Consider the following 72,089-nt stretch of genomic DNA (forward strand, 5'->3'; position numbering starts at 1 on the left):
TTGCAGCCAACGAAAACAATTCGTAATACAACAACGGTCTGGCCCTTTGCGTGAACATTCGTCAGTTGTTCAGCACTGGACGACAGCGATAGCTTCCAAGCGTTTCCGACACTTTTTTTACAATCCCACACTATCAGATGCTATCCGATCATAGACAGCACCTGGTCGCGTCTGACATGCTTGCTTAGCTTCAGCAGTACTTTCAGTTTACATCCTGTTAATCTTACGCGCCTTTTACACGATCGACTTTCTTGTCTCAGTTGAGTACTGGAGACAACAGCTCTACTGCGACGCCGCTGGCGTTTGACTACTGTTATGTCCCTCGTCCGCCCCGATTGGTCTTTTCGTTTATACGACAGCGCTAAAATTCCGTTTGCTGTGGGAGCTGTCTGCTGTGCAGTTTGGAACGTCAGTGGTGAAAATCGAAATATGGTAACAAAATGTGGAACAAGTAATGATAATAGAGATTATTAATGACCAAAGCTAACTTCATAATGAATATTCTTGTCAATGGTCGTATGGAAAATTCTCGACATTCCTGAGAATTGAAAGAACAAAAAAAAATTGTCCTCCAAATATCATGTAAATTTATTTGGTAGAGAAGCTACATACTGCAAACACACGAAAGAATTATTAATTTCAATTTTAATAATGAACAGCCTCAGTTGCACCATTTACCTAGAAATTTGCCTAGGTTTCAGTCGGGATAACCCAACCTTCTTCAGAATAACAGTATCTATCATTTGTCCATAGTGAACATCGTCAAGCTAAAACTATAAATCCATAAATTATCATCAGAATGTAAAACTTATCTGGCATTGCCTCGGCCCCCCTTCGCGACCGCGATGCGGCAGCCACGAGTGCTGTACTGGAACTGAAAAACGTGATGCACCACGAAGGAATTATCGTTTCTGAGTTCGAAGCATGACTCATCCTTATCGCGGAAGACGTTTCTGCTCCTCAAGTCAGTTGGATTCCAGGCCAAAACCGTGTCTGGGGACACTGTATAGCGTGTCGTACGACCCGATAGCTGATAGAGACGGTCTGTGGTGCCATTTCTTTTAATAGCAGGGCCCCTTTGGTTGTCATCCACAACATTGTAACATCACACAGCGGTACGGTACGTCGACGATAATCTGCCGTCCGTTTTCTTGCCCTTCAAGGCAAACTATTCTGGGCAATATCTCCCCGCATACGGGGAGAGTTTCTGCTGCGTATTCGTGGTTGCCACACCCTACCTGGACCAGCAAGGGCACCGATCTCTCCCCAGTTGCAGGCGTTTGGAGCATTATGGGCCAATCCGACCAACCAGGTCGGGACTTTGTGATAATTAGACAGAATATGGCGAGATATCCCTAAAGAGGACATCTAACAACACTATCAATTAATGACGAGCCGAATAACTACTCTCGTAAGAGCCAAATGTGGATTAACGCGTTATTTTTGATTTTCTGAAGCTCTTTCTCTGGAATAAATGATCCAGTTTTTCTGAAATTCCAGTCAGCTGTTTGTCAGTTCATGTACATGATAACTACAATATCTGTCCCACTCAGATAATTCCTTTGTGGTGGGTTGTTTTCTTTTCTTGAGGGTCTTACAGTGTATAACCAGCAAAACTAAATTCATTAGCATAAACGTAGTAAAATTTACGGAGGCCATAATAGTTAAAACGAGCACTCACTCAGACGATCTGACCGCGATTCCTCTCTGTTTCAGATCCACCGCAGCGGACTCGATCTTCTGGATAGGCGACAGAAGGTGCCCTGCAAAACCGACGGCAAGTGGGGCATCGCGGTGAATGAGTAACGAAGCTGCCAGACAAGAGAGCAAATTAGGCGGACGCAAGAGCGGCTCGTAATTCGTCGGAAAATTAACGGAAGTGAACGCTACGCGCGACGCCGGGCGGCGAAAATGAAATTACGGGGCAGAGACAGCACGCCTCGGTGCGCGGGCCCCGCCTCCAAAGCTGCGACCGCCGCCCTCATACCTGCCCCATACAGCTGCTGCGGGACAGCCCGCTGAATGCGAGGTGGCAGGGCGACAAAATGGTGAGCAGCGGAGAGACCGGCACGTCGGCCGTCGAAACGTCGCCAATGGGAAGCACACTAGAGGAGCTCTGTGGCGTCTTGGACAAGACGTAATGTAAACGAGACGAATACACGAGAATTTTACGTGTTGGCTCGTGACAAAGAATGGCATCATACTGAAAATGGTAATGAAGCATAGAATCTCATGGGGAAAATGATGTGTCATACTGGCAAAGAACCAAAATTAGGCTGCAGTAAATGTTAAATCGTTTTCTTAAAGTGGAAGCGAGTGTTTCAGACGGGTGCTAAAATGGCTAAAATGTCCCGTAGCAGTATTTAGGGATTGCAGCAATAAAAGACTTTTCCAGAGCTATTATGGCGTACAAAAAATGGATAAAACTGTATTAACCGATAGCGTACGATCACTAAGCAGCCAGTCTGGGACAATGAATCGAATGTCCTAGGTGATAGTGAAGGGAATCAGTAGCTAACGAATAGGGAAAGCACGACATCGGCACGGTACTATATCTGCAGAGCTGAACGTTAGGTCGGATTAGCCCAGTTGCTAGCTGCATTAGCTGAGCTAGGGAAGCATTCGGAAGCGAGAGGCGGCCTGCCGTAGCCATAGACGCAGCTGCACACAGCCTGCAGCCGCCAGCCGGGCCCCAAGCCGAAGGCGCGGTCCCCGGGAGGCGGGGGGCGGCTAGCTGTCCGCAGTCGCGCTTCCAGACAGCACCAGCGGTGCCGGCGCGATGCTGAGCGGAATGGCCGCCCCCAGCGAGCCTCCCGTCTTCGCCGCGCCGCCCCCGGTGCGGCCGCCTCCGCCGCCCCCGCCACCGCTGCCGCCCGGCAGACCCACGGCCGCGTGGGCCGCCGCCGCCGCCGCAGCCGCCGCCTCCGTCCCGGCAGCAGCTCCGCACAACGACTCCGCCGCCGCCGCCTCCTCGGCAGTGGCTTCGCCCTGGAGCCCCGAGGTGGCCCCCGCGCTGATCGCCGTCAAAGCGCTCATCATGGGCAGCATCATAGTGGCCGCGGTGCTCGGCAACGCGCTTGTCATCATCAGCGTGATACGCCACCGCAAGCTGCGCATCATCACCAACTACTACGTCGTCTCGCTGGCGCTGGCCGACCTACTGGTCGCACTGTGCGCCATGACTTTCAACGCCAGCGTCGAGCTCACGGGCGGCACCTGGCTCTTCGGCTACTTCATGTGCGACGTGTGGAACTCGCTCGACGTCTACTTTTCGACGGCGTCGATCCTCCACCTGTGCTGCATCAGCGTGGACCGCTACTACGCCATCGTGCGCCCGCTCGAGTACCCGGTCACGATGACGCAGCGCACCGTCGGCCTGATGCTGGCCAACGTGTGGCTGCTGCCGGCGCTCATCTCCTTCACACCCATCTTCCTCGGCTGGTACACCACACCGGAGCACCAGGACTTCCGCCGGTCCAACCCGGAAGTGTGCATCTTCGTGGTGAACCGCGCCTACGCCATAATCTCCTCCAGCGTGTCGTTCTGGGTGCCCGCGGTGGTGATGGTGACCATGTACTACCGCATCTACAAGGAAGCGGTGCGGCAGCGCAAGGCGTTGTCGCGCACCTCTAGCAACATCCTGCTGAACAGCATCCACGCGCACCGCACCAGCCACCGCAGCCGCGCCGCCGCCATCGCCGCCGCCGCTGCAGCCACGACGGACCCAGCTCAGCAGCAACAGCAGCAGCAGCACCTACTGCACCCCAGCGAGGGAGACGTCCAGCCGCCCAGCAGCAGGCAGTCCTCTGCTGGCTCGCAGAAAGCGCTCGCACCTGCCGAGATCAACCTTAACGGTGAGTACCAGCCTCTGACTGTATCCACCAGTTCAGATCATGCTACTGTTAGTACAAATGTAATAAAACATATTAGTCCAGTCGTACACGTCGTCCGCATATACACTGTGGTCAGAAAATGTCTGAAACGCTTGTAGGGATGTTGCTGGGCAGGTTGTACTGAGATTTGAATGTTACAAAAGAAATTCTATACGTTGCGCCGTTTCAGAGTTATTTAGCATTGAATTTAGCCAATCAGATCGTCGCGCGCGTAAATTCAAGTTTCAGCTGACGAGACAAAGCACTCGCTGGGCAACACTGCCCCTGGCAGGCCGCTTGAATGCGAGCGCGCGACGTCCCGATTGGCTAACTTCAATGCTAAATAACTCGGAAACGGAACAACGTATCGAATTTCTTTCTTAACATTTATGTCTCAGTACAACCTGCCCTGTAACATCCCTACAAGCATCTCACACATCTTCTGACCACCCTGTATATCGATGTGACTCTTACCGTCCCATTGATATGTTACTTCCTCAGTTGTGCTTTGGATCATAACCTGTCCAATGAACTTGCCATGGAGATCGTACATCCAACTCCCACAACTTGTTTGAGTGCGGTACCAAGAAGTGCTTTTTGTGCCTCACAGGTTGCCTCAAGGGCAATTATTGATAGTTACCACACTGTAAACAGATTTTTAGTGATTAATTTTACTTGATATTGTTGTTAAATACTGTACTTTCCATACATTTTAAAATGCGCTCATCCAACGATAGAGGCCCGTGTAAAATCAATGATGTTAAAATTTTCTTAAACTTCTCCCTGTTTTAGCTGATTAGCTCGAAGCTAGGATGTGGTAGGAAACCAAGTGATAAATATAGTGCATAAAGAAAGAGAAGGGGACTGTAAAATGAAATCTGTTGAAAGGATCATAATTGTATTGTACAACGGTCGTAACTGCTTCTACTTTTCTTAAATAGTTTCTTGCTGCTGCTGCAGGTCGTTTCCAGTCCCCTTCTAGAGTGGCCTATAAGCAAACAAACATCTGTCTTTTGTCTACATTTCGTCAGCTGGTCTTACCAAGGTTGCGGATGCAAAACACAAATACCACACACAGAATGAGTACATATAAATTATACACACAAGCAAATAAACTGTATACTAATATTTAAGAGTAAGTGTTGCTGTGATAATAAATGTCCATGGGAATGTGGGTAGGCAGTATTTCAAAGTATTAATAAAGAAACAAATCAGTCTACCTCCAATAATTTAGTGAAAAATCGTTCTTTACAGTTCAGTTTTGCAATATCTGCTGGTAGTAATTTATTAAACCTTGTGTCTTCCATGTAAATCACAGTGTCAACATACTTTGTTACACAAAAAACTATAAGCCCTTGTATTGAACTGTACATTTACAGCACATATGCTGAGGTACTGCTAGAGAATTATAAAGGAGTTATGTAGAAAACTGACATGAACCCGCATGGCACACTTGAAATGTTTATACTCTGGAATTTTGTGTTGACTAATGCCAGTTAACATATAACGGTGTGATTGCACAGATGTGTTTTCAGCTGCTCCCTACCTGGGGCGACTGCTGCGATATCCTCGGTGCCGACGTTTCGTTGTCTCGTTGATCGATGGTCAGGGGCAAATACGGCGATGCTAAATTCCATAAATCATGTAAAGTGACTCCGAAGAGTAACACTGTAAAAACAATTTAAAAAAAGGAAAGCAATTTTCACCGCTCCAACATAAAACGTGACAAGACGCAACCGACCGCTGATCACACAAAACACCACTCAATATTAAACTTGGACAGCTGACTAACATACTCACCGTTATACAGCTCACCCTTGTTATTCGTACTTGCAAGAGCCAAACAGCATTTGTCGCTCGGCCCGTAGATACAGTAGTATCTATGATTGCATCTAACGACGCAACACTGTTTACTACAAAAGAAAAAAAACACAATAATTCATTCTATCCGTCTCGGCGGCATAACAAAACTCAGAGTCTCTTTTTGAATGTAAATTACACTCACATATCTGGTTCTGTATGTTCTGGGATGATTTGTGACATGGCTTAATTATTCTGGTTTACCATCGGCGATTTCTGGCACGTTCAGAGGCTTTAGTATGTTAAAAGTGTGTTGGCGATGAATCTTTCCCAATCTCCTCACTCTTACCAATCTTCAACTTCTTCCTCCTCTATACTTACATGGATTGATGACCTGCAGCCGTCTAGAACGAAATTAGAATTGTATTAATACCTTCAGCTGCTAACGGGCGTTGATATATATCAATGGGGACAGGTGAAAACGTGTGCCCCGACCGGGACTCGAACCCGGGATCTCCTGCTTACAGGGCAGACGCTCTATCCATCTGAGCCACCGAGGGCACAGAGCATAGTACGACTGCAGGGACTATGTCGCACACGCCTCCCGCGAGACCAACATTCTCACCTTGTATGTCCACACACTATATTCGTAGTGTCCCACCCCAACACACTCATTACTCGTGGAAGACATTCTTACCAAGTCCCGTAAGAGTTAGGGGAATATATGTGCTTCGGCACAGAAGAAGAAGGTCATGGCCGGTGTTGCCAGAACTATATACACTCCTGGAAATGGAAAAAAGAACACATTGACACCGGTGTGTCAGACCCACCATACTTGCTCCGGACACTGCGAGAGGGCTGTACAAGCAATGATCACAAGCACGGCACAGCGGACACACCAGGAACCGCGGTGTTGGCCGTCGAATGGCGCTAGCTGCGCAGCATTTGTGCACCGCCGCCGTCAGTGTCAGCCAGTTTGCCGTGGCATACGGAGCTCCAACGCAGTCTTTAACACTGGTAGCATGCCGCGACAGCGTGGACGTGAACCGTATGTGCAGCTGACGGACTTTGAGCGTGGGCGTATAGTGGGTATGCGAGAGGCCGGGTGGACGTACCGCCGAATTGCTCAACACGTGGGGCATGAGGTCTCCACAGTACATCGATGTTGTCGCCAGTGGTCGGCGGAAGATGCACGTGCCCGTCGACCTGGGACCGGACCGTAGCGACGCACGGATGCACGCCAAGACCGTAGGATCCTACGCAGTGCCGTAGGGGACCGCACCGCCACTTCCCAGCAAATTAGGGACACTGTTGCTCCTGGGGTATCGGCGAGGACCATTCGCAACCGTTTCCATGAAGCTGGGCTACGGTCCCGCACACCGTTAGGCCGTCTTCCGCTCACGCCCCAACATCGTGCAGCCCGCCTCCAGTGGTGTCGCGACAGGCGTGAATGGAGGGACGAATGGAGACGTGTCGTCTTCAGCGATGAGAGTCGCTTCTGCCTTGGTGCCAATGATGGTCGTATGCGTCTTTGGCGCCGTGCAGGTGAGCGCCACAATCAGGACTGCATACGACCGAGGCACACAGGGCCAACACCCGGCATCATGGTGTGGGGAGCGATCTCCTACACTGGCCGTACACCACTGGTGACCGTCGAGGGGACACTGAATAGTGCACGGTACATCCAAACCGTCATCGAACCCATCATTCTACCATTCCTAGACCGGCAAGGGGACTTGCTATTCCAACAGGACAATGCACGTCCGCATGTATCCCGTGCCACCCAACGTGCTCTAGAAGGTGTAAGTCAACTACCCTGGCCAGCAAGATCTCCGTATCTGTCCCCCATTGAGCATGTTTGGGACTGGATGAAGCGTCGTCTCACGCGGTCTGCACGTCCAGCACGAACGCTGGTCCAACTGAGGCGCCAGGTGGAAATGGCATGGCAAGCCGTTCCACAGGACTACCTCCAGCATCAATACGATCGTCTCCATGGGAGAATAGCAGCCTGCATTGCTGCGAAAGGTGGATATACACTGTACTAGTGCCGACATTGTGCATGCTCTGTTGCCTGTGTCTATGTGCCTGTGGTTCTGTCAGTGTGATCATGTGATGTATCTGACCCCAGGAATGTGTCAATAAAGTTTCCCCTTCCTGGGACAATGAATTCACGGTGTTCTTATTTCAATTTCCAGGAGTGTACTTATATGGATATGGCGTCTGTACTTTCGGACCATGCAGACATATGGACCCTCCCATTAAGGTGGCGTAAGGTCATTCTACTGATTGGAAATTATGTTCCAAAAATAAAGTTTTGTGATGGCCCTGGTGGCCGAATGGTTCTAGGCGCTACAGTCTGGAACCGCCGACCGCTACGGTCGCAGGTTCGAATCCTGCCTCGGGCATGGATGTGTGTGATGTCCTTAGGTTGGTTAGGTTTAAGTAGTTCTAAGTTCTAGGGGACTGATGACCTTAGAAGATAAGTCCCATAATGAAATTTTAAAAAAAGTTTTGTAGCCAAAAAAGTGTTGAATAATAATAAGATCTATTGGAATCCTTAATAAAACCAACACGCTTTCAGAAAAAAAAAAACATGTGTTGCATTACTTGTCGAAGGCCCCTCGAATTACTGCACACGTAGGAAATACTGCCACTTCTAACGCCACCTTCAGAAAATGCGTGAGCGTGAGCTTCCACATACAAAGTGTTTCAAAGTCTTTGTATCAAACATCTAGGATGGTAGATCACGACACGACGAACGACATCTGTTAGAGACAAAATGTTCGCTGTCGCTTCCTAGCAACGCTAGGGAGCTTTTTATCAGACTGCCCGACACTGTGGCAACGAGATTTAATTGAACTACGTCTACTAACCAGGTGTGCTTAATCTTCAAACTACCTTCCCTAGTAAATCGATAGGATGACTTTGAACAAGAAAACATTAATAACGCATTAATAACGCGTGTGTCTCAACAGAAACATATGTTTCAGATTCAGATCAGAAACTTAATTTTGCATGATCTCCCCCTGATCACGAGGAGCAGATGACTGGATTATAAGACACTTCACACGCACGTCGCAGAGTGTCTACTCCCTGCCGCCTCTCAGGGACAGAACCACACATGAAAGCAGGGATGGGAAGCATCGGCGACCATTTTGTCTCTATTACAAGTTGTTCCCCATGTCGTGATATAAACATCCCTAGACGTTTGACACAAACACTTTGAAACACCATGCATTTACTCTCAAGCTTTAACCTTTATAAGCAGTCTTTCTGAATTAAATTCCGTGGGGTGGTTAGCACATCTCAGTATCAATTTGGAATGTGTCATTTATTTTCAGTTTGTAATTAAGTTATGATATAATAGGTGGCATGTTGTTTGCAGCCCCTTCTCCTATAACAAAAGCTTTTTCCATTGAGCTTGCTTTCTTATTTCAGATAAAAGCGCAGGTCAATCTCTTATTGGTTCCAGCGTACATCAGACAAGATCACCTACACTCTGTTCATATTTGACATATTTCTTATAATAATTTGCGATTAATTCCGAGCAATAGAGACAATGTTACCTTCCGGAAGTCAATACGTACTTGAAAATCTAGACATAAAAGTGACTAGCGAGTCGCTAACGAAAAAGAAGAGGTTCACCACGAAGAAATTGTCTGAATGGGATTCAAATCTGTAGATGTGATGTACATGTAGAGACAAGCAAATGGCTACTATTTCAAAAAGACTAGATGATTTATTCAAGAAAAAGAGCTCCCCAGATTGTGAAGGTTAATAATGCGTTGGGCCACTTCTGTTTATTATTTACTATTAGCCGGTTTCGGCTATGATGCCATGATCAAGTGATAGCTGCAAGGAACGGGCACCAGTTACACACAATGTTATCATCTTAGTACGTAACGTTTTCAACGTTTAACTTTGGAACCTGCATAAGTACTGACAGTTCCTTACAACTACTATTTGATATGGATGATAGCCGAAATCGGCAGATAGTGGATAATATATAGGAATTAGAGTATATTTGCGCAAGTTTTGTCATTTCAGAAAATAAATTTGTTTGTAGCAGTTGACTGTATACAGACACACAATATGAATCTTTTATTGTGTTCATTGTGCAGCAATAACTCCTTTTGCCGTAATTAAGATAATCAAGAACGTAAATTGTCTCCAGTCAGTTGCTTTATGGTGTATGTTCATTTTTGAAAAGCCGTATTATTAGTACAAAGTATTAATCATAGCGTATTCTGCTGCATGTGCTAGTGTCTCCGTTCTAAAATCCCTCCGAATTAATGTCCGAAGTTCATTAGCGGTGTACCGCGACTGACGGAGTACGCGTCTGACGGACAATTAAGTTAGATTAGCGCTAATATCTCCATTTCATACGATAACACTTTTGACGCTATTTATTCTCACCTCTTAGCACTGCACAGCTTTTTCCGACCAAGATATTAATGTTCTACGAAATTACCTGTGTATTTTTAAACCGGGATAGCTCTTGAAGTTTCTGCTGAATTAATTATTTCCTTAAACGAGAAATTACTGCTTAAATCTTTTAATGGGCTAACTAGATTTAGTGAAGCTCAATAGCTACTGGTAGTGATTATTCATATAAAGTCTTGATAATGCTGACACTCTACCATTGTTTAGTACAGGATACCATTAGTATACTCTCACCGAAATCAGATCTGGGAAATTACTGCTCATCATGTATCCAGCTCCTACACCAGTATGCATCGACTGGCTCCTGGTGCCTCTATTTCCGACCATCCTCAAAGATAGGAACAACACTTTCGGCCACATAACAACCGGTTAAATTCTTTTCGCCGCGATCTACATGCGGTATCACCTCCCTATGAGCCGCAACCATGAAGACCCGAAGCAGGTAATCACAAAACTTCACCGAACACCACTATTGTCAGGTAAGTACTTTTCATCAAACGTCCACCGGGTTCACAACGCCTTAAACAGCCAATCGACAAACCGTCACACTTCTTAAGATGGTCTTCTTTTTCTTCATGACGTCGAGAATATATTCTTGTTTCGGATTTTGGAGAGTAACACGATCATGGAATGGAATGTCACAGCCTCCCACCGTATCGATTTTTTGCTTCCCACGGTAACTGAAGTACAATAATTTAATCTTCAATGGTGGACGACGGTGTCACATTATTGTTCTGTAATGTACGCTTAACGTTCACGCATCTTTGTCAGTGTTTGGATTTAGTTTTCTCCTGCTATGTCCACAGCAAACTCTTTAAAATACGTATGAGTGCATGTAACTTCCGTTAAACCAATCGAACGTAGTACGAATGTGGTGCCTACGATCGTGCACCATCCTTATTAATTCACTTCGGGCCTTAACTCGTGCTAAAATAACATTTAGTCAGTGCTACTTTGTTTATGAACCACGTCAAACACAGCAAATTCGCGCGACTGTCTACAGACGTTTGATCTGAAAAGACTAAAAATGTCGCTTCACAGTTATCTTCCCTGGTGTCAATACGTACGATGGCGATTAGTATTCATTTTTAACAATCATACGTCACCTATATCTACATCTACGTGGATTCTCTGTAAATCACATTTAAGTGCCTGGTAGAGGGTTCATCGAACCACCTTCACAATTCTCTATTATTCCATTCTTGTGTGGCGCACGGAAAGAATGAAAACCTATATGTTTCCGTACGAGCTCTGATATCCCTTATTTTATCGTGGTGATCGTTCCTCACTATGTAGGTCCGCGTCAACAAAATATTTTCGCATTCGGAGAAGAAAGTTGATGACTGTAATTTCGTGATAATGATGTCCACCCCATATCCTGTATCATGTCAGTGACATTCCTTCCCCTATTTCGCGATAGTACTAAAAGTGCTGAATTTCTCTGAACTTTTTCGATGTATTCCGTCAATCCTATCTGCTACGGGTCCCACACTGTGTATTCTAAAAGAGGACGGACAAGCGTAGATTAGGCAGTCCCCTTAGTTGATCTGTTACATTTTCTAAGTGTCCTGCCAGTAAAAAGCAATCTTTGTTTCGCCCTTCCCACAATATTTTCTATGTGTTCCTTCCAATTTAAGTTGTTGGGAATCTTAATTCCCAGGTATTTAGTTGAATGTACGCCTTTAGGTTTGACTGAATTATCGTATAACCAAATTTTTAGGGATTCCTTCTAGCACTCATGTAGATGACCTCACACTTTTCGTTATTTTGGGTCAATTTCCAATACAGACATCTTTTCTAAATCGTTTTGCAATTTGTTTTGATCTTCTGATGATTTAAGCATTCGATAAACGACAGCGTCATCTGCAAACAACCTAAGACGGCTGCTTAGATTGTCTCCCAAATCGTTTATATAAATAAGGAACAGCAAAGGGTCTATAATACTTCCTTGGGGAACGCCAGAAATCACTTCTGTGTTACTCGATGCCTCTCCGTCAGTTACTGTGACCACTATGATAGGAAATCACGAATCCAGTCTCGTCTCGTAACTGAAACGATATTCCATAAGCACGCAGTTACTCTTCAAGCCACTTGTGTGGTACAGTGTCAAAGACCTTCCGGAAGTCAGGAAATACCGAATCAGTTTGCAATCCCTTGTCAACATTACTCAACACTTCATGAGAGTAAGGAGCTAGTTGTGTGTGACAAGAAGCAACCATCCTATTCCACTTGCATCGTGAAACTAATATTGGGGTAGATTGAATCAGATGTGCTAAAACGTCATTCAAATTCTTACTGCCAAGAGGCTAAATAACAAAAGTATCGTCTACTTATCTAAAAGAAACTCGCATGTCACATGGCCCCCGAATCTAAGGCATGTCACTCCAAGTCTTCCGTAAACTATTAGTCAGCAATAGGTGACAAAGGGAAACTCCATCTGTCTGCTTATAGACTTAGTCATACAATAAAAAGTAAGTGGATGTCAACACGGACAGGATCGTTAATTCGACACCAAATCTAACCTCAGTTAAATGCGACAAATCAGACACAGAAACGAAAGTGAATAGAGGGACCACATCAAAAATTGATAGAATGTCAGAGTCGGTCAAACGCATTGCCTCTAATTCTAACGCGTTGTGAGAAATGCGCGGAGATCTTAATGTGATGCTCACACAGACCTACTAGTAGGCTAAACAGGGTAGCAAGGTATTTTGCTACACGATATATTGGAGCATCAATGTTACTGACAATCGCAAGGAGAGGAACCCCGTCCTTGGGGAGCTTCGGAAGGCTATATAAACTAGCGGGAAGAGAACAATAAGAATTAAGATTCTTCATAGTCTCGTACGACAAGCAGTTTTTCTTCAGGACGCTTTTAGTCTTTCATAATAAACGAATTTCTCTCAACAGTTTCTGTCGGGTCAGCATCGACCTTGTGATAAGCTGAATCAGATAGTGAACACTGAACATTCTGAACGTAATTCTACTTGTCCACGGGCAAAATAACAATATCCAGATCAGCCTTTAGTGAACGTAAAGCAGCCCTCTCTGCCACTATGATATTACAAGCGTCCCGCATATCCTCTTCCGCAACTTCAGGCGATATTTTTATAAACAGCATATTCAACAGAACTAATAAAATCAACTACTGGTGAAAGCTTGGGCGTCTGTTCAAAGTATAAACCTTTCCCTAGCATGGATAAAGCTGCATTGTTAAAAGATTTCCCAGCGAGATGTATCACTGATCGTCGAGATATGATACGAGGATTACCCTCCTATACAAGGAGAAGTTTCAAAAATGGTTCAAATGGCTCTGAGCACTATGGGACTCAACTGCTGAGGTCATTAGTCCCCTAGAACTTAGAACTAGTTAAACCTAACTAACCTAAGGACATCACAAACATCCATGCCCAAGGCAGGATTCGAACCTGCGACCGTAGCGGTCTTGCGGTTCCAGACTGCAGCGCCTTTAACCGCACGGCCACTTCGGCCGGCGGAGAAGTTTCAGAGTGAAATTTCCAGTCACACTGCGACCGTGCACCACGGTCCACCTAACCAGAAGAAAATGTCGACAAGGTTTGAAGCAATCTGTAATTGAAGCCGAAACAATTATCTGGAAACAAAATCTAAATGTCGACAAGTATAATTGAGCCTTTCAGGAACAAGAAATAGACCAATGCGTTGCTTGGCGCGATTGGCCGCTGGAGAACTAATATGATGCGCAGCTTTGGCAAACGCTGGAACAGTATTTTGATCAGGACACATCAGAAAAAACGACAACGCACATTGCAGTCTCACTCTATTGCAGTCTCTCTCTATTATTGCGCAGTTTATCCAACCTCCGCAAGCAACGATAGATTTGGTCTTCATAGAGGTAAACAATGGGAAACTTGAATTCTTCCCGGCGTATAACTTACTATAATACAGCTGGGTGCCGCACGGGATTAGCCGAGCGGTCTATGGTGCTACAGTCATGGACTGTGAGGCTGGTCCCGGCGGAGGTTCGAGTCCTCCCTCGGGCATGGGTGTGTGTGTTTCTCCTTAGGATAATTTAGGTTAAGTAGTGTGTAAGCTTAGGGACTGATGACCTTAGCAGTTAAGTCCCATAAGATTTCAAACACATTTGAACATTTTGAACAGCTGGGTGACTTCGTCAACAACCGCGTACATTACGACAGACGCACACGATGTCATTTTCAAGCCAAAACTGCAGCAAGTAAGCGTTGAGCAAGGGAATTTAAAACCTTGGTTTGCAGAGCAGTTCCGGAAAGTAACAAACACCGATGCTGCAACAACACGAAGATTCTAGTTAAGCAATGTCGGCTATTGGGAGAGCGTTATTAAGGAAACAGTTAAAATTTAATTAGCAAGTGATCTTATAAATAGAGACGGAGGTTTTTGCTCTCTACCTTCTCAAAAATCTGTGGGACAGAGTTAATGCTTCCTTACCCGTTGCTTATTAATTTTCACTATTGATAACTTCTGACATCGGCCGGCGTTGGCTGTGTGTTGGAGCTAGTGTTCACGGTGTGCGTTATGTGTGTTGTCTTTCCGAAATGGCTCTACAAACCGAGGTTTTAAATTCCCTTGCAACACGCGTACTTACTGAAATTTTGCCTTGAAAATGACAGGATGTGCACCTATACATTTCTGTAAGTTATCTGAACATTGCCTACATCGTGAAAAACTCAGACATCATCTTTTATCATAGTTCACATCTCTTATAATAGTACAAGCTACAGTTTAGTTTTAGGTCTCAGCTCAACAGTGCATTCAATTACATTTGATAATTTACCTCTTCGATGTCTTGTTATTCAACACTGGGTTACATTACTGTGTAAATTCTATTTGTTATGATGTAATAAAATACTTCGGTAGGAAATCCGTATAATGATGCTGCAGCACTTGTTGCCAAAGACATTGGTAAACAGACGGCAACATTTATTTCTGAAATTATTTTATGTAATTTATGCAATACACATTCAGTCAATATAATAACGTGACGATTTATAATGGAAACAAGCGCCTGATAATCTAAAAATTTATTTTTGGAGAATTGAAGAGTCACCCCAAATATTAATCGTTGTGGCTCCCGTAGAAATAGGGTACCTCTACAGTAATTGACTACGTGACTCTAATCTGACACATGTAATAAACATTCTTCTAACGATCTAGCTCCGTCTGCCGCCATCAGCAGCCATGATGGTGGTGCAAGCCTTAAGCTGGTCCGAGTTAAGGGCCAAATAATAAAAAAAATTTTAAAAAAATTAAAAAAATCTGGAAATGCAATGGAGAAAGTGTGGTGTCACCGCCAGACACCACACTTGCTAGGTGGTAGCTTTAAATCGGCCGCGGTCCATTAGTACCTGTCGGACCCGCGTTTCACTGTCAGTGATCGCAGAACGAGCGCCGCCACACGGCAGGTCTAGAGAAACTTACTAGCACTCGCCCCAGTTGTACGGACGACTTAGCTAGCGATGCAACACTGACGAAGCCTCGTTTATTTGCAGAGAAGATAGAATAGCCTTCAGCTAAGTCAATGGCTACGACCTAGCAAGGCGCCATAGCAATTGATAGTTATCGTATGAAGCATATCTCATCCAGAACGATGTATACAAACGATGGATTAAAGTTAAGTATTCCAGCAGCTACTTACTTTTCTTTATAGCATTCATTACGTATCCTGTTTCAGACCTCACGCCATCCTGCGTGAGATTATAGCGTGCATTTCGGCCTTCTCTAGCAATATAACAGAAAGTTTTTATTGATTTTTAATATTTTATACCGATCACTGTGCCTCAGTCAAGAAAGTTATCTAAAATTTTACTTTTGGCTGCTTTTCATTATAAGCATGTACCGCGATTACGTGAGTGATTCTGCAACAGGTGAGCTTCCAGATGGGGACAGCTAACAAGAAACAACTGTAAATTATCGTTAAATAAAGTCACTAAATTACGTCTGACGTGAAAGCAACTTGTTTACTTGCAACTAACATCATTTCGTTGTAGATGACAAGCTGCAGAGCTATATAAAGAAAATCCTAAGCAATCACACATTCTAGACAGTAAGGTAATTATCACAACAGAGAAAAAGATTCATGGGCCTTATTTTCATTCCAATAATTATTATTTACGAGCTGTACATTTTACAGTTCTGAATGAAAGTACTCACTGACGATGGGACAGTGGTGGTGAGAGAAAACGGTTCAAATGGCTCTGAGCACTATGCGACTTAACTTCTGAAGTCATCAGTCAACTAGAACTTACAACTAACTGGACCTAACTAACCTAAGGACATCACACACATCCATACCCGAGGCAGGATTCGAACCTGCGACCGGAGCGGTCGCTCGCCTCCAGACTGTAGCGCCTAGAACCGCACAGCCACAACGGCCGGCTGGTGAGACATGTTTGGCTAGTAAAAACAATAGTGTTTGCACAATAGTGGACCCCTGTTCAAATAATTTAGGCTGAAAACATGGCTGCTGTTAGAGCTTCAAATCCAAACAATTATGATTACGGATACATGTCATACTACATTAACTAAAACGTAGTAGTCATCGGGTATGCTCCAGACTTTTGGTTTGTGTTTGTTCTCCTGAACCATACGAGCCACCCATCGCAATTAATTCGCTCTGTTGTGTTACTTAACATAATTTTTGGCCAACTGTTTTGTAATGCAGTCAACATATTTTGACTGTGTCGATCTGATGAAATAGTCCATTGGATATGGCTCTCACTTTCAAAGAGAATGCGTTTACAAGAATACCATTGAGCGGATGTGAGCAGAATGAACGGGAGTACACCCCCACTATGCAGATTATATCTTGTCGGCACTGTCTTAAATTCAGATTAAAATCGTGTGCTTTAAACAAACACTTTGGAGTAAGGTGGTTCCTTTGCAGCCCGGCGTAAACAACGCGATAAAAAGGGGAATTACGCTTTAAAGGCGGGGAAAGTAGGGTTAGATAAGCTAAGATAAACGGGATGTGGAAATGAGGTTCCTGATACCACCCGATGTCTGGGATGAAACGGAGGTATGCGTTCATGTAATTCCCGGTCCGTAATCAAATACTACTGCGCTGAGATGTGGCGCGTCTAGCTTCCTCGCCTCAGGGACATCGATCTGGCCTATTTCCTAAGCTACATCTACATCTACATTTCTACTCCGCAAGCCACCCAACGGTGTGTGGCGGATGGCACTTTACGTGCCACTGTCATTACCTCCCTTTCCTGTTCCAGTCGCGTATGGTTCGCGGGAAGAACGACTGTCTGAAACCCTCCGTGCGCGCTCTAATCTCTCTAATTTTACATTCGTGATCTCCTCGGGAGGTGTAAGTAGGGGGAAGCAATATATTCGATATCTCATCCAGAAACGCACCCTCTCGAAACCTGGCGAGCAATCTACACCGCGATGCAGAGCGCCTCTCTTGCAGTCTGCCACTTGAGTTTATTAAACATCTCCGTAACGCTATCACTCTTACCAAATAACCCTGTGACGAAACGCGCCGCTCTTCTTTGGATCTTCTCTATGTACTCTGTCAACCCGACCTGGGACGGATCCCACACTGATGAGCAGTACTCAAGTATAGGTCGAAAGACTCTTTTGTAAGCCACCTCCTTTGCTGATAGACTACATTTTCTAAGAACTCTCCCAATGAATCTCAACCTGGCATCCGCCTTACCAACAATTAATTTTATATGATCATTCCACTTCAAATCGTTCCGCACGCATGCTCCCAGATATATTACAGAAGTAACTACTACCAGTGTTTGTTCCGCTATCATATAATCATACAATAAAGGATCCTCTTTCTATGTATTCGCAATACATTACATTTGTCTATGTTAAGGGTCAGTTGCCACTCCCTGCACCAAGTGCCTATCCGCTGCAGATCTTCCTGCATTTCGCTACAATTTTCTAATGCTGCAACTTCTCTGTATACTACAGCATCATCCGCGAAAAGCCGCATGGAACTTCCGACATTATCTGCTAGGTTATTTATATATATTGTGAAAAGCAATGGTCCCATAACACTCCCCTGTGGTACGGCAGAGGTTACTTTAACGTCTGTAGACGTCTCTCCATTGATAACAACATGCTGTGTTCTGTTTGCTAAAAACTCTTCAATCCAGCCACACAGCTGGTCTGATATTCCGTAGGCTCTTACTTTGTTTATCAGGCGACAGTGCGGAACTGTATCGAACGCCTTCCGGAAGTCAAGAAAAATAGCATGTACCTGGGAGCCTGTATCTAATATTTTCTGGGTCTCATGAAGAAATAAAGCGAGTTGGGTCTCACACGATCGCTGTTTCCGGATCCATGTTGATTCCTACATAGTAGTTTCTAGGTTTCCAAAAAACGACATGATACTCGAGCAAAAAACATGTTCTAAAATTCTACAACAGATCGACGTCAGAGATATAGGTCTATAGTTTTGAGCATCTGCTCGACGACCCTTCTTGAAGACTGGGACTACCTGTGCTCTTTTCCAATCATCATATCGCTGCTTCCCCGGAAACCGTAAGGCGCCGTTTTCATAGATATGAGCGTGTCAGGCACTAACGTATTATGTGGTGAGGTCGATCAGAGATGATATTGTGTACGAAGACGAAGATAAACTAAGGTGGAGCTTACAGGCGCTCAACACCGAGGTTATCGCTGAAGATACACGAACACTCGCGCTCAGGTATAACTTCAGTGTGTTTTGTACATAACACACAAATTGTTCATGAGACCACACACGGAATTAACTTTGTTCTCCACTCGCATTAAGATGTACATACGAGAAATACTTCTAATATTTTTGTTACACTGAGATCTACAGCCACGATAGATTTCTAGCATTATATGAGTCTGCTGCACAGATTGTTAATGCTAGGATTAAACCATCCTCTTATGTCTTATTGCTCATTACGACGTTATTTCGGCTGCGTAGGCACTCCTAAGTGCAAAGTATGGCCCACTAACGGCACATATATCGATAATAGTCAACCAATTTGTATACGTCACGCAGCTGGAGAAGCAGAGCGCATTTGCCTGGACACTTTTGTGTTCCAATTCATAAGTGTTTCGATGGAGAAAATCTTGTCAATACTATGTTTCTCAGTCTATGTCTTACGTTAGTACTCTACTACCCACCAAATAATCATGAAATCATATTTTGAAAAGTACTATTAAAAATCTGCAAAATGTTTAAACGTTTTAAAACGGAATCTATTCGCAAATAACACAAATTTCCATTTTGAGGACAGGGATTTCTCGGCCTCATGATGACTGGGTGTTGTGTGATGTCCTTAGGTTAGTTAGGTTTAAGTAGTTCTAAGTTCTAGGGGACTGATGACCATAGATGTTAAGTCCCATAGTGCTCAGAGCCATTTGAACCATTTTTTTAAGACAGGGAAAACTATTAAGACATTAAATAAAATCATTTCATTTGCAAATATAATCTGTTCCATGGTAGAAGACCTCCTTTCGTTTCAAGGTACAAGATGGGGCACGACCGATGAAGATGGCATAATCATCCGCACATTGTGTAACTAGACTTAAAATTTACGGAATTTTATTCACTGCAGTACTATCAAACTGAATAAATATGAATATCCCCCATTTAGCTCAACTGCATTATACAACACTGAAATATTGTCGCAGAAGAAGATGAGTAGCACCGTGGTCAAGTGGTTATGACAATAAACTGTTCAAGGAGGGTCGTTGGTTCAAAACTCAAATTGACTGTACAATTTTAATTTCTGTATTCGGTTCGAGTACATTCTAGAAGTATCCACAAATGTCAAGAGGCGTTGTACTGGAATGTTCTATAACTGTATATATACTGTATGTGTTCTGGCCGGCCAGCCGCGGTGGTCTAGCGGTTCTAGGTGCTCAGTCCGGAACCGCGCGACTGCTACGGTCGCAGGTTCGAATCCTGCCTCGGGCATGGATGTGTGTGATGTCCTTAGGTTGGTTAGGTTTAAGTAGTTCTAAGTTCTAGGGGACTGATGACCACAGATGTTAAGTCCCATAGTGCTCAGGGCCATTTGGACCATTTTTTTGTTCTGGCCGGAGGCAGTTCGCTCCGTGCTCTTGTATATGGAAGTGCTGAATAAACCTTCGTTAAGTGAAGTTAGTGTTTGTCATTCATCTACGTGATAATATATACAACTTATTTACCCTACTTTACGGACTGCTATATACTACGGACTTAAAGACGCACCTCAATTTTTAAGCACCTTTAAATAAATAGCATTTTTATCATACTTATTATCAGGTTGCAAAAACAGAGTAAAGCAATTCTTAGTCTATCAAGCAGAACTGATCTTTAGAATCCCTGAAAATCGTCATATGAACTTTCTTCTTCTTCTTCTTCCTCTTCGTCGTCATCGTTGTCCTATTCACATACGGGGTGTTAAAAAAAAACTATCCAAAATTTCAGGAGATGATTGTACGCTTTAAAACAAGAAAAAAATGTCTCATAACCATGAGTCTTACAAAGTATACTTTCTGACGAATGTCAGAGGAGCTGAACATGATATCGATTCATCTCAATGGCCTTCGGTGAGAGGATTCACGTTCTCTCTGAAATCGCCCTGGTTGGTTCTGAATGTGCTGAGATGCGAGGAACACACGATTGTGTAGATTCTGCACATCGTTTATTGGTATGACACACACCTATTGTTCCATGTGCCCCAATAACCAGAACTCTAGTGGATTTAGGTTTGGGGAACGGGCAGGCCAAGGTATGGGACCTCCTGGCCAATACACTGGTTTCCAAATGTCCTCAACAGGTGGCGATGCGTAATGCAGAGAAAATGTGTTCGTGTGCCATCGTGTACGAACCACATCTGCAGTATCTCCTTGAAATGGCATGTCTTCCAGCAAGATAGGCAGTACGTTCTTGCGGTGATAATAAGCCCCGGTTAATCTCTGTGGTAGCAAATATGGCCCTAGTAATCTATCGCCAAGAATGGCTGCCCATACATTAATTGAGAATCGATCCTCGTGCCTTTTTCCTTGAACTGTACGGGGATTTTCATCTGCCCACACATGCCATCTCATGTAAACCCTGCCTCATCAGTAAACAAAATCTCGGAGGCAAATTGTGGATCTGCACCACACTGTCTCAAGAACCATTGGCATAACTGCACTCGTTCCAGGTCTGTCGCCCGCTACACTTAGAACACGCTCCTCCATTTCAGGCGTGTGAACTGAATGAAGAAATCCATTGTGTACTTCGTTGGATGCTACTGAACCTGTTTCTCCAAGACGCTGGAACAATCGGCTGGACAGCTTAACGGATGGTATCCTGCGTGCTAGATTAACTGGAAGTTTGTGGTAAGGCCTTACGGGACCAAACTGGTGAGGTCATCAAGTCACGAAGCTTACACACGACTTAATCTAACTAACTTACGCTAAGGACAACACACACACCTATGCCCGAGGGACTCGAACCTCCGACGGGGGTGGGGGGTGGGGGGGGGGGGGGGGGGTAGCCACGCGGACCGTGCAAGGTGTCCCAGACCGCGCCGCGCGGCTCTACTCCACCCTGCTCAGATGCAAGTCTGACATTTCCTTTGTGTAATAAAAGGCCCCCCTTGTTAGGTTGTGTCTGAGTATCTGCAAGAGAGAAAACATGTTGTACCGCACCACAAACATCACAATAACATGTACTTTAAACGTGACCTATAAGTAGGCCAAACATCGCGGCACGCACCCGGAGTTAGGACAAATGTACGATGATGTAAACAGACGTAACAAGACTACAGTACAGTCACACAATGTGAACGGAATAGCTCACTGCAAACCACTGAGCTAACTAGCGTTTACATCGATACTGCACGGCAGTTTCCCAGCACGCTGTTGACCTTGGTGTGACACGGGGCGCCAATGCATCAACGGTCCCAATATCTGCACCAACATGTTCGTGGTGCCATCCTCCCTTGCATTATTCCATGTCAGGGGTTGTAATTAACGGTAATTGTCGGATACTCGTCTGTAGTAGAAAAAGTTACGCATTGCCATGGATGACATCACAAGAGCATCTCCTCATATGTTATATGCCAGGACGTGTGCTCTGTAGGATCCATAGTCATAAGACACGGTTGTCTTGTTTTGATGCATACTATCATTCACTGAAATAATGAATATTTTTAACACCCTGTATAAGATGGTCTTGGCTGCCATCGGGAACGTTACTTATGCCACACTTCTTGAAATATTTAACGATCATGTCTTCTCTCACTCTGGGCCACGGCTGTTTATCATTTGAGACACTTATTTGATTTTAGGTAGTTTCAAAGTTCCCTTCGGTGTGAATTTATGATGGCTTTCATCCTTCATCCTTTTGTTCCATACCTCTCTCTTGTTCACTCTAAACGGTTTATTTATCGAGACATCAAGAGAGTGCATTGTAAAGTAAGTTCTCTCGGAACAACAAAAAGCTTTGTATTTCCCTATCTCAGTTTCTCTTTCACAAAATTTTTCAAATGACTGCTAAACGTATTTAGCACAAGAGAGAACTCTTCTTCAATAAAGCACCTTTCCTTCTCTCCTACAATTTGTTAATCCACAACTTCATACCAGCATCCTCCATCCAACCCTTGTCATGTACACGAACAACAACACTGGGTGCCACCTAGTCACAGCAAAGGCCACAAGGCGCGATGGACGTTACCAGGAGTCCTGATTCCCCAGGAATAAGTGCATCTACTCAGCCCAGGCATCAGCAGTGCAATCCCTGTGTTGTCGGGGGCTACCATCAAGTGGGTACAGGAAGGCCCCTCCACAACGCACTGGCTAGCATACGGGACACTGAGTGCTGAGAAATCCAATATCTTCATGGGGACGCTAGAGGACAGTGGACAATGGAAGATGACGTACCCTGGAAAGTGTTCTCGCACAAATAGCTGACTTGCGGGTCGAGGTGCAGAGCCGACAATAAGAGGTGCAGAAGGTCTAATCACACAATGAATATATGGTGCACCATATAAAGCGTCCTCTCCCAACTGTCCCGCACTTCTGTAGTAGAGTTTTCAAGGTGGGAGATCAAACCCTAAAAGGGGTCTAGAGCTTATCAGGCCGAAAAATAGGATACTTATTTTAGTCAACTTGTACGACAGGCAGCAATACCTCTGGCCTATTATAACACCTGATCCCGCAGGGGCTCAATATTTAATTGAAAAAGACCCACTAAAGGTCTTAAATCTGTCATGTGCTATCGAGGACTTACTTATATTTAAACGCACAGTCAAGAATTATTAAACTCGTCTGATACAGTTACTTGCACTCGTAAGACCTGCAGTGTCACGTATTGTGACGTACGCACTACAGTCTTTCTCGTGGGACTAGGACTAGACAGTATTCTGGGTTTGTGGTGCTCTGGTGGGAGAGAGACAGTGTCAGCTAACTTGCGAATCCCCACAACTCATGTTCGTCGTATCGGTGCACTGCTGCTGTCAGTTGAATCCAATGTTGCCAGACAGGGATAGGTTTCCCGCAACATCGAATATATGGACGTTTTTAAGGCTGGCGGGAATTTTAAGTGATATACTCTACATTTTTATACTAATTTCGAATAAAAGAAGCACCTGAATTTTGAAGACAATTTATCGAAGAGAAAAGTGCAGCTTATAGTCCATAAAATACAGCAAACGCTGCATAAAAATACAGCTTTATGCCTTACAAAAAAAGAAAAACAGTAGAAAATTACAAGAAATGCTAATGGCTGTTTTTAGTTCGCATTCCTTTATGTAATTTTAAAATCATTTTCTAGACTGAAACACCGACCATGAAATATCGTGTGATTCTATGTCCAGTATCCTCCACTTACCACACTTACCACTCTCCCTTCAATTTCCTACAGTTACTATTTTCCTATACTGACCAGTACTATATACGAACAGCACGTGGAGTCTCCTACGACCTTCCTGTATACGAGAGCATCACACACGAAGAGTCGTATGGAATTCCTTATCTTAGGAAATTATTTACACTTAAATAAGCAATTGCCATCCTCTATTACTCCATTGGGGTACTCCCGTAGTTCCTATTATAACTGATGATTTCACGCAATTAAGAATGAATTAATGTATGCTACGTGAATGCGGGAACATTCTGAGTTCCGCAGAATTAAACTATGTCGTCTCTAAGCACTATATCAACCGAATACGACCACACTCTGAGGCAGCCTGTTGGATCTAATGCTCCTTTGTAGTGGCTCGTGCTTTTTTCTGCTTTCGTAGCACACCTGTTATATACCTGCATTAGCGGTGCAGTACAGCAGCCTTCGCTAACTTTCCGCTTTCAAACCGCTAAAGAGCACTACGGAAAAGAATTGTAGCCGCGATTTCTGCCCAACCTTCGTATGAGGGCGTGTAGGGTTTAGATTCAAAGGGAGCAGCGAGTTTACTATTGCGTAACATTCAGCATCGTGTTGTTCCTTAACTCGCTTTCTGTTCACCAAGATAATATCCCTTGCTCACAATCCTTGTTTCGCGAACAGTGTAAACTTGAAATGACGCTTCAAGGCTCGTTGACACTAACTGCAATAAGAATGCTGGCATTCAAAAGCGTATTAAGAAGTAGTTTTGAGAAAAATAATAATCTACGCTTGACCGGAAGGTTGTTTAAGGAAAATTCAGTTGTTATTAAGTAAGTTTACGTATGTCCGGGAAAACGTCATTAAATCGTTACTGCGACATTTTGACCGGGAGCTATGTTAACATTGGCTATTGGTTGACCACGATACTTCTTTTTTATCCATCATAATATAGGGAGAATGCAGTGGCTGCAGTTTAAATTACCTGAAGAAATACAGCAACAAGTCACATAAAAATGGAGAGGGGGTTAGTTGTTTTTTAAGTAGTCATGACATCATGCTTGTATCGAACGACTGGTGAATCATCAAATGATAAATGTTTTGAAATGACTGGCACCTTGTGCAATTGTGTGCATTGTTCCAAGTGCCGTCCGTTAAGTGGCTACAGAACTCGATAGTTTGGAAGCTTCCCACTCGGCAATGCGCCGTAGTGCACGTAGGGCTAAATGTCTGCATTCTCCTTCCAAACATCTGCACATCTGATTGCATCGACATCGTTTAAATGGAAATGCGGTTCAGTCAGATAAGAAGCGGAGGTACGTATGTATCGGTGAAGTGTTCAGAAAGAAGAAACTGCTTTGCGCTAGTGGTGCGCCCAGAAACCACCCTTGTCAAAATGTAGTTCTGCTGTTACACGCTCGAGAGCACTGACTTGTCTGCTCCCACTATTGATACAGCATTATACTAATGCATTAATGCAACACGTACGTGTAATAGATACTAGTAATGTCTCGCGATCCGTGATGGTTTTAAAAGATATCTATAATACGATTAAATGATACATCGTTGCAGAAAAGGGTCACCATCGCTATAAATTACAGATATTCAGTCCATTATTTATACCATGAAAAATATACATGTGTGTGAAAAGCGTGAGGACGAAAGCAACTTTCGCATGATAAGTCACTGCCAAGTAACATAGTTCAGTGAAAGAACAGAAGGTAACTCAAAGAAATGACCATAAGACGAATAGAAATGATACTTTTATACAAAGACAATAATTACGTTCAAGTCATCGTAACTTATTATAGTCTTCTGTACATTACAAAAGGAGGGACGTGGTTCTTAATAGGGTGTGTAATCAACAAGGACAGCAATGCACGTTCTGCAACGTACTCCAATGCTGTGGACGGCGTTCCTTTACTCGACCATTGCGGTTCGCAACAACTGGTCGGCTATTGGTGTATGTTGATGAGCCCTAGTATGTCTCTGTAACGCTTCCCACACGTCCTCGGGGGATTTATGTCGGGCAGGCCACAGCATTCTTGTTCCAACAGCTCCTCCATCTGTATAATTCAATGCGGACGCGCATTGTCGCCCATAAAAGTGAAGTCAGGGACAAACGCACATGGGGAAGGAGTGCAGTGTCAAAATAACGTTGACCGTGGTGCGTATAGCGTTTAAATATTTGGAGCCATTACGCCCATGCGACATTATGCCTCCCACACCAGAACACCTGCACCACCAAAACTATCATGTCCGAGAATGCTGGCAGTACCCTCATATGGGGAGTGGTGGCAGCATGTACCTCACCCAAAAATGACTCCATCAACCTGAGTGGAGACTTCAAAGAGATACTTCTCAACTGGACTGTGACACCTATCCTGTTGCACGTTTTGCACGTTCTGTGACCTTTTTGTCAAAGTTAAAAAGCGGCAAATGTTATCCTAAAATCGATCTGTGGGTGACGTACTTTTGGGAGGCGCACTTTCAACTAACTTTAGATCTAGATCCAAACGGGTGTTCACTTTAAATACCCAGTTTGACCTCTACCATTACCAGAGGATTCCTTCTGGCATTTCTGTCGCACCTACCGATTCCCACCGATATTTGGAACAACTGATCCGAAGGATTCTGTCGGTTTGTAACTATCTTTACGTTAACATTTCCATGGGAAGCTACACCTGCGATCATCCCAAAAATGGAAGCTAACATTTTTCCGCATTATAGAAATCTGGTCTGAAGTACAACCTCGAGAAATGTTTTTCTCTTTTGCCAATATTTCGTCAAGTACCGGAATTTCGTCATAACCAAAATGTAATACGTCCCAAAAAACACCATTTACAGGCCATTGGCGTCATGTCCCAACCACGAAACTTAAAGCAACTATAATCTTTCGAGGGCAAAGTGACTGGAGAAAGTTTATAGCTTACATAACTCTTCAGTGTCCTCTGAAAGGAGGGGACTTGTGTTTGTTTCATTTCCCACATGTGAGTGGACTACTAAACGGCAAAGAAGAAGGCGCCTTGCTTGGTGTTCTACATTGAAGGTGTGATGCTTCCCACAGTTGCTTCCCAGCATTTTATCAGAGCCGTCCGTTCACACCGTGAAGCAGACGCGTCGGAACTCCCGATAGTTTTTGTTTGCAGAACGTTCAAAAAATGGTTCATATCTACATCTAAATCTACATCGATACTCTGCAAATCACATTTAAGTGCCTGGCAGAGGGTTCATCGAACCACCTTCACAATTCTCTATTATTCCAGTCCCGTATGGCGCGCGGAAAGAATGAAAAGCTATATCTTTCCGTACGAGCTCTGATTTACCTTATTTTATCTTTCTGATCGTTCCCCCCTATGTAAGTCCGTGTCAACTAAATATTTTCGCATTCGGAGGAGAAACTTGGTGATTGGAATTTCGTGAGAAGATTCCGTCGCAACGAAAAATGCCTTTCTTTTAATGATGTCCATCCCAAACCCTGTATTATTTCTGTGACACTCTCTCCCATATTTCACAATAATACAAAACGTGCGGCCTTTCTTTGAACTTTTTCGATGCACTCAGTCAGTCCCACAACACGCAACAGTATTCTAAAAGAGGACGGAAAAGCGTAGTGTAGGCACTTTCCTTAGTAGGTCTGTTACATTTTCTAAGTGTCCTGCCAATGAAACGGAACCTTTGGTTAGCCTTCCTCACAAAATTTTCTATGTGTTCCTTCCAATTTAAGTTGTTCGTAACTGTAATACCTAGGTATTTAGTTGAATTTACGGCTTTTAGTTTAGACTGATTTATAGTGTAACCGAGGTTTAACACGTTCCTTTTAGCAGTCATGTGGATGACACCATACTTATCGTTATTTAAGGTCAACTGCCACTTTTCGCACCATTCCTATATTTCTTCTAAATCGTTTTGCAGTTTGTTTTGATCTTCTGATGACTTTATTAGTCGATAAACGACAGCGTCATCTGCAAACAACCGAAGACGGCTGCTCAGATTGTCTCACAAATCATTTGCATAGATATGGAACAGCAAAGGGTCTATTACACTACCTTGGGGAACGCCAGAATTCACTTCTGTTTTACTCGATGACTTTCCGTCAATTACAACGAACTGTGACCTTTTTGACAGGAAATCAAAGATCCAGTCACATAACTGAGATGATATTCCATAAGCACGCAATTTCACTACGAACCGCTTGTGTGGTACAGTGTCAAAAGCCTTCCGGAAATCCAGAAATACGGAATCGATCTGAAATCCCTTGTCAATAGCACTCAGCACTTCATGTGGGTCTAAGCACTATGGGACTTAAGATCTGAGGTCATCAGTTCAAATGGTTCAAATGGCTCTGAGTACTATGGGACTTAACAGCTATGGTCATCAGTCCCCTAGAACTTAGAACTACTTAAACCTAACTAACCTAAGGACATCACACAACACCCAGTCATCACGAAGCAGAGAAGAGGTCATCAGTCCCCTAGACTTAGAACTGCTTAGAGGTAACTAACCTAAGGTCATCACACACATCTATGCCCGAGGCAGGATTCGAAACTGCGACCGTAGCAGCAGCGCCTAGAACCGCTCGGCTACAGCGGCCGGCCAAAAGCGTTCAATAACGCTCAACAAAACAGAAACCAAATCACAAGCAGCTATCACTTTCTTTGTCCCTCCCTCACTGTTGCCCGACAAAATGACGCAACACATAGTGGAGGACCCCCATTGTATCTACTTACCAGTATTCAATCACATACTCTTCCCTGACTCTCGGCCGGTCCTAACACAGAATCTGACCGACAGCAGATTACGTACTTTCACATAGATTCGGAGAGCCTTTTCATTTTAGACGGTTATTTAGTCATGTGATACACGACTGCAATAGAATCGCACAAGGAGTGCATCATGAGCTGAGCTTCTCAGTGGGTGAAGTCAGACTAGCCAGGCCACCTTCCAGCGAGCTTCTGTGGAACATCGTCTGTCATCTCAGGACGAGGTCCTTCACTCGCTACGAAGACTTCCAGGGGATAGTCGTGTCCTCACTCTGCACACTGATCCTCGCCCTGCGTCACACCCGCCACCTGGGGTGCCACGTGAATGAATACCTTGGCCCAACCTTGGTCTTCCGCCGCGATCACTGGCCGGCCATCGACGAAGACACTGAGGCACTCACCCGCTAATGTCCCGACTGCACCATCCACAAAGCACCGTCTTGAAGCATTTTTCATCAGGGTCGGGAAGAAGTTCTTGGGGACTTCTCTCAAAGTCGCTAATTTTCGTGAACTTTCTCAAAGTTTCCGGATGTAAACAGGGTCTATTCCGCAATGAAACAACTAACAAATAAAGCTCCCTCGTAAGGTGTTCCTGACAGAAGGCCTCCCACGGACCATGGTGACTGCTAATGCACGAAGTTGCCTTTCTCACACTTCGCGGCATTCTACATTCAATATTTCTTTGCTGTTTCGTCTCCAATCAAACAGCGCGGTCCCAGCGGTCGATTCGCACTTTTAAGGAAGTGATGAAGGCTGTGTTGGAGTCCTTTCAAGCGAGGACATCTGCGTTTAGTTAAGTGTATGTAAGGCCACTCATAGCAGAACGTCTGCAGCCTCAAACCATCCTCCACCTCCTCCGGCCGCAAAAACACTGTCAGCGTCCACCAAGCCGACGTAGCATTCGTAAGGCATACTCGGAATTGGTGTGGACGTTCCTACAGCGTCAGGGAGGGGCCGCAGTTGCCATTATAGACGCCCAGGCCTACCGCCTTCAATGCAGACGCCGGAAGGCTCCAACAAAGTCAGGTGCGGCTCTGGCCTTCGTCGGAGCCCACCATCCACTACGACTGAAGTGTACCCCACGATTGCAGCAGCTACGTACACTACTGGTCATTAAAATTGCTACACCAAGAAGAAAAAAATGGTTCAAATGGCTCTGAGCACTATGGGACTTAACATCTATGGTCATCAGTCCCCTAGAACTTAGAACTACTTAAACCTAACTAACCTAAGGACAGCGCACAACACCCAGCCATCACGAGGCAGAGAAAATCCCTGACCCCGCCGGGAATCGAACCCGGGAACCCGGGCGTGGGAAGCGAGAACGCTACCGCACGACCACGAGATGCGGGCACACCAAGAAGAAATGCAGATGATAAACGGGTATTCATTGGACAAATATATTATACTAGAACTGACATGTGATTACATTTTCACGCAATTTGGGTGCATAGATCCTGAGAAATCAGTACCCAGAACAACCACCTCTGGCCGTAATAACAGCTTTGACACACCTGGGCATAGAGTCAAACAGAGCTTGGATAGTGTGTACAGGTACAGCTGCCAATTATATCGTATAGGGACTTGAACACGGATGCTCCGCTTCTCTAAAACGGTATCTTTAGTCGCCTTGGCCATCCGGACACGCTGTCTGGGTGACCCAAATTCCCTGTCCATAGGAAATCGGGAAGCGCTACATCCGTGTTCGAATCCCGGTCCGACATACATTTGAACTCGTACAATTGGTTAATTTGAGTGTCCTAATGCGGCCGCCGTCGGTATTATTCCCCGGAATATTGATAATCGTAGCTGCTGATTTAAAAGAGCGTGTGGTGTCTGTTCTATAAGACATATCTGACAGATATGTACATAACAATTTAAAATATCCCAGTACAGAGACCACCTGTGACGGAGTCCTAGGCGCTTGCAGACTGGCAACGCCTTCACACCCCTCTGATTCTGCATGCCTACTTGCAGGACCAAGAGTAGCAGCGTAACTTGCCCGAAAGCTACAAAAAAGAAAGGGTGGAGCCCCTCCACGCCCACGCCGACGCGGTGACCATCTCAAGAGATCTACTGTCACCTCTGCATTTGTTAGTTAGGTTAGTTAGTGATCGAGGACTTCACGGGATGTGGGGCCGCGACGTTATACGTTCGTCTGGATAGGATTACGCACTAACACACTCGCATCGAGGAGACAGAGTGGGCGAAAAGCGAAGGGAGAGTAGCGGTTTGAAGGGCAGAGGAAAACAAGTGCCAAGGCAAAAGCCTAGGGAGAAAAACTCTGCGATAGTCTCGTTGTGTAGTAAGTGCAGCAGCGGTTTTTTGCTATCTGTGACAGATCATGCCAGGGTTGTTACTTCTGGTATCGTGCAATGCCCGGTGCCGTTGTCATAGCTTAGGTAGTCGTAAAGACTGCCAGTTCTTTTGAGGAGTGGTACTGCTGTGCTGGGCACCTGAGAAGTCTTCGGGCCCAGCTAGAGCGACTGTACCTGTAACATGTCAAGATTTTTATGTAAGTGCTCGATTGGTCATAAATCTATCACTGTGTTGGAGTTATGGTTAGGTTTCTTTGCGTTTAGTGTACAATACGACTTTCTTGATTTGCCGTTTGGTCGGCTAGTGTCAATAAATTTTGCTGTGCACCAGTATTTCTCATGTTTGTGTGTTAGTGTTAACCATTGGTGGTTAATTGTCCCTAAGTGGTAGTATTTTGGGCGGTTGTATTTCCACGTGTGATTGTGACCGTAATTACCCAGGTTAAGGATGAAACGATTGTTCGAGTGTCTCGTTTTCTCGTGCAGTCGTGTGGCATGGTTTTTGAATATCTCCGTGAGAATATCAAGGTGGTATTCTCTGTGAAGGTTCACTGCGCGTTTGTATTTTGGAGCGCTGCTTATGATACACAGCACCTTTCTCTGTGTGATCTGCAGGCTGTGCAAACGTGTTGGCGCTGCGTGTCTCCAAATTGTCGTCTCTGTACAGGCATATTTTTAAAGTGGCACCGAAGGTGGTGCCGAATTTAGTGGTCTTAGAGTGACCCTTTACCATTTTATTCACGCATTTATCTGTGTCGTATCCCTTCATGATCCAAAAATGGTTCAAATGGCTCTGAGCACTATGGGACTTAACATCCAAGGTCAACAGTCTCCCAGAACTTAGAGCTACTTAAACCTAACTAACCTAAAGGCACCACACATATCATTGCCCGAGGCAGGATTCGAGCCTGCGACAGCTCGGCCACAGCGGCCGGCGCTTCATGATCACGCATTTAATAGCAGACAAGATAAAAATTAGTAGTCATTCAGTTCACATAATCAAATGGTTATATATAAATGCTTTCGGGCAGGAAAAGTTCACGGGCTCTTTATACCAATGACTTCCACTTTAGATCATTTTCTCGTGCTTGGTACATAAGAAATCATGAACTGCATGTAAATACATCTTCGCTGCCAGTTGCGAATGGTACCTACACTCTTCGTACTCAGCAGATAACACCTTCACAACGAATAAACAAAATTCGTAAAGTAATCTCCGACAATTAGTCTTACGCTAGAAAATTTGTATATGTACGAAGAGAAAGGTTATGAGATGACTTTCTTTCGACTTCTCAGACATATCATTTCCCTGAGTGAACTCTTTTCATTTCCAGAGTTTCTTAATAGATACTGTTGCAGTAAATGAGTAGGGACGATTTTCAATTGCCTGAGAAATTCCTTTTATCCACTGATCGTTTTTTCAACCTCCAGATCCACTCTCTATTACCCTCCCTTCTTGAATCGTTCTACACTCAATATGTCCTCGTTATTTCCAGATATTATTTCTCCTCTTAATTATTAGTGTAATTTTTGTTCCTTCATGTACGAAATAGAATTGTTGCCCTGGGAGAAAAGATATTCCACTGATATATGCAATGTACAGTAAGGTCATTCATGAGTCCTGTTCATCATGTAATCGAAACGACCCTTGTAGATGTTGTTCTTGTTATAAAAGGGAGAAATAAGAATGTTGTGCAAGTCAAACATCTTTATCGATGATACGGAGAGTCATCATTTTGCGTTATACACCCCAGCGGCAATTAGCAAGAGACTCAGTACAAATTCCGCAAACACACGCTACTGCTAACCATAATTGGACTGCCGTGCATTGCGGCAGTTAGGGTAATATCTATGGCAGACTAACATCGATGGAATACCGCTACTGGCTCCGTTTGCAGTTCCACTCTGGTCGCCACGAAATTAAATTGCCCCATAGCTGTCTCAGTGGTCGCATCTCTATAGCAAACACACACACACACACACACACACACACACACACACACACACACACGCACGCACACATACGTTCAACGAACACTCCCCGGCGCTGTTCCATCTCCAGGTTCTTTGAAATGTATGGTAAAAAGCACTGGCGAATGCTTATTACTATCACAACATAGTGTACCCCTTATTTAAGAACGGTCTCTACAATTTTTCCTAAAGTGAAATTCAGGAAACGGAAACAGTAGTTTTCGGGGAGAGAGTTCACAGTCATATAAAGTCTTTGAAAGACGTCATTGACGTCTTTCGTTGTTAAAACTATTTACTCATAGACTTCGCTACTGCGAGATCCACTGTTCAGCAAATTACATATAAGTACACCAAAATTTTGTGCCATCAAGCAGAGATTATATATAGAGGATTAGTGCTATTTCTGTAGAAGCTGCCAACACCATTAAGCACTCAACCTATGGATTTGATGTTTATATAAGTATAACACGTATTTAAAATTCTGACAGGAGCTGAAGCAAGTTCTTTATGTATTCCACATGGAACAGGCTGATGGGTCGAAATTGCGATAGTGGATTTTAAGAATAAGTAGTTTCAGTAGTCATAGATAATAATCATTCCTTCAAAAATAATACAACACAATCAGACAGGAAATAAAAGAAGGTAGAGGATTGTACTTTTCAAGTTATGTATATAAAGAAATTACGTGATATTTCCGCAAAGTGATTAAAATATGTTGAAAATAGAGTAAAATTAGTTGCGTTTCCAAATGCGAAGCGTTCATGTAAGTCTAGATTATACAACTGGATCTTTTCTGTATTTTTTCCACGTGGAACAGGAACATCCTGCGGAATTTATCAAATGTTTGAGGAAAAATAAATGTCATAGAAATTCGTCATAAATGAACCTCTGGTCATCTAGGTGCTCCTCTGAATGGTGCAAACATGTGAAAATTGGATGGAGAGGAATCTGATCAGTATGGTGGATGCGGAAGGAAATAGTAATGCATGTGTCTCATTGTTGTAACTGTTGCGATGTCCATATCGAGTTGAGCATTGCCATGTTGCAACACATAACCTGAAAACAGTATTAAAGTCGTTTACACATTACCGAAAAAGGTTATTACACCCTTTTAGAGGAATCCAATTCATTCAAGATTAATTGTTGCAGGTTTATTGTTGCAACAGTGAGGTGATTACATTTACTGATCAAAAGCACAAGCGGTTCTGAGGTACCAGGCATCTACCCGTGCTGAAACATCTATCTTATTACGTGGTGTAGCCTCTATGGGCGGCAATGCAGGCACTGACTTTCGGAATCCAGTCGATCGTACAGATGGAGAATACTGTCCTGGGACACATTATGCCACACCTGCTCGACCTGTTCACGTAGTTCGGTAAGGGTTGTTGGCTGACCTTCCACACGAGTCACGTCTCGTCGCATCATATCTCACACGAGCTCGATTAGACACAAATGGTTCGAATGGCTCTGAACACTATGGGACTTAACATCCGAGGTCATCAGTCCCCTAGACTTAGAACTACTTAAACCTAACTAACCTAAGGACATCACATACATCCCTGGACGAGGCAGGATTCGAACCTGAGACCGTAACAGCAGCGCGGTTCCGTACTGAAGCGCATAGAACCGCTTGGGCACAGTGGCAGGCCCCGATTAGAGACAAGTTCAGAGATCGTCCTGGCCACGGAAGTTCCAGCAGGTCTTACAGAACTTGAGTTTCACTGGCAGGTTTTCGGCGAGCAATATTCTTCGGGCTTCAAGAACGGAAAAGAAAGCGGCTAACAAGATTCTGCAAGTACGTAGCCCTTATTAGCGTCCCCACCAGGAATACCAAAGGTGAACGAGGTTTGTAGCTTATTGCACCCCAGACCATATGGCCTGGGACGGAGCCAGTGTGTCCTGGACGAATCCACTATCGGACAGCGCTCACCATGTCTACGTCGTATGCGCAGATGAACCTAACTTGCCTGCAGGCAGAATTTATTTTCATCGCAAAAGATCACGGCGCACCATTCCATCTTCCATGTGATCCCCTGACGGCACCAGACGATCCGAGTACGTCGACGCTGTGGCATGGATGGAAGACGGGCTAGAGGTTCATGTTGACACATCTGCGCTCACAGTCACTCTTACCTGTGCCATGCAGCTGTACGATATGCCGCTGCTGCCCTTACAATACGAAGACCCTGGCTAACGTCTACGTTGCGTGGACCTTCAGGACCTAGTCAATGGGTATGCGAATCTTCATGTGACCAGTAATACCAGCATCGTTACACAGCTGGCGCAGCACGTCCAACTTGCGTGGCAGTTCTCCGAAAGCAATATCCCGCCACTCGGAAGGCCACAATTTGAACCGTTTCAAACTCCCTTAGTTAGCAGTAGGAACTAGGAAGCAGTGCGTATCCGTGGCATGAGTAGACACAGATAGTCTGGTACCGAGCGCCGCGGAATTTGAATCCGCGCCAGACGTCATGGACGTCGAAGACCCCTAGAGGTCTCTGCACCATCGTTCCCTACGCCGTGGCGGCGCGCGCCTCCTGGCCCACATTTAGTGTGAGGGCGCCACAGTGGAACGGTGGTCTGGGCGGCCAGTAGCGGCAACCTCGACCGTGTATTTAAGCGCCTGCCTCTCGTTCAGCCAGTGAGTCTTATCGTTGCGTGGGTGTTGACACATCGCCTCGACAACAGACAGCGTGTTTACCGTTCTTTGTTTTCATTAGTAGTGGACGTCTTGGATTCGTTTGGTTGTCTCTGTCACCACGTTGCTCCTTGCGTGTTGTCGTCGTAAGGTCTCTTTCGATCGTCCGTTGTTGTTTCGTGTCCGTCCTTTCCGTTCGTTTGTTTGTTCGCGGGCCGCTCTCCTTTTGGTCCCGCCGCGCTTTCTCGGTCACCCCTCGACCGTTCCGGTTGCTGTTACAACAGATAGTGCTGTGATAGCTATACCACTGCGTTGTTGGCGAACGATGTTGAAACCATTATCGCTACATCAACTATCCTCCAGGTGGCACATGCCGTCATCTGATGAGAGCGACGTTGTCTTTGCAGATGCACTGTTTCTTTTTACCTATAGGATACATACTTTCATGTCGAAAAAGATTTCTAGGAATCAGTTTAATGAGTAATGACAATAGCTCCTCGCGAATGGTTGTGCCGAAAGTAGTTACTGTTTCGTAAGAGGTAGTTGCGTGAGGAGAGGAGGGGACCGGCGTAACAGTCCGTCACCTCGCTGCCTTCTTTGCCGCTGATGCCCGTAGTCTGCCGTACTGGCCGTCCGAACTGACTACTACATCGTCAGCACTGTTGTACATCTTTGTTCACCGATTTTAGTCTTCCATTCCTTTTATATTTTGCGTATAGTGGCAGTACCAAAGGGGAAAATTTAAATGAAATACACATTCAAATATTGCAGCCCCATTGTAAGCAACATACAGATGAGAAAATCTCACTATTGGCGATGTTTTAACTGAATAAAGCGAAACGTCAATCCTGATGAAAACGACATTCCAGCGGTTCCTTACAGAGTAATCGCAATACGTAATATTTACACACCCCAAAGCACCCACAAAAAAATGACCAGTGGTATTCCAAAAGTATCAGTGCCCTGAATCGGTCGCTAAAGGCATTGTCTCGTTGAATACACCGGTTCTCGTAAAATCACCGAAGTTAAAAACGTCGAATGCGACCATTACTTGCGTAAGTAACTGCAAGTAACGACAGGAGTGAACAATCCTTGGATGGGTACCCACCCTGGTTCGCCACGTGCTGTCGGCAGTTTTCTGCTTGTCGTTACGGCAAAGAAGAGTAGGGGTGGTGGCCTACAGTTTCTGATCACTAGACTTTGCGCCAATGTTCTGCAATACATGCTAAACCTCTCCTCAGAGCGTCATGAAGCGAGGTGATGTGACACAATTGATGGAGTCGTGTCCGTCAGATGGGGACGTGAAGTTCGGCGGCCGCCTTGGTGGTGATCGAGCGGTGCGGGCCGTGTGTCGGCACTAGGTTTCATACTTTCCCTTCTCTCCTCATCGTCTGAACGAAACATGATACACCAAGGACACCAATTAGTGTCCGCAACATTTATCGGAGGTATTTAAACACACACCGCTCACACTTCGCGATGGAAATGTCCATTGTGGGCGATTTACAGAAGATCCTTTTCCAAAGGCAGCTAAACTTGCCCTTCTTAGTGTCCTAGCCAACAACGCCTTACGACTTTACTTTTTGCTGAACAGATGAGACGATGTAATATATTTACGGTAGGACTTGCGTCTAACTGTATGTTCGTTTAGTATATTTTGTGGGCATTTTCTCGTGTACATATAAATTTATAATTCCTCAAGAATGTTCATTGCAAAAACTTTTGGTATTCTGTGCAGAATCTGTAGCGCATTTTCGATCGTATGAGCAGTATGATTTTGATTTTTCAAGTGAAGAAAGAAGCCCGACTGATTGTATTCGCTCTTTCTAGTGCACTTTTTATATCTTACGTTAAAATTTATTCCTGTCTGGCCAATGTGAAAGCTATTATAGCTGCCACATGTGATTTTATATATGCCTGTGTTTTCATATTTCGATGTTCTAGTAATGGCGGAACGTAATTTTATTGGAAGATTGTTATTGATTCGAAAGACTAGTTGAATATTTGTGGCTTTAAAAAGTGCATTAATTCTGTTGGAGATTCTAACATGGTAGATTGCTGGTACGTATCTTATTTTCTGCGTCAGTGATGTTTCTCGAGTTAGGCATATCTCGCTATGTATTATGTTCTGCTTTGGTGTTTTACATTTGTAATATAATATTGTGATTATGTTGGAATCAAAATCATTTGTATAGGCTATATAACGAAGTGTGATAAGGTTTTTAACATGACTGTCAATCAGCGAATGTTGTCTAATACAAAATTTTGAAAAACACAGCCCTCAGCCGCGATCACAATTAATTTGTGACTTAGGCTTCGGTGTCACACCGAAACCTAGGTCACAAATTAATTGTGTTCGCGACTGAAAAACACATCCCTCGGTGTCACACCGAAACCTAGGTCACAAATTAATTGTGTTCGCTACTGAGGGCTGTGTTTTTCAAAATTTTGAAGTGTGATAAGTTTTTTTTTTTAATTTCTGGCTTTTCTAATGGGAATTTATTTAATCTATTGATCATTCAATGGAAAAATTCTTGTTTATGAGACATTGGGTGACAGGAATTGGCATTTATTATATTGTTAGAAGTGGCATTCTTTCTGTAGCTATCAAATATATGGCGATTATGATTTTTTCCAATTGTGAGACCTATAAAGTTAATGGTATTGTCTTTCTCAGTTTCCACAGTGAATTTAATTTCAGTGTGCAGTTGATACCGTTACCTGCAATTTGTCACCAACAGTATAGTTGTACAGTGGTGGATTTCGTTTCCTATGTAAGCGCAATACGTTACATTTACACTCATGCTCATAAATTAAGGATAATTGCAGAATGTGGTGCCACGTAACGTGGCACTACTCGAAACTGCCGCTAATAGCACAGTCCACGGTGTTGGTGATAAGTTGAGAAAACCGTCCCGAAACAAATGTGCTACAAAACGCCACTGTTTCTTGCGCATGTACTCTGACATCAACATGGGATACGATCACCATGCACACGTACACAGGCCGCACAATGGGTTGGCACACTCTGGATCAGGTGGTCGAGTAGCTGCTGGGGTATAGCCTCCCATTCAGGCACCAGTGCCTGTCGGACCTCCTGAAGTGTCGTAGGGGTTTGAAGACGTGCAACGATACGTCGACTGAGAGCATCCCAGACGTGGTTCTCGATGGGGTTTAGGTCTGGAGAACAGGCAGGCCACTCCATTCGCCTCATATCTTCTGTTTCAGGGTACTCCTCCACGATGGCAGCTTGGTGGGGCCGTGGGTTATCATCCATCAGGAGGAAGGTGGGACCCACTGCACCCCTGAAAAGGCGGATATATTGGTACAAAGTGATGTCCCGATACGCCTGACCTGTTAGAGTTTGTCAAAGACATGCAGGGGTGTACGTGCACCAATCATAATTCCACCTCACACCATCAAACCACGACCTCCATTTAGGTCCATTTCAAGAACATTAAGGGGTTGGTATCTAGTTCCTGGTTCACGCCAGATGAAAACCCGGCGACAATCACTCTTCAGACTACACGTGGACTCGTCCATGAACATAACCTGGGGCCACTGTTCCAATGACCATGTACTATGTTCTTGACACCAGGCTTTACGGGCTCTCCTGTGACCAGGGGTCACTGGAACGCCTGTTCAGTCGTCTGTAGACTGTCTGTCTGGAGACAAATGTTCTAGTGGCTGCGGTAAGGTCCCGAGCAAGGCTACCCGCAGTACTCCGTGGCCGGCTGCGGGCACTTATGGTGAGATATCGGACTTCTTGTGGTGTTGTACACTGTGGACGTCCCGTAGTGTAGCGCCTGGACACGTTTCCTGTCTGCTGGAATGGTTGCCATAATCTTGAGATCACACTTTGTAGCACACGGAATGCCCCTGCTACGACCTGCTGTGTTTGAGCAGCCTCCAGTCGCCCTAGTATTCTACCCGTCATAAAATCATCAATATGTGTTCTTTGAGCCATCTTCAATACACAGTCACCATTAGCACGCCTGAAAACGTCTGCACACTTACTCGCTGCACCGTACTCTGACATGCACCAACACACCTCTGCGTATGTGGACTGTTGCCAGCGACACCGAGCGACGACCGCAGGTTAAATGCACCGCATGGTCATACCCCGAGGTGATTTAAACCCGCAAACCGACCAACAGAGCGTTGTGTCACGATGTATCAGCATTATCCATAATTTATGAGCATGAGTGTAGTTACGTTCAAGGTCAACTGCCAGAGCGTGCACCATTCTTCAATCTTCTGCAGGCCAATCGGCATATCTATACTGTCTTCTAGCAGTGTTACTTTCTTATAGAAATCCGCATGCTCTGCAGAAAGTACTTACGTCGATTTTGTTCCGTTTAGAGCGACGTATTGAGTTCTGTCTGCAAGGAAGTGTTCAGTCCATACGCAAATCTAGTCCGATACTCGATAAGCTTGCCGGCCGGAGTGGCCGTGCGGATCTAGGCGCTACAGTCTGGAGCCGAGCGACCGCTACGGTCGCAGGTTCGAATCCTGCCTCGGGCATGGATGTGTGTGATGTCCTTAGGTTAGTTATGTTTAATTAGTTCTAAGTTCTAGGTGACTGATGACCTCCGAAGTTAAGTCGTATAGTGCTCAGAGCCATTTGAACCATTTGAATCGATAAGCTTGTTTATTTTTTTCATTTTTTTTTCACTATACAGCGGTGCGGGATGGTGTCAAATGCCTTCCTGAAGTAAGGAACACATCCACCTGAGCACCATTCTCTATAACGCTATAAATCTCATGGCGAGCTGAGTTTCGCAAGATCTCTGTTTGCATAGTCCATGTTGATTTTTATAGAGAAGATTTTCGTTCTCCAAAAACGTAATAATTTTTTAGCATAAAATATGTTCCATAATTCTATAACAAATTGATGTCAACGATATAGACCTATACGCTTTATTATGTGCATCTGTCCTGCTAATCTTCTTCAAAACAGGAAAGACCTGCGTTATTTTTTCAGTCGCTAGGTACTATCCGTTGCTCCAGTGATCTACGATTAACTGCTGCAAGCTGAAGTATCTTAAAGGTGTATCTCACGTGGTCCTGATGCTTTTTCCACTACTAAGCGGTTGTAGTTGCTTTCCCCTTCCGCGATCGATCTTTTCAGTAATGGCCATTTCGACGTTCGTACGATGATTCTAAGGAGGGTACGTGTTACGATCTTCCGTAGTGAAACAATTTCGGAAGAAAGAATTCAGTATTTTGGCTTTCTCTCTGTTATCTTCCGTTTCGGTGTCGATGCCATTGTGGTCACTGAGTGAAAGAACACAGGATTTCGAGCCGCTTACTGCTTTTACGTAAGCCCAAACCATCTTACGGTTTTAACTCATGTCGGTTTATTGTCCCTGCTGAAGCACTCGCAAAGTACACAAGTGCGCGCGATGTTGCAGTTCGTACAGATGCCTAAAAACAGCCCCTAAATCACTGTTCTTACGTTAAATCCTTGTAAAAAAAGATTTTATAGGATACAATAAAAACTACTATTAGCCGCGCACCGTACATAATGTAGACAAATAGCGCATACATACGTAGAACATGTGTGAAGAGGGCCGTCTGCATCGATTATGTCACGTGTAGGCATAACGGTAGGCTGAGAACGCACTCCGCCAGAGTTCATCAGGGAGCCTTCCTACCAATTTCCGCGAGCGGGAAATAGACAGCCATGCTATTTCAGTATTCTGCAACCAGATAGCGAGTTCGACTCTCTCTCTAAAATGAAATTCTATCAGTGTATTCATCTCTTCAGTGAAGGTCACCACAATGAATTCCATTTTAGTCTCGCAAAAGAAGAGAAAATGTGTGTCTGAAAGCAACTTACTGTAATAATCTCTTTTCTAACAAATTAGAATTAGACTGTACGTTAAATCACAAATTGTTTTAGGTAGTTGGTTCCTTAACCATTGTTAATTTATAGAAATGAAGTCAGACAAGTCATCTCAATTGAAAATGGAAGTATTTTTAAAAATATAACTAATTTATGCGTATAGTAATATTTTATCATCACTATTTACTTATATCACACCCTGGTCACTACTCAACTATTGTTTGGGCAATGCTAGTATACGATTCTTTGACCACTGACGTGCTGTGTAAGAGTTTACGACGCGTACGATGTAAGCTGTCTGTTATTAAGTGTTATCTGTGGTAGTATCAATGAGTAGCATAAACTATGCTGTTTATTCTAAACATGCCTAGATTTTCGAGGGTGTATTTAGGCAGGAACCTAAGTGCACAGCTTAAATTGCTGCGAGTGTATCAAGCAGCAGTCATATATATAAAAATTATTCTCATAAATATTTTGCTGTTTTTCTCCAATGTGGCGTGATTTCCGGGGATTAGGTTAGGTAGGAATGTATGGGCACAGCTTACATTGTGAAATCAAGGCTTGCTGCTTTTAGATTTTTTGTATTTAGTACGTACACTGATATCTTTCAGGACCTTTAAAGGTCGTCTGTGGTTATTTTACTTATTAGCGTAAACTATGATACTAATTTATTTCATTCACGAATATTTCCTTTTCCCTGTGTTAATTTCTTCTGCGGTGAGGTACCTTAGTTTCTTTCCGATATAATTCGTGGCTATGCAGTTAATAACGTAAACTGTTATTGTAATTTATCGTATGTAGTGATACTTTTCTTGTGTGATACTTTCGTTTCTTTACGTATAGGCCTCGTTGCCTTCAAATATCGGGTCCGTGTAGCTTCCTTGGCTCAGCCGACAGGAGAAACCCGACACTACAATTTATCCAAATTGACCATCAAAGACACAGGGGTAGGACGTTATAGTAAGAATTATTAACTTATGACAGGATACTCTAGAATGATGCTGTATATAATTAAATAACGCAAATTTTTTACCATTCCCTACTCTGTTTTTCCTAAATAATCGTTGACTTGGTATGAAATTCTTAGGAGATATGCTTTAACAACTTTTTAAATAGTTGATTGTAAATTGCCTCTTTAATTTCCATTTATGTTTTAATGAAGAATATTATTCCATTGTAGAATATGCTGTTTTGTGTTTTTGCTTCAATGTATTTCGTAAATGATAATATAAATTTCTGTTTATGGGACATCAAAATGGTTGAAATGGCTCTAAGCACTATGGGACTTAACATCTGAGGTCACCAGTCCCCTAGACTAAGAACTAATTAAACCTAACTAACCTAAGGACACCACACAAATCCATGCCCGAGGCAGGAGTCGAACCTGCGACCGTAGCAGCAGCGCGGTTCCGGACTGAAGCGCCTAGAACCAATCAGCCACTGTGGGACATCCATAACTGTTATATAAGTTGGTTACATTAATTTTTACTTCTGATACGGCTGTATTTTTTTTTTCTTAAGTCCTACACAACCCGGTTTCAGGGTCTCAGCACCATCATCAGGCGCAACTGTAAATTACCAGTTAAACCACATACCGAAAGAGTAAGACCCTTGTAAAAGCTACTAGTAGTACAAAAGCAAGTAAAAAAAGTAATATATAGATAGAAATGATCATATCTAAAATCAGTACAAATCGTACATGTCGAAGTTCAAAGGCAGCACATCGGACGTGCATGGCTCATGAGAAGAAGTATGGAGAAGTGACCACGCTGAAACCACTTTCGAAATGAGTCTGATGTACGTCAATGATAACATGTTGCAAGCGCCGGTGAGGGCCTAGAGTCTAAACAACTCAAGCAGGATTAGTGACTGTACGAAAGGCCAGGAGCTACAAAGTAAGGCTAAAACTGAGGCTAACATAGTTACACTCACGTTAGGCCGGTCGACGCCAAGTTTGCACAGCGCTGTCATTGATATGCAACAAACAAATTGACGTAAGTTTAACAAGTGATCATAGTATGATCAGTCGGCAAGACTCACCGGAGGAGAAACACCCTTCTGAAGATGTCCAGAGCAGCTCTGGACGAAACGTTAGGAGCTGAAGAGTTTCATGGACCACGACCTTACATCCCGAAAGGTTTACCAGAAGATTTAACAAGTGAAATCGCTATTCCAGTATCCGTAACTAAGCAACTAAACGTCTGAAAAACGATGTGACGACAATGTCTGCCATATAACAATTACTCGTAAAAAGTGGCGGAGCGAGAATTGAGTAATGTGACTACAAGCTGGTCTAAAGTAAACAGGACGTGAGGAGCGCCCACCCTAGTAAAAGAGAACCTAGCATAAAGTCAAAGCAATGAGTATAGTAATCAGTAGCTAAGAGAGAGATGAGCGCCTCATAACAAACGTAGTGGACCAACTAGATAAAGCATCAAAGAAACTCAGTTAAATCCAATAGAATAAACAAATACAAAAACTGATACAGATCACATCTAACATCAAAACACGTACGAAATACAAATGATGTAATCTAAAACCTCATGGCAGCATGGCCTAAAGCTTAAAAACTGCGATGATTAATCAAACCGGTAACCACGCAGCCACACATTAAACGGCCAACAAAAGTAAAAGTATGTAAAGAAGACCAAGAGCAGTGGCTGTGAAAGGACGATTGATCGGCACCAACAAGAGCATTACGTAAAAACTTCGCAATTGTAAGTATTGCAAAAAATTACTCATTATATCTAGGTTTAAATTCTACCTATTCGTTCAGAGCAATGTCTGGTTTCCTCATTCTACATTTACCTTCTAGAAAGTTCAGTGTCAAGCCCTTAGGATCGACACGTAATATTGAACTACAGTCAGCAATATTATCCATCCAGTGATCGTTAAGCGCAAGATACAGGGTGTTTCAAAAATGACCGGTATATTTGAAACGGCAATAAAAACTAAACGAGCAGCGATAGAAATACACCGTTTGTTGCAATATGCTTGGGACAGCAGTACATTTTCAGGCACACAAACTTTAGTTTTTATTGCCGTTTCAAATATACCGGTCATTTTTGAAACACCCTGTAGATGGATAACGTAGTTTTGGGTTTTCTTACACTGCAGCGTTTCGTAAGAGTGGTTTAAAGACTTTTAGCAGTCTACCCCCACATACTTTAAGGAGCACTGCAATGAAAGTAAAGCCAAATCTGCATCATCTTTGCATCTTGCGCTTAATGATCACGTGCTGGATAATATCGCGGACGATCTTTTAATAGCGCCTGTCACTCTTTTCAGTTGTGAACAAATGTAAATTTACTCTGGCTCTTGTTCCATGGTCATGAATACTGTTATTTGTGAGATAAGTGTTGATGTTAACAAGAAGTTCAGTTAGTACTCTAATTGCTCTTTCCTGTAGTTTGTGTCCATGTTTTGTGTTGGGACTCACAAAAAATGGTTCCATACCTAAAGATGGAGTGTATATAGGAATAGTATGAAACAATAAGCCATTGTCTGTTACACACTGACGACAGGAGTCTAAAGACATAGCGTGCGATGTAATTTTCTTTGCTGGTATATTTGTGCGTTCATTGCACCTCAGGTGACAGTTAATATTAAGTTCTAAAAATTTTGTGTTTGGTATGCAATCTATGAAGCATTGATTCTCATTTAATTTTACAGAAATAGTTTCTCCCTTTAAGCAGATTTTATACCTGTTTTCATTGTTTTCAGTCTAAATTTGTTACATGATGAGCAATTATAAATATCATTTGGGGTTTAATTTATTTTGGCTGTGGTATTACATGTTTCCAGAAATATCAGAATTAAACTAGAACATAATACGTAGCTTTTGAACTTTTAGTAACAAAATAATTAATAGAAACACAAATGTGAATATCAATAGAACGCTAATTACTTGTTTGTTTATGATGCTGTTTTTGCATGCTCGCAAAGGCCCATAAATGCTGTTAACGAGTTTTCGAAAGAAAATAACACGAACAATGTTGGTGAGTGAACGTCTGCCAATGGTCCTTAGGTTGGCTGCTGCTTGATTGATAATAATCTTACGTTCCGACGACCCTCATTCATGGTGGACTGGAGTCGAGTTCGTGTGCGTCTTATATACACATTTGCGGAGCCATTGCCCCGAGGACCTTTCTGTGTTACTTAATGGTGTGTCCTCCCATTTGCTACCTGTGGTCATCCCTAGGATAATAATCCTGCATCCTCTTGTCTTCTTTCTTCCTGAAATTGTCATCTTGCGTTCAGGTCTCAAAGGTTTCTCGGAATATATATGTACTGAAACTTTCAAAATTTCTAGCGTATGAAATTGAAATTGTGAGACTGTGAAAATGAAGTGTAATGATTTTTTAATATCTGAAACTTTAAGGTAGGTGCTTCTATTTCTATTGCGGAACGTATGTTACGACTGAACGGATTTCCTACACTCCTGAGATTCATGAACGAAACTGCTTCTCACAGACCTGAAATATATAAAAGACATATCAGCGCAACGTAATACCTACTCTGTATCAAAAACAAATTGCCTTTGCCTTGCCTGTTTAGATGGCGTAAAGCTAGTTTCGCTACTGTAGATAGGAAGTGTGCGAAGCGTAGTTTCAGGTGGCGTAAATCAACTTGACCTCATATTTTAAAGAGAACTAATGCACACTAACAAGATATCAGACCTAGCAATCTATCCAGCACGAAAATTTGGGCCATAATTCTAACAGTGCTCAGTTACGACCTTCTGAAAGTACAGCTTTCAAACTTTCACGCGCGCCGTTTGTTTGTCAGTCTCTCCGCCCAACTACAACCGCATAATGTCCGAGAGCGAAGTACTGTACAGTGGAGTGAGTAAGAGTTTCCGAAATATTGTTATGACATTGGTGACGTGCTTTGGTGATTATGTCAAAGAACGCCGTTTCTAAACTGTAGGTAGTGCCAGAGATTTCTTCGCTCTGAACATTTTCATCTTGCGATTCACGAACGCAGTATATGAGTACGCTTGAATGTCATTAACGAAGCAGCATTGCGCTATTTAGTTATTAACATTGCCGTTGTGCGCTATTTTCTCCGGTTTTTAAAGCTCTAAGGGATGCGCTATTTTTCGACGATTTTCAAATTGTACATCAAAAAAGCATTAAATTCATTTCATAACAGTTCCTCAGTTGCTTAATTTTAAGCATCCTGAATTTGAGGCGTTTATGCAGCTGCAGAAGTTCAATATGAGGATATTGTTAAAATAATATTGAACATACAAGTGCGTAAAGTTGACATATTAGGTGCTCAAAAAACAGTGTTTTTCACGTAGAATAACGTGTTCTCCAACACGATTTCAAAACATGTTGACCAGTTGTACCAAGCTTTCCCCTCCTTTTCCTTATACCTAAACATCCTGTGACTAGTAGAGCTCTGGTTGTCACTCCAGTGTGCAGTGTTTCGCGCTCAGGAATAACAGACGCTTGAAGTGGGATGGAACGAGTGAAGAACAAACGGTGTCAGAGTGTCATAACTGCATGCTATCAGAATAAAGGGCTAAATTTTCGCCTAGGATAGATTTCTGCTGCTGATATCTTGCATGTGAGCTTTTCCTTCTTAACATATGAGGTCAGGTTGGTGATGTTTCTTTGTTCGTCACAAACCAACGACACAAATATATTACTGGGATGCGAATTTAGTTCCTCAGCTTGATTCTCTTGACAATTTCACGGTAAGAGGGAGACGCTGGCTTAAACAAAACTGTAAATATAGACACACGTGTTCGCCGAGCAGCAGCGAGAGCAAACCGGTGTTCCTAAAGTTATGAGCCCACTATGAAAGGAAATCACGACATCTTTATACCACTCTGGCCATATCATAAACGTACAGCAGCTCTTAATATGCGCAAAAGAATTTAAGCTCGTTATTCACCTCGACACGGGTACATCGACGGTGCGAAGCTCCAAGCGGCAGTTCGGGAACGTCACTCCACGCGGGTCAGCAACAGCCCGCGTCCCGTAATGGAAATGATGACGTCACTCATTTTACGAAAACAGTTCTACATTCTTGCTTTCACTCTATCGGCACTGTAAAGGAAAATTTCTGACAAGCATACAGCAGCGTTTGAGGAATGTGCTGTGTAAGTATCCAACCTTGTAGGCAAGTTTCGTGTAATGAGCACGTTTGACTCAATCTCTTAATCTAAACTTCTAAATTTAGGAATCTGACATACAAGGACTTTTAGCAGTCACGTCGTACATAAAGTGACATAGTATTACCTCTCTCCTTACGAAGACGACGAAGTAAATATTCCAGAATTCGAATTGAGAACATCTGCCAACATGAGTAACGTACAAGTAAATATCCTCGGAGTAGTGAAGCAACTTAAATCACTTAATAAAAGCAAGTCTTCTGGTCCACACTGTGTACCAATTAGGTTTCTTTCAGAGTATGCTGATTCATTAGCTCCATAGTTAACAGTCATATACAACTGTTCGCTCGACGAAAGATCCGTACCCAAAGACTGGAAAGTTGCACAGGTCACGCCAGTATTCAAGAAAGGTAGTAAGAATAATCCTCGAAATTACAGGCCCATATCGTTAACGTCGATATGCAGCACCATTTTAGAACATATGTTTTGTTCGAACATTATGAATTACCTCGAAGTAAACGGTCTATTGATACACAGACAATATGAGTTTAGAAAACATCGCTCCTGTGAAACACAACTAGTTCTTTATTCAGATGAAGTGTTGAATGCTATTGACAAGAAATTTCAGATAGATTCCGTATTTCCGGATGGCTTTTGACACTGTACCACACAAGCGGCTCGTAGTGAAATTGCGTGCTTATGCAATATCGTCTCAGTTATGTGACTGTATTTGTGATTTCCTGTCAGAGAGGTCACAGTCCGTAGTAATTGACGGAAAATCATCGAGTAAAGCACAAGCGATTTCTGGCGTTTCCCAAGGTAGTGTTATAGGCCCTTTGCTGTCATTTATCTACATAAACGATTTGGGAGACAATGCGAGCAGCCGTCTTCGGTTGCTATCAGATGACGCTGTCGTTTATCGACTAATAAAGTCATCAGAAGACCAAACCAAACTGCAAAACGATTTAGAAGAAATATCGGAATGGTGCAAAAAGTGGCAGTTGACCCTAAATAATGAAAAGTGTGAGGTCATCCACATGAGTGCTAAAAGGAACTCGTTAAACTTCAGTTACACGATAATACAGTCTAATCTAAAAGCCGTAAATTCAACTAAATACCTAGGTATTGAAATTACGAACTACTTAAATTGGAAAGAATACACAGAAAATGTTTTGGGGAAGGCTAACCAAAGACTGCGTTTTATTGGCAGGACACTTAGAAAATGTAACCGACCTACAAAGGAGACTGCCTTCACTACGCTTGTCCGTCTTCTTTTAGAATACTGCTGCGCAGTGTGGGATCCTTACCAGATAGGACTGACGGAGTACATCGAAAAAGTTCATAGAAAGGCAGCACATTTTGTATTATCGTGAAATATGGTAGAGAGTGTCACAGAAATGATACAGGATCTGGGCTGTAAATCATTAAAAGAAAGGCGTTTTTCGTTGCGGCGGAATCTTCGCACGAAATTCCAATCACCAACTTTCTCCTCCGAATGCAATTTTTTTTTTTTTTTCTTTTTTTTTTTTTTTTGACACCGACCTGCATATGGAGGAACGATCACCACCAGAAAAGAAGGGAAATAAGAGATCGTACGGAAAGATATAGGTGTTCATTCTTTCCGCGCGCTATACCAGATTGGAATAATAGAGAATTGTGAAGGTGGTTCGATGAACTCTCTGCCAGGCACTTAAGTTTGATTTGCAGAGTATCCATGTAAATGTAGATGTAGATACGTACAACTGATGACTTGCCTTCTGAACTGAAACGCATGCAAATAAATTGTCAAGCGTTAGTTTTGAGATACGTACAGGGTTTGGACAAAAAATTATGGAAACACGAAGATAAATGCGTGCTTGAACATAAATGCTAACGCTAGCCAAGCCTGCTGGTTCCGTTGTTGTATTTGACCATGAGCGGCACCGGTGCAATGTCGTCGATACGTTGTTAAGTGTTGGTCGCTGTCAGAACAGTGTTCTGGGTGGTTATGAGTGCATTATGTCAGAGCTAAGTCTACTCGAACGTGGCTAAAATTGTTAGTACTCTTATGGTGGGCTAACCAAGGGACCCGAAGTATCTGGGGCTCAAGCCGCACTGTGTCGAAGATTTAAAGCGCATTCAGAGATAAGGGAAAAATCATCATGCACTAAGTAACAACGCCGACGAATATGTGTGCTGAATGATAGCGACGAACGGTCACTGAATGGGAATGTGTCGAAAAAAAAAGGCGACAGTTGCAAAAGTTACTGCAGAACTGAATGTTGCATTCGCGATCTCTGTCAGTGACAAAACAACACGAAGAGAGTTCGATAAGTAGGGTATTGGAGCTGAAATTCCCGAACCACTTATCAGCAACACGAATGCCCGTAACAGGAAATCGTAGAGCCGAAACCATAAAAGGTGATCAATGGAGCAATGGAAGGAGATGTTTGGTCGGATGAGTCTTGTTTCAGATTGTTTCCAACTTTCGGCTGAGTTCACGTCCCAAGAGAGAATCATGGCGGGGGTTCTAAGACGATTTGGGAACCCATGTAGTGTTACTCTGTTGGTTACTCTGCATGATACCGTGGTGACTCTGCAACGTCGCGTTACTGCCAAGGAGAATTTGAGCATTTTTTCTGATCAGGTCCATCCCATTGTACAATGTTTGTTTCCCACAGAATGATGACGCCTTGCTTCAAGACGACAGGACCTCTATTTACATATCTCGCATCTTCCAGAGATTGCTTCTGTGAGCACGAGAATGAATTGTCGCATTTCCCCGGCCACAACAGTTACCAGATCTCACTATTATTGAGCCTTTTAGGCCTAATTTGAAGAAAACAGTTTATGACAGCTATCCACTTCCATTATCATTAACTGAACATGCCACTATTTTGCAGGAGGAATCGTATAAGATTCCCTTGAAAACCACGCAATAACTATAATTATCCATTCCCGAAGGACTGGAAGCTGTTTTGGAAGTGAACGGTGATCCTATACCGTACTAGCATCCGTAATATGTTTTAATGTTCCCATATTTTGTCCAACTCCTGTATATATTGATTGTAGTATTACCTTTCGTGTGAGAGCTCGCTACAGTGTGCAGAGTACACGCAGTACAGTAAAGATGCTACAATCTTTAAACAGTGACAGGGGATTACGAATAAACTTCATAACATTTGATTCCAGAGATTGTTATATCATGTAAAGCATATTCATGGCGACAATAAAGCACACAATTGTCCGTGCGTGAACCACTTAGTTCAGCAAATCACCACAGAAGGAAGAAGGGAACAGCAATAATTCCATATGCATTAGGAAATGTTAAAATCAGTTTACTAGACGAAGGTGACTTCATCAGCTTTGGCATTCGGATGGACTTATGTAAACTCGATTCTATACTATGCCTCGAAAATTGACTATCTCACTGAACAACGAACGTTGATTTGGACATAGATAAATCTGTATAAAGATCTGGAAATGCTGCAGATACTATAGTATTACACCAAGCAGCCTGATGCAAACCAAAACCTCGCCAAACATTTGTACCACAACATTTGAGAATGAGCAACGGAACGTGGCTTCTATTCAACTTGATGCACTACTCAACCGTGGTAGTGCCTCTGCACCGTGAAACACCTCGACATTGCCGACTAACCTGGTTACGCCTGATTTAAACAGCCAGTTCGCAGCAGAGCACGTGGACAGCATGTCCTCCACTGGCTAGTGATACTGCTAGCCGAAGTGCTTCACAGTATATATCCCTCCTAAGTTAGTTCAAGAGATTGACACTTTTCAGTGGTCGACTGTGCGGTATAACATAATCTTTGCACAACGTGTAAGATTTAGCACACGTGCAAGAAAAAAATCGGTTTTGCAAGTTGTGATTGTGACATGCAACTTTCAAGATCAATGCTACAGTTGTAAGTGGGCTAGTTCTGTGTTGACAGCGCTGTGTAGCTTTTTGCATTGGATCTCTGACTGCGCTTTCTTTGTAAGAGACTCTGCGGCTGATCGGACTCGTTGTTTGAAGTTAATCTCCAGTGCTGTTAGGTGGTTGCAAGTTAGTCGCCAGCAGTGATGGAAGTACTGTTGGGCAGTTGGAGGTGAACAACAGCCGGCCCGTGTGGACGAGTGGTTCTAGGGGCTACAGTCTGGAACCGTGCGACAGCTAGGGTCGCAGGTTCGAATCTTGCCTCGGGCATGGATGTGTGTGACGTCCTTAGGTTAGTTAGGTTTAAGTAGTTCTAAGTTCTAGTGGACTGATGACCTCAGAAGTTAAGTCCCATAGTGCTCAGAGCCATTTGAACCATTTTTTTGAGCAGCCAACAGTGATGGATGTTAGATGTGAGAAGTTAGCATTGATGGAGGGTAGAGGTCTGAAATGTTAGCGTAGGCTAACGATCTGTACATGTTCGACTTGGACACTGAATACTATTCATGATTATACAGGGTGTTACAAAAAGATACGGCCAAACTTTCAGGAAACATTCCACTCACACAAATAAAGAAAACATGTTACATGGACATGTGTCCGGAAACGCTTAATTTCCATGTTAGAGCTCATTTTAGTTTCGTCCACCTACGCTCAATGTAGCACGTTGTCATGATTTCATACGGGATACTCTACCTGTTCTGCTAGAACACGTGCCTTTACAAGTACTACACAACATGTGGTTCATGGGCGATGGAGCTCCTGCACATTTCAGTCGAAGTGTTCGTACGCTACTCAACAACAGATTCGGTGCCCGATGAATTGGTAGAGGCGGACCAACTCCATGGCCTCCACGCTCTCCTGACCTCAATCTTCTTGACTTTCATTTATGGGGGCATTTGAAAGCTCTTATGTACGCAACATTGGTACCAAATGTAGAGACTCTTCGTGCTCGTATTGTGGACGGCTATGATACAATACGCCATTCTCCAGGGCTGCATCAGCGCATCAGGGATTCCATGCGACGGAGGGTGGATGCACGTATCCTCGCTATCGGAGGACATTTTGAACATTTCCTGTAACAAAGTGTTTGAAGTCACGCTGGTACGTTCTGTTGCTGTGTGTTTCCACTCCATGATTAATGTGATTTGAAGAGAAGTAATAAAATGAGCTATAACATGGAAAGTAAGCTTTTCCGGACACATGTCCACATAACATATTTTCTTTCTTTGTGTGTGAGGAATGTTTCCTGAAAGTTTAGCCGTACCTTTTTGTAACACCCTGTATACCTTTGCACTAGGTGTCAACGACGATTTGTATTCGTGTCTGAATCGGATGTCACATTATTAATGTAAAAAAATACAGTATTTGGTTTGCACAAAATCTTTCCTTTGCTAACCACATGCCTATTAGTAGTTAGTGGCTTTCGTCGTAGAACGTTTTATGTAGCTGGCAGTACTGACGCTCGCTGATTGCAGTAGTTCGCGATTTCTTTTTAGCCAGGGCCATTCTTTTGAATTAATTATTTAAAGTCAGGTTATCTTTTTTGAGAAGTCAGATTGCGTTGCGCTAGGATATTGTGGGTGTCAGTCATTCAGCAATGTAAGTACAGCCACACTCATTTAAAGATAGACGTTTCACAGTCAGATATCGGTAGACGGTTTCTTTTCTTAGTAGAACTTGGTTTCGATTGCTTTCATATATGTAACGCATCACTAAACATGTTCTCTTTCTCGATTGACTTCTTGGGGAACTAACTTGCAATTTTAGTTCTATTCCAGGATGCAAGATATAACAGATCACCCCGTCGTTGTAAGTTACAATTTGCCACAAGGGCGGGGTATTCCCTAAACCCTCGATTCTGTGAGTCCTTTTGTGTTGGACTTATGTGATGCAGTCTCTTTTTATTCCCTATAAAACCTGCTAAACTGGTTAGTATCCGGAGCTAAGAAACAACTCAAAGACTGTCCTCTTCCTAGAACCTAACAAACTCCTGCAATCCTCTCAAGATGCGTGCATACCTTGAATAGCACTTTCATTACCTGACGTGACTACTACAAGATTTTTTTTTTTTTTTTTCACCTGACCTACTCTTTCACTTTGATCATCTCCTATAAGGTCCTACTTCGCACCTTCGCACCTGCGGTACCCGCGTACCGTTTTTAGTTACTAATGAAAACGTCCTCCGTCCAGGGTTCGAAGCCCGCCACAGCTTAAATTTAGAAAAAAAAGTCATTATTAATGGTGGCTGAAGACGTCCGGCATAAAAAGTCACCCTCATTCGGCCAACAGCATTGTCAAAGAGTGTGGAGGAGCTGACAGAGGATCAGAGTAATCTCTTTCCCTTGGTGTAGGAACGTGTTCCTAAGGGCGGACGAATCAGCAATGATCAACGGCACGAGGATTCAGAAGGCAATGGAAACCACTACATTAAAAACACATAATATTTATCCACAGGACATGTTGCCTTTAATTGAAAAAAGTGGTATGATGATCTGTCAATTGGCAAAAGATTCCGTACTAGTTCCCTATTCGGAATTCCGGGAGGGGAATACCACGGGATAGGTGACTACGAGGAAATGATTAAATAACCGACAAAAATCTAACGTTCTACTAGTCGGGACATGGAATGTCGGAAGTCTGAACGTGGCAAGGAAGCTAGAAAATATGAAAATAGAAATGCTAAGGCTTAACCTAGATATGGAGTGGGTCAATGAACTGAAATGTAAAGAGGACAAGATTTCTGGCCAGATAGTATAGGGTAATATAAACAGCAGCAGAAAATGGTATAACGGCATTAGGATTCGTTGCGAATAGGAAAGTTACTGTGAACAGTTTAGTGATAAGGTTGTTATCAAATTTCACAGCCAACTAACACCGACAACGATAGTTCAAGTATACATGCCGACGTCACAAGCTGAACATCAAGAGATAGAGAGAGTGTATGAGATTATTGAAAGGGTAATTCATTATGTAAAGGGAGATGAAAATCTAATAGTCATTAGCGATTGGAATGCCGTTGCAGGGGAAGGAGAAGAAGAAAGGGTTATAGGAGAATATGGGCTTGGTACTAGGAAAAAGACTAATTGAGTTCTGTTAGTAATAGCTAGTAATAGCGAATAATCTGTTCAAAAATCACAAGACGAGGAAATATACTTGGGAAAGGCTGAGAGATACGGGAAGGTTTCAGTTACATGCTATCAAGGTCAGGCAAGGATTCCGAAAACAGATACTGGATAGTAAGGCGTACCAAGTAAATACAGACTTACCCACAATTTAGTAGTGTTGAAGAATAAATGGTTCAAATGGCTCTGAGCACTATGGGACTCAACATCTTAGGTCATAAGTCCCCTAGAACTTAGAACTACTTGAACCTAACTAACCTAAGGACATCACACACACCCATGCCCGAGGCAGGATTCGAACCTGCGACCGTAGCAGTCCCACGGTTCCGGACGGCAGCGCCAGAACCGCTAGACCACCGCGGCCGGCTGTTGAAGAATAGGTTAAAGTTTAAGACAGCAGTCAGGAGGAATCAATCCGCAAAGAAGTGCGGTACAGAAGTACTGAGGAATGAAGAGATGCGTTTGAAGTTAACTAAGGCTATAGATACTGCGATAAGGAATAGCACAGTAAGCAGTTCAGATGAAGAGGAATGGACGTCTCTAAAAAGGGGAATCACAGAAGTTGGAAGGAAAACCATAGGCAGAAAGAAGATAACTGCGAAGAATCCATGGGTAACAGAAGAAATACTTCAGCTGATCGATGAAAGAAAGAAGTACAAAAATATTCAGCGAAACTCAGGAATAAAGAAATACAAATCACTTAAGAATGAAATAAATACGAAATGCAGGGCAGCTAAGGCGAAATGGTAGCTTGAGAAAAGTAAAGAAATCGAAAAAAAAATGATTGTCGGAAGGAAGGACTCAGAATATAGAAAAATCGAAAATTAAAAGCAAGGCAGGTAACATTAAGACAACAATGAGAATTTCACTGTTACATGTAGAGGAGAGAGGTGATAGGTGGTAAGAGTACATTGAAGGCCTCTGTGAGAGGGAAGACTTATGTGATGACGTGAAAGAAGATGAAACAAGCGTCAATATAGAAGAAGTAGGAGATCCATTATTAGCGTCGAAATGTAAGAGAACTGAAAAGACTTAAGATCAAATAAGTAAAAGAGATAGATAATATTCCTTCAGGATTTAAAAAATAACTGGGGGACGAGGAAAGAGCACGACTGTTCATGTTGGTGTGTAGAACGTGTGATTCTGACGATATAGCAACAGCTTTTCGGGAAAACATCCACACAGTTCCGAGGACAGCAAGAGTCAACAAGCGGAAGAATTATCATACAGTCAGCTTAACATCTCATGCACCCAAGTTGCTGATAAGAATAATATACAGCAGAATGCTAAAGAAAATTGAGGAAGTGTTAGAGGACGATCAGCTTGGCTTTAGGAAAGGTAAAAGCACCAGATAGGTAAGTCTGGTATTGTGGTTGATAATGGAAGTAAGACTAAAGAAAAATCAGGACACGTTCACAGGATTTGTCAATCTGTAAGAAGCGTTATACTCCGTAAAACGGTGGAAGATGTGCGAAATCTTGAGAAAAATAGGGGTAAGCTATAGAAAACACGGATAATATGCAGTATGATGTACAAGGAAAAAGGGGGAACAATACGAATGGAAGACCAAGAATGAAGTGCTCGGATTAAAATGGGTGTAAGACAGGAACGTAGTGTTTCGCCCCTACTGCTGAATCTATACATCGAAAAAACAATGACAGAATTAAACTACGTTTCAAGAGCGGGATTAAAATTCAAGGTGAAATAATATCACTGATAAGATTCGCTGATGAGGACAATTACACGATCTGTTGGGCGGACTGAACACTATTTACTATAGAGTAAATCGAAGAAAGACGAAAGTAGTGAGATGTAGCAAAAACGAGAAGAGCGAGACTCTTAACGTCTGATTTGAGGAGGACAAAAATACACTATGTGATCGAAAGTGTCCAGACACCTGGCTGAAAATGACTTAGAAGTTCGTGGCGCACTCCATCGGTAATTCTGGAATTCAGTATGGTGTTGGCCTGCCCTTAACCTTGATAACAGCTTCCACTCTCGCATACATACGTTCAATCAGGTACTGGAAGGTTTCTTGGGGTATGGTAGCCCATTCTTCACGAAGTGCCACATTGAAGAGAGGTATCGATGTCGGTCGGTGAGGCCTGGCACGAAGTCGGGGTTCCAAAACATCCCATAAGGTGTCCTATAGGATTCAGATCAGGACACTGTGCAGGGATGCTTAAGAGATGTTATTGTCGTGTAACCGCTCCGCCACAGGCCGTGCATTATGAACAGGTGCTCGTTCGTGTTGAAAGATGAAATGGCCATCCCCGAATTTCTCTTCAACAGTGGGAAGCAAGAAAGTGCTTAAAACGTCAATGTAGGCCTATGCCGTGATAGTGCCACGCAAAACAGCAAGGGTTGAAGCCCCCTCCATGGAAAACACAACCATACCTTAATACCACCGCCTCCGATTTTTACTGTTGGCACTACACACGCTGGCAGTTTACGTTCACCCCTCATTCACCATACCCATCGGATCGCCACATTGTGTTCCGTGATTCGTCACTCCACACAACGTTTTTCCACTGCTCAATCGTTCAATGTTTGCGCTCCTTACACCAAGCGAGCCGTCGCTTGGCATTTTCCGGTGTTACGTGTTGCTTATGACCATGAAATCCAAGTTTTCTCACCTCCCACATCACTGTCGTAGTATTTGCACCACTGATGCAGTTTGGAATAACTGTGTGATGGTCTGGATAGATGTCTGTCTATTACATATTACGACCCTCTTCAATCGTCGGCAGTCTCTGTCGGTCAACAGACGAGGTCGGCCTGTACGCTTTTGTGCTGTACATGTCCCTTGACGTTTCCACTTCACCATCACATCGGAAACAGTGTACCTAGGGATGTCTAGGAGCGTGGAAATCTCGCGTACAGACGTATGACACGAGTGTGACCTAATCACCTGACCACGTTCGAAGTCCGTGAGTGCCGCGGGACGCCCCATTCTGCTCTCTCACGATGTCTAATGACTACTGAGGTCGCTCATATGGAGTACCTGATAGTTCAGCACAATGCACCTAATATGAAAAACGTATGTTTTTGAAGGTATCCGGACACTTTTGATGACATAGTGCAGGTCGTAATTTGAGGAAGACTTTTCTGCAAATGTATGTCTGGAGCACAGCATTGTGTGATAGTGAAACATGGATCGTGGGAAAACCGGAACAGAAGAGAATCGTAGCATTTGAGATGTGCTGCTAAGAACAATGTTGAAAATTAGATAGACTCATAAGGTAAGGAATCAGAAAGTTCTCTGCAGAATCGACAAAGAAAGGACTAAATGTAAAACATTGACAAGAAGAAGGGATAAGATTTTAGGACATTTGTTAAGACATCAGGGACAACTTCCATGATAAGTTACTAGAAGGAGCCGTAGTCGGTACAAAATATAGAGGAAGACAGAGAGTTGAATACATCCAATAAATAATGGAGGACGTAGAATGCAAGAGGTACTTTGTGGTGAAAAGGGTGACACAGGAGAGGAATTCATAACGGGCAGCTTGAAGCAAGGATTGATGACTTTAAAAAAATGAATGCTGCATGGAGAAGCAATACTCTCCACTGCCACTGGATTTCCAGTCCCAAACTGAAATACTCATTTTGTAATTAACGAAAACTAAAAGTTTGGGGTCTGAAACTGTATATCAGTCATTTTTGCCTTTGTATTCACCAACGAGGCTGATGTAACACCTTCCATTCCACATCATTCTTTATTGCTTACGATTCTTACAGTACTGCTTCTTCTTCTGTCCTTTCCTTTCTTCTGTCCAGATCGTCTTTGGCTAGTCTCTATTTCTTTCTTGAAAGCGACCTAAATTTAATATTTTATAATTATGCATTTTGTGATGTCCGGTTCTTTGATATTATTTTCAACTATTTATTTTCTTATTTGTGAATTCCTTGCTATTGTTGACTTCCATTTCCATAAATTTTTAGCCTGGCCTCATTCATTCGATAGAGGAGATTAACCTATCTACTGCAGCTACTTTTGATATTTTCTGTTTATTTTTCACCAATCTTTAGTTTGTATTGCACTGACCAATGTCCTAATAATCCGTGTTTCAAATCTCTCTGCCGTGTGTAGCTTATCCATCACCATTAAGCATTCACATTCATATAAACATTCAGGTGATAATAACGTGATATAGCTTTTCTTTCTTTTCTTAATTTCTAGGGACGCCTTTCTGGTGGTTTTAGTTAAGCCGCACTCTTTTTCTATTTTACTGACTCTTGCATCTATTGCATATTGTTCTAGCGCATTATGCTGTATGCTCAAAGATACTGAAATTTACTAATTCGCCTTGTTTTAGCTATTTGTGTTTTGTATTTTTGTGTTTTTTTATATTCTTCATTCATTTTTTCAGCTGAAATTCTGAGACCATTTCTAAGACTTTTGTGAGTAAATTCTTCCGTCATATTTTCTTAAAGTGTTGGAAAATCGCCTGTAAACCGTGGCTTGTTTACTTTAATTTCTACTGATTTCTTTCCCATAATTGTTGGTTAAATTTTGTTCTTTCTTACTTAGAATTCAAGATCCCTATAACGTATTTTCTAAAACGCAGTTAAAAGTAAATTTGAGAAACACACCCCTTACCTAACACCAGTTTTTATTTCTAACTGTTGAGGTTCTTCTCCCACAAATCTCAGTTTGGATTTCGCACTTGTTAGTTTCGCGAATTATGTTTGTTGGTTATGGTTTAACATCAGATACTCTAATGTCTGGGAAATCAAATGCTTTCTTGAAGTCCGTAACTGATAAAATTATAGTTTTACTAGTCAACGGTGTGCGGCGAATTATTGATTTTTGGTTAAATCTTTTACATATTACATTTTTGTACGTTTCAGTCAAGTTTCACCAATTTCTTAATTGTTTTTAGCTGACGCTAAGCTTTGGATCAGTGGCACTCGGGACGTTAGAAGATGCAGCAGGAAAAACGAAAGTCAGTCTGGAGATGCGCGCCGCCTCGGTTCAGAGGCTGGCGCGCTCATTAGGCTACCGTAGGCCGGACAGCGGAGGTTACACGAGTGGGCGAGCCTGCGGCAACCTACAGCTTGCTGCCCGGCCACTGCGCATGCGCCGATCAGCGAATTAGCCGCCGCCGCCGCAAACCACTTTAGCGGCCGAGGGGCAGCAGGCCGGGCGCGCCTCCGGGGAAATCCGACCGCCGGCTGAGTTGCTTCCTGAATGTCCGATTACACACGTCCACGCTCCGCGGCGCCAGGCCTCGTTACCCGGGGTGCTTGCCTGGGACCGTACGTCACTTGCCACTCCTTTTTCGTACCGTTACGGGATATAAGGTCCGCCTCTTAGCGTAAAACAACAGTTTTCCATGTAGACCCAAACATGATTCAGCACTTCCGTGCCATCGTTAGTGGGTTTCCTTTATTCAAACCTGAAAAATGTCAACAGGTTTTAAGTGATAATTAGTGTACGAAAACTATCCCTAAAAATCATTTTGGTTGGTTGTTGTCATTTCCTTAATTTTATATTATTGGCTTAAGTAGGACCCTCTGCAAAATGAAGCCAATGACAAAGGTGAGGAGCCGGCCGAAGTGGCCGTGCGGTTAAAGGCGCTGCAGTCTGGAACCTCAAGACCGCTACGGTCGCAGGTTCGAATCCTGCCTCGGGCATGGATGTTTGTGATGTCCTTAGGTTAGTTAGGTTTAACTAGTTCTAAGTTCTAGGGGACTAATGACCTCAGCAGTTGAGTCCCATAGTGCTCAGAGCCATTTGAACCATTTGAAAGGTGAGGAAATATACAGGGTGGTCCATTGATCGTGACCGGGCCAAATATCTCACGAAATAAGCGTCAAACGAAAAAACTACAAAGACGAAGCTTGAAGGGGGAAACCAGATAGCGCTTGGTTGGTGCTGACATAGGTCAAACCGATATCAACTGCGTTTTTCTAAATAGGAACCCTCATCTTTTATTACATAATCGTGTAGTACGTAAAGAAATATAAATCTTTTCGTAGGACCACTTTTTTCGCTTTGTGATAGATAGTCACAAACGTATAAGTACGTGGTGTCACGTAGCATTCCGCCAATGCGGATGGTATTTGCTTCGTGATACATTACCCGAGTTAAAATGGACCGTTTACCAATTGCGGAAAAGGTCGATATCGTGTTGATGTATGGCTATTGTGATGAAAATGCCCAACGGCCGTGTGGTATGCATGCTGCTCGGCACCCTGGACGACATCATCCAAGTGTCCGGGCTGTTCGCCGGATAGTTACGTTATTTAAGGAAACAGGAAGTGTTCAGCCGCATGTGAAACGTCAACCGCGACCTGCAACAAATGACAATGCCCAAGTAGGTGTTTTGGCTGCTGTCGCGGCTAATCTGCACATCAGTAGCTGACAAATTGCGCGAGAATCGGGGATCTCAAAAACGTCGGTGTCGAGAATGCTTTTGTTCGTTCCTCACATCCTTCGAATTCATTCTACATTACTGTTTTCTTCGTTTACCGTATTTCCCCGCGTTTCCATCCACAATTCCTGTCAACAAAGGTAACGCTTGTACACAATTTCCTTTGGCTCCAGTTGCTCTAGGCAGCTGATAAGATCAAACTCATTCAAACTGCAACTATAAGCCTGAAGGGCAATTTACGCATCATGATTCAAATAGTTACCAGGCCATTGTGACAAATGTCAAATTTTGTTGCATCCTACTGGATATATCAAGAGAAAAAGATCACATTAGCATTTACGTATGTCGTGTTTGTAGATTCTTGCCAGTAATGTTCAACATAGATGTCATAAAAGCAATGGCGATAAACAGAGAAGATATTATAACTGACATAAGTGATCAAGAGGAAAAAATGTGACAATAAATTTTAGTACATTCATCTTCGGATAGACCGTGATACCCAGTTCGTACTATGTTTTTGTTTGAATATACATGAACAGTTCAATTGTATTTGACGGTCTTTTTTTATTTGCTATCGATTTCAGAACTACAGTAAACACATTTTATGTTATGTTTGTATGTAATACAGTAAACGAAACTATTTATTACACTAAGCTTACAAAAGTCATGAGATAGCGACATGCGCATATACAGATGGCGAAAATATCGCGTACGCAAGACACAAAACCGTTGGCCCTTCCAAGGCCTGTTTGGACGGAGTTAAGTTTTCAGTTTTAAGATATAAAAGGGCAGTCCATTGTCAGGGCAGTCCATCTGTACATATGGAAAGAGCACATTGCTTGAAATTGGAACTGGGGTACCTGCAGTAGCTGAAGATGCTAATTATTCGCTGTAAATGGGAGACGGAAGAGCCTCCAAAGCAGAGGCGACCAATATTTCGGCTGACGGGGCGGAGCCGGGCACTAATGCCACAGCTCTCTCGCCCCGCTGCACACTTCTACCACTGCCAAGTCACGCTATCTGAGCGCCAAGAGGGAGAAGAGGGGGAAAAGTGCTAACGTCCGCATGTAAATGGCAGTGCAATTGCACTGCATACGACTTGGTTTTACATTTACGAGCCAAAACATTATTAACACTGCTCACCGGGAGACTGAATGGCGTTGCAGGTACGTGACACATTAAGGAAGATATATAACTGGAGTAGAAGTGAATAAGGAACCATTTCTTGGGACGACACGACAAACAAGAGACCTTTATTGCCCGGAGCCTACAGAGGAGTATCTCGGAAACAGCGAAGCTGGTCGGCTGTTGATGTGCTGCTGCCTTAAGCCGCCATGGAATGTGGATGAAAACGGCAAAATCCCGAAGAGGCGACAAGGGGTTGGACGTCCACGCCTCACCAGGGAAATTGGATGTCGGAGGCTTTTCCGCTCTGTGAAACAGGGTAGGAAGCAACCTGTGCAGGTCCGGCAGCAGAGTGCAGAGCTGGTGCAGCTGCAAGTGTTCTGGAGCTCATCATTTAATACACATCGTTGAACATGAGGTACCAGAGTAGATGACCCTTCAATATCGTTAATCAATATTGCAAAGTGCAAGGAAAAATCAAGATTGGATTATGGATCAATGGAAACGTGTCGCCTGCACTGATGATTCACGTTTCTTGTTACACCATGTCATTATCCTTGTACAGATGATGTGCCGTCATCCAGGCGAACGATGCTCGAAACACGCACCGCGCAATGAACGCAGGCTGCTGGGGCAGTACTACGCAGTGGGGGGCATTCAACTGCGCTTGCATGGGATCGTGTCAGCAAGCGAAGGCACCAAGACAACCACAGACGACGTGTATATTATTGTGGATCACCTGCCTCCCCCCTCCGCGATGTCTTCGCCAACTGTGATGGCATCGTCGAACACGATAACTGCCAGAATTGTGCTGCTGTGGTTTGAGGAGTATGATAGCTGACATTGTTTAGTTAGGTTTAAGTAGTTCTAAGTCTAGGAGACTGATGGCCTCAGATGTTAAGTCCCATAGTGATTACAGCTATTTTTGAACCCGATGAAACACTTCTGAGTTGCTACCGGGCACCACTTCCCGTCCATAGAGCAACGGCCCATAATTTTGACAGTTGCGTGACCCAGCTGGTGTCACATACATGGCGGATTCAAGTGAGGTAGAATTGCTGCTGTAATGCGTTCCGAAGGTGGATCAACACGGTATTAGCCAAGTGGTCATAATGTTTTGGCTCATCAGTGTATATTTCACATTTTTCAGCAACATAGATCAAAAACGAAACAAATATTCAATGTAATTTAATTATTTTTGGCACGCTGAAGACGTAACATATTTTTTATTCAGTACATATTGTTGGTATACGAACAGACGCAGAAAATTTCACAGAGTTTCGCACTCAGGTTGCCATGTAATCGTGACTGAAGGAAGATCTCTCACACAAATTTGTCAATCGAAATACTGTAGTACATTTGCAGTCTCACTATGGAGGAAAGTAATATTTTGTTTAAAACTAGAAATATCTTGCAGGTCACTCTTTTATATCTGCTCATGTACAGGGGCGCTTTCAACTCAAACGCCACACGGTCTCGAAAACAGCTCTAAAACAGATGTAAATTCTACAGTGTCCTGAAAGCCTTTATAAAATTACAATTCTTTTAAGGCAAGAATGGAGTCTTCGAACTTCGCGTTTTCTTTAACGCCAATGAGCTTAGGGAACTGTATTGACTTTGTCAGATTTTCTTTTGAAGTATGTTCTCATTGAATCAGAAAGAAGTTACCTTGCAGTGTCTTACTGTAGACAGTGTGCAGTCAAATCCACTTGAAATGTGAAGTCTGCAATCCATTCCGGATATTCTACTTCCGTTTCTGCATTCCTTGCGCCTTCATAAATTCAAAAATAGCGACTTTTAAATCGGAAAATCGTTATACGTATGCCCCCTGACTTCACCAGCATATTTTGCAGTAGTTTATGAAATCTCCATACTCTTACGTCAGTTCCATTCAAAACTGTTGCAACTCACAATTACATAATGCATGCTACTTCAGAAATTTTACTATTCGTTACATCAATTTCATCACGTGCTCCATGCCTACAATCTTGATGTGTATAACTCTGGAACCCGTCTGTCGATCGTTGTAATTTCTTGCTCTCTCGTTGTCAACTAAAATCTTTAAATTCTTTCTGCATGGTACTGTAATGTTGTCTCGTATCAAATATGTAGCAGCCCCTACACTGCCTCTTTTTGTGGAAACAGCCATATGACCTGTGAACGTCCTTCATACCACAAACAAACAGCTTACCGTAAACAGTGCTGAAACCACGATTCTGCCGAACTCAGAATTACCGTTATGTCGCGCTGTTCCGGGTATTTCCGGGAAGGACCGAGCAAACCATAGTAAGAGGCCGGGCCTTGCTCCGCACGCTGTACAGACGTCAGAAATAAACTGCCTGTGAAACATTTACAGTGCTCTTAACACAAAATTTATGTTCTTGTCGGCCAGCAGCGTGATGTAAGTCTTGTAATGACACTATAAATATGAATCCAAGTCCTTTGCTTCGATTGAATTTCTTTATTTCATTAGGCCAATTTCGGCTACAATTGCCATTGTCAAGCTATCTGCGGGTATTTTACCGTAATTTGGTTACATTTTTTAAAGTTTACATGTTATGGCTACATTGGTACTTATATCTAGTTAATTTTGACTTCCATTTCACATCGGTGGGTACCGTTGGTTATTAAACCGCTGCCTATGTCTATGTTTGTACTTAAGCGATTTCGTGACAGCTTGATGGTCATTTTTCACATCAGTGGATGCTTTAAAATATATTTTAGTTTATATTTATATGGTAACGAATTTCCAACACTACATATGAAGGTTTTATTTCAATAGTGGTACAAGTCCACTTTTGTTCATTCTGAGATACAGAGTCCTAAAGTTAAATGAGCGCTTAAAAATTTGCAGTTGAGATATCAGAAATATTCAAGCATATGGCTTCTTGCTAGAGATGAACGTTTCTTTCTGTTTGTTTGGACCATCAACGTGAGAAGCATTATAGACAGAAAAGTGGAGGTAATGGACTTGTACCACTATTGAAATAAGCCCTTCATATAGTACCGGCACTTACCGAATTCGCTTGCCATACCAGCAATAACTTGGTATCACGAATCCACTCAGGGAAAAATTCACACCTGCCCAGCGATATATAAAATCGAATGCAAATACTGTGAAAAATTTTACATAAGTCACACAGGACAAAATTTTGACGTTAGATATCGAGAGCGCACTAGAAATTATGGGAGTAATGCTTCTATGTTTTTCACACACTTAAAGTCCGAGGAAATATCAAACCAGAACATATAGAACAAACAATGAAAATTCTGCGCATAATACCGAAGGGGCTAACTATGAACGTTTTTGAATAAATTTGAATATACATGCATACATTTAAGCAATCACAGAACATACTAGACGAACAATCACACTTTAAATATAAAACTATACAGAAAATTTTATTCAAATCTAAAATTACAATAACGGGTAAACAGAGACTTAATAAGAATACTTCATAGTCAAAAAAAAATTAGCAGCAAATATCAAACGGTTAATCAACTAACTTTACAGACTACATACAGCAACTTTGTAAGCACATAGCATCGTTGGCGTAACCGCCAGATGTTCTGTCAGAAACACGTAGGATAGCATCCTATACTGTGAAAAACGACAAACAGGGGCTGTTACAAATTTGCTAAAATACAAACATAGCCATAGAAAGCAGTTTAATAAGCGACAGTATTAAAGCATGTAAAATGGAGGTCAAGAATAACTAGACGTATGCACCAGTAATGTAACGAAAAGATGTGAAATGGAAGTCAGCAATAACTATACGTATGCACCAACAATGTAGGGAAAAGGTAGATCGCTACTTATCGTAAAGGTGACACGTTATGTTGCCGACAGGCCCAGTTAAAAGACACAGCATAGCTGTGGGCTACAGCCTTCGTCAGAAAACGAAACACACACACACACACACACACACACACACACACACACACACACCTCATGCACACGTGACCACCACCTCCGGTAATTCGGAAGGGACGTACGCACCAATGTAGACTATATACATACACCATATAGCCATAACATGTTAACACAAAAAAATTAAGCAAATAATGATAAAATGCTATGTGTTATTGGCAGATAGCTTAAGAATGGCAATAGTAGCCGAAATAGGCTTATTGCAATAAAGAAATTCAATTGAAGCAGCGGACTTGGATTTATATTTATAGTAGCACAAAAGAAAAATAGCTACTTGCTAAATGTAAAAACTGTTGTGCGGACAGTAGATGCAGGCGATGCTATCGACTGCCTATGATTATCGGAAAAACTACTGCGTTAAGGCATCCAAGGGCCAGTTTTGGTACATGAAGAAAAAGTATCAAGAGGGGAAAGGGCTAGCTGCCATAGATGGGACAAGGACTCTGTCTTTTGGGTACTCCCACAGAAAAATATCGCAAGTTGTGAGGTCTGGTGACCAGGGAGGCCAAAAATAATGAACAAGATTTTATCGTGTGTTATTAAGATAACGCCACACCTGAAGGTGAAAGCGAGGCGGCGCGCCGTCATGCATGCAATTGAAATCTTTAGAATCTTGAAGTTGAGGAATAAAACCAATTATGCACCACGTCGAAGAATGACATTCCTGTCACCGTTTCCTCCGCAAAAAAGAAAGGTCCATAGACTCTGTGAACGGAAACGGCATAAAACACATTCAGTGCCGATGAGTTTATTTCATGTTCGACGAGGACGCCAGTATTTTGTGACACCCAAATTCTTAAACTATGGCGGTTTACTTTATCCGAAGAATGAATGTCCTCTGCCATATACTGGAAACTGAAATGTCAAGTTCGAACCTTCTGTTATGACCACCTGGGTGCAATTGCCGCAGTAGCTGAAAATTGGAAGGTTGCACATGCAGGCGTCGTTTCTGAATACTCCACGCCATTGTTTGAGGAAGGTGAAGTTCCTAGCCTGTCCTTCTTGTGGACTTCCATGGGCTCCATGTCAACCCATCTCTGATAAGCGCGATATTTTCATCAGTAGAGTGCGATCGACCAGGGCTCTTTCCTTTGCATATATATAGCCAACTTCCAAGAATTTTGTATGCCAACCACAAATCTACTTTTCCAGAAGCAGCTTCTTGCTCTGTTGGCGGGGGAATGCACTTAGAACTTGAACAATGGAATGACTTCGCCCAAGTTCCATCACACAAAATGACCCCTCTTGTGGTGTAGCGATGTCGCTGCCATGTTGCTACAAACTAACAACAGCGCAACTCCGACAAAACTGTGAACAATTTTGGTAAACATTTTTGGAAAGCAGTGATCAATAAATTGTTATATTTTGACTAAAGTTCAGTCTTGATCACGTCATGTATGTTTTAATGATACAGGTGACCGGTTTCGGTTCTTTTTACAAAACTATCAACAGACCCTGGCTCCTTTAGGGTCTGTTGATAGTTTTGTAAAAAGAACCGAAACCGGTCACCTGTATCATTAAAACATACATGACGTGATCAAGACTGAACTTTAGTCAAAATAAAACTGTGAACCTTTCTATATCCAGTTTTATGCACAATGTGTTTATATCGTCTACAGTTTGCCTCTAACAAACAACTGAAACCTGTTCTTCCTTTTTGATTCAGTGGTACTTTGGTTGTCACTGGCTGAGTTCCTCAAATTCGGCTGCTCCGTAGCTAATCAACGCTTTCACCGTATTTGTATTATAATTTAAGGCATATTTTTAAGAGTCGCCAATAATATGTGTACAAAATTGAGCAGTACTAAGAATTATGTCAAAAAAATCCTCAGATACACATCAAACATTAGTTTGGTACAGGTATCTCAGCCTGTGGTTCCTCCATTAAGTAACGGTTAACCGTGTTGCCGTTGTTGTCGTCGGTGAAGTATTACTAATTTATTTGTGCATTACTAATTTATTTGTGCATGTGTTAGGTAGGAGTATACTTTTCACGCATCATATTCAATGCATCTGGAATAGTAACTGTGCATTGGCGTACGGACTTCGGATGTAGATTACGTTGAAAGTTCCAAACAATGTTGGCAGAACTGTTTTTCACAGATACGCCCTTGTTGTTTACCTCGTTCTACTGTAGCGTAACATTTAACTGTTTGGCTCAGTTGATAAAGGCTCAGAGACGTTTAGTCTTTATTAGGAGACCACAGTATTATTGCACTTGTAAGTGACGGCAGCTCGGTTGGCTCACGTGTCCCTGTGCTGCTGAATCACATCAGAATGTGCTCTGCAGTTGTAACGAGCAGAAAACTTGCTCTTGAAACTGTCCGGACTTCCAAAGCATATATGAGAAACGAAAGTCGAAAAACTGGATATGGTTTTTGTTTACTGTAACGTCACCGCGCGTTTCCGATAAGCCACGAGATGACAAGTGCAATAACATCTGGGTCGTAGTAGATGTGCAATTTGTTTTTAAATTATGGTGATTTCAACTGAGTAACGTATTTTTATTGAACATTTGTTTCGACAATATACGCTGTATTGCGTTGGTGGATAAGTTCGTAGCATTTGATAAACACAACAGGAACACATAACACAGTCTTTAATCATCAATAATATATTCTCCTTCACTATTTACAAGAGTCGTCAACGCTGGGGTAACTTTTCGATTCCTCGTCCGTAGAAATCACACGATTTTGAGGCGAAGGATTCATTGAACAACATTAGGAGCGCATTTTTATCATTAACGGAAGTTTATTCAATGGTCAGTACTACGAACAGACTGATGGAGTTGCAATTTATTTATGAGGAGCGTGCATTGTAGTCAGCTACGATGAAACCTGCGTGTTTTTTCAGATATGTAGACGATACTTTTGTTGTTTGGCCTCATGGTAGTGAGCATTTAAACCGGTTTTTGGAACACCTGAATTCAATCCACACGAATATTCAGTTCACTATGGGGGTGGAAAAGAATGGATGCCTTCCCTTCCTTGATGTGTTGGTCAGAAGGAAGACTGAAGGTACGTTGGGACATTCTGTTTATAGGAAGCCTACTGACACTGACTTGTATCTGGGAGCTGATAGTTGTCACCATCCAGCTCAGCGTGAAGGAGTAATTCGTACCTTGGTTCACAGGGCCCACGTTATCTCAGACCCTGAAAGTTTTGCAGCTGAACTATCACATCTCGAAGTCACCTTTCGTCAAAATGGTTATAGTGAGAGGCAGATCAAACGTGCGCGCTATCAGCCTTCTGTGCAGCGGGTGAGTGACGATAGCAACGAAGTGGCTCCTAGGTCTACGGCCTTTTTGCCTTACGCAGGAAGCATTTCCAAAAGTATTGGCTGTATTTTGGGGAAATATGAGGTGAAATGTGTTTTTCGAGCACCTTCTAAGATTAAGGCCCTGTTGGCGTCCGTAAAAGATGATCTTGGTTTGCGTAAGGCTGGTGTCTATCGTATTCCTTGCAGTTGTGGCATGTCATATATTGGTCAATCAGGACTATGGAAGACCGGTGTGTTGAACATAAACGTCACACACGCTTACAACAGCCGCGCAAATCCGCTATTTCAGAATACTGCCTTGACACCGGTCATCCTATGGAATACAACAACACGGAGATTCTAGCTTCCACGTCCAGCTATTGGGATAGCGTTATTAAGGAAGCTGTTGAAGTCAAACTATCAATCAACCTTATAAACACTGATGGTGGATTTTTTAAATGCTGCTTGGAATCCGGCTCTGTCTCTCATTAAAAAACAGAGGGACAGAATTAGTGCTACCTCGCCTGTTGATTAATAGTCACTATCGATATTTCTTATGTTGGTTATCTTTAGTTGTGTGTTGACTCTGCGGTTACTTGTTCCGTGTGTGGTATCTCCCTTGTTTATCCTCTGTGAACCGAGGTATTAAATTGCCTTACACATGGCTTCCTCCTTGCAGTTGTGCCTTGAGAATGGCAGGGTGTGCTCCTGTCGAAATATCGGCGGTGGTCGACGACGTCACCCGACAGCAAACCCGTGACTTATTTGAACATCCTTGGAGTTTGTTCGATAGGGTGCGGGAAAGGTGAAAACCTGAGGAAGCAATATCAGGTCATCAAGGTGACTGCGGAATGATTTCCCACCCCAACTCCTGTATACCGTTTTTTGTCTATCTAGCAGACTGGTGGCAATCGATATAGTGAAGTAGAGTCAGTTCACGCATTCTTCCTGGTCATTATTCTTGGACTGCGCGCTGCAAATCGTCTAAGCTGTTGACAATAAATGTTAGCAGTGATGGTTACACCTCGGGGAAGCAACACCGACGCTGTTGCACAAAATGCATAATATTATCCTTGGTTTGATGCTTGCAGGTCTTTGTAAGAATAGTTGCTGTTTTGTTTGGGCTCAACCATTCCTTTTTTCTTTTTGGTAGCAGCCTAAAGACACTATTTATGCTTGCAAATGTCGTAAGATGGTGGAATGATTTCAGTTGATCACATTTACCAGTTTTAGAGTACATACAGGGTAGCAGTGGTGGGTGTTGATCACGAACCATTGATGACGAGCAACCAGAGATGCACAGTGGCCAACCAGTTGTTTTAGTGAGTTTGGCTTAGAGTATGCAATACCCATACACGCGATCTTTGAACCTTCCCCACTGCGAACAAATGACTCACTATGGTGGAATGATTACAGTTCATCACATTGACCAGTTCTTGAGTACATTGGCTGGAATCATTGTGGATTAATGCGTTCAAACGATCTTCATCAAACTCGAAGGTCTTCCTGAACGTGGAGAGTCACTAATGTCAATAGGTTCTCTTCAAAACAAGAAAACGATTTATTCGCCGTGCTCTGTCCAATGACACCATCGTCATACACGGCTGCCTCCGCTGCTGTCACGCCTGAATCGAACTCAAACAAAAGAATATGTCGGAAATGTTCCAATTTCTCCACTTGAAATTTAATTTTCTAGCGTCCGCAGCTCCACTCACTATCTCCATATGACAAAATCATTGATGTTAATTCAAACAGCGACAGTGAACTACAAATAAAATATGATGATCGATAAATAAACCCCTAACAACCGAAATACTGACATCAAAACAGAAACGCTACGAACTTATGTACCAACATAATAAATGAACATCAACTTTCCGAACACCCTGTTTCATGATATTCCAATGTCACTGCAATGAGTAACATTTCCTAAACATGCAAAAGCTACGAACAAGCGTAAGCATTTGGTTGCTCGGACTGTATCAGTGCTACGCTGTAAACTGCCAGCTGCATATATAAAATTACACAACTTGATGAAATTATAAGAGTGTGAAAACTATTCCACAATCCTAACTTCAGCTGATGTAGCTCTCTCTTGATGGAATAACGAGGGGGGTGGGGGGCAAGATCTGCTGCGGTTAACACGAGCACAAATTATCGTTCATTCCACTACCTGTGTTTATTTAATTTAGTTTTGAATAGATAAGAGTGTATTTGGAAGTGGTCTTAGTTATCAGCATACATATTACGTAGGGCATAGAATCTACTTCCTTCCTGATTAAGAATTACTTTATGACCACAGTGAAGCTGGTTTTACAAAGGAGGTTCATCTGTACTTACATCTCCAAATCGACATCATATTCTATGGAAAGAGCATTTATCCAATCAACTTCCTTCCTAAGCTTAATATTCTTGTACAGGTTTGAAGCAATGAATGAATAGTTATGAAAACTCCCTAACACCCTTAGTTTTTCTAAGGAAGTATTCGATGAAACTTCTTTGTGTTTGTTGTAATCCGGTGCGACCGAAAGAGTTACCTACAAACGATGAATAGGTGAAAGATTTATACTGTTCCTTCGTATGAAAGGTTCATTCTGTAACATAAATCACCGTAATAAGTATTAAAACATACATGAGATTGGCAGCAACGATAATGAAGCAACAAGGCAGATATTCTAAATCAATAATAAAAATAATGTGAAAGAATAAAACAACAACAGAGAGATATGAAGTACCTGTTGTTAGAGCAAACGGAAAATGTGGA

At 43.0% G+C, this 72,089-nt stretch overlaps 1 protein-coding gene and 1 non-coding gene across 2 annotated transcripts; one reads left to right on the forward strand and one right to left on the reverse strand.

Moving 5' to 3' along the window:
• The first annotated feature begins 3,019 nt into the window (after window positions 1–3,019).
• LOC124606078 (octopamine receptor beta-3R-like) lies at window positions 3,020–59,733 on the forward strand. Its single transcript, XM_047138042.1, has 3 exons — window positions 3,020–3,677; window positions 3,714–3,901; window positions 59,518–59,733. The coding sequence occupies exons 1-3, from the start codon at window positions 3,038–3,040 to the stop codon at window positions 59,731–59,733; spliced, it is 1,044 nt and encodes a 347-aa protein (XP_046993998.1). The 5' UTR covers window positions 3,020–3,037.
• Trnat-ugu lies at window positions 6,159–6,233 on the reverse strand. The gene has a single exon. It is a non-coding gene; the product is annotated as a tRNA-Thr (tRNA).
• Window positions 59,734–72,089: the final 12,356 nt, after the last annotated feature.

The sequence above is a fragment of the Schistocerca americana genome, chromosome 3 (assembly GCF_021461395.2).
Source record: "Schistocerca americana isolate TAMUIC-IGC-003095 chromosome 3, iqSchAmer2.1, whole genome shotgun sequence".
In the NCBI taxonomy this organism is placed as follows: Eukaryota; Metazoa; Arthropoda; class Insecta; order Orthoptera; family Acrididae; genus Schistocerca; species Schistocerca americana.

Excerpts from the sequence above, each read along its gene's own strand:
- LOC124606078 (XM_047138042.1), top strand. The coding sequence starts at position 3,038 with ATGGGCAGCATCATAGTGGCCGCGGTGCTCGGCAACGCGCTTGTCATC. Across the intron at positions 3,678-3,713 it reads CGCGCACCGCACCAGCCACC|CCACGACGGACCCAGCTCAG; the intron begins GCAGCCGCGCCG and ends CCGCCGCTGCAG. Across the intron at positions 3,902-59,517 it reads CCAGTTCAGATCATGCTACT|CTGACGCTAAGCTTTGGATC; the intron begins GTTAGTACAAAT and ends AATTGTTTTTAG.